This window comes from Coffea arabica, chromosome 10c (genome assembly GCF_036785885.1).
Source record: "Coffea arabica cultivar ET-39 chromosome 10c, Coffea Arabica ET-39 HiFi, whole genome shotgun sequence".
NCBI classification, from domain to species: Eukaryota; Viridiplantae; Streptophyta; class Magnoliopsida; order Gentianales; family Rubiaceae; genus Coffea; species Coffea arabica.
In genome coordinates this window covers 39,826,821-39,898,909 of record NC_092329.1, presented here as the reverse complement: position 1 = coordinate 39,898,909, position 72,089 = coordinate 39,826,821, and the positions used below count along the sequence as shown (strand labels likewise).

Genomic DNA, 72,089 nt, shown 5'->3' with positions numbered 1-72,089 from the left:
TTCATATGCCAATTTTGGTGTCAATCTGAATCTGTATCTGTTCGGACGTCATTTGGAAACTTGTAACCAACGACCTTTCTGTGACCTATGAGCTCAAATCCTGTGGCTAAGTTATTCGAGTCGGGCCGGCAAGGGCCTGGACGATTAAATAACGAACCACGGTAGTCTGTTTTGGGATCTTTGAGTATTGAGACCCTTGATTCCGGTATACTCGAGTATTACCATTTCTGTTCGGTTACGGTGAGCGGGCCCGGTAAAGGGGTGTTTGGTGGACGGAATTCGGTGTAAAGAGGGGTCTACGGACGCGTTGGTTCTATATACGTTGACGGAGAGTCAACCGGTTTGGATCAAGTACTGCGCTGGAAATTTGGCTCCTGAGAGCCACCCGTATCCTTCTGATTTGAATCATTGGTTCCTTTGTTTTACATCTGGCATGTGTACTTGAGTTGCTAAACGTGAAATGCCATGATTTTATTGCTATCTGTTTGGTACCTCATTGAGCGCAAGCTCACCCCTTTCTGTTCCTTTTGTTTTCCTTACAGGAAAATAAACACTTTTGGTCTGGATTTGGCAAATGGCTGCCAAATTAAGCTAGTTGAACATATCTTTTGTATAACTCTTGTATTAAAATCCTAAATGTACTTTTGGGGACTGTTTCCTTTTGATTTGGCAAACTGGACATGTATCCACTTTTGAATACTTTTGTATGCCACTTTGGCTTGTAAATGCTAAGTTTCAAGATGTGTATGTTTGCTTGGTATTTGGTTGGGTTCTGACGGGTCGGTTACTATTCATGGCCGACTCCGAATTTCATTTTATTTTATTTTGGATTATTTTACTATTTTGATTTGTTTACGCGCGTTTGTAAGTTCCGGAATGAAGCAGATAGCTCTAATCTGTTCCGTTAGTCCTGGCGAGAGCTGGGCAGGCGGTCCGCCGAACCCTTTGGTTCGCCTTTGGGTAAGGTGGGGCTGTCACAGTTGGTATCAGAGCCATATGCTGACAGTTGGGACTTTACGTCCTTCGTCTGGAAAAGCCCCGAGCCTCTCGTTCGTGAAGAGTCACGAAGCGAAACTCTCCGTAGGGGATGCCCGCCTGCGGGTGGCAAGCAGATAGGTACCCCGTGATGTGACCCTGAGAACTGTCACAGTTGGTATCAGAGCCACTTCGCGTGGTTTCTGCGCGGAGTGAGCTTGGGCCAGTGGTGTTATGGTCTTGATTTCGTGAATATGTCTAAGTGCTCGTTTGAGCGTAAGTTATGAACCGGGCATGTTATAAGTGTAAAAATTGTTTTCATGAAATTTGAGGAAAATAGATATGTATGTCGGGTAGGAATCTTTAATATGGATGATTTACTCTTGGGACCGGCCGACTCGAGTTGTGAATTATCTTAGATGGGATTCTTGCGCCCGGATACGAAAAAGAGGAAAGCCTAGGTTAGAAAGGACTTGGGCAAACTAGAAATGTGATATTATAGAATTTCGTGTGGTTTGTTCGGGTGTTAGTAAGCATGATTAACTTGGATTAAGATATAAATTGGGAAATTCTCGTGGATTCGGGATTATGGACGGAGCTCTCGAGGGGGAAAAGCTCTTCGTGAGTCATTTTTGTACTAGTGACCTAGTCTGTCTATAGTACCTTCGGGTGGTTTCGCTACTTTCATGGATCTCTCATATTTGTATCTACTTGACTGCTACTGTGTGACTGGTTCAGTCTAGTTGTGTGTACATATGCTTTTGCTCTGTGTGTACCTCTTGTTATTTGCTTGTGCTTATAATTATCTTTAATATTATCTTTGCACCTCGACCCTAGATTGACTTAGATTCATGGAGGGCACACGTAGTGGCCGAGGACGTGGGCGCGGGCGTAGACAACCCACGCCGAACAGAGGTGCTGGGGAAACCTCATATGGACCAAACCCTGAACCTAGGATTGTCCCCAACGTCCAAATAGCTGCTGCCATGCAGCAAATGACTGATTTGTTAGCCCAAGTGGTGCATCAACAGGGTCAAAACCCTAACCCCAACCCTGGAAACCCTGGTAATCACATAGAGGGCGAGGATAGAGCCCTTGAGAGATTCCAGAAATTTTCTCCACTTAAATTTCTTGGAGGCTCTGATCCTAACGTGGCTGAGAAATGGCTGGAGAAGATGATAGATATTTTCGCTGCTTTACACTATACCGAGGAGAGACAGGTGACATTTGCTGTCTTTCAACTAGAGGGAGCCGCCCGTTCCTGGTGGAATGTCATTCGAATGAAATGGGAAAGAGAACAAACCCCGAGGACGTGGGCGAACTTTATGAGAGAATTTAACGCCAAGTTTTTCCTTCCTCTCATCCAAGAAAAGAAGGAAGATGAATTCATTCGGCTTCGCCAGGGAACTCAAACCGTAGCCGAGTATGAGAGTCAATTCACTCGGTTGTCTAAGTTTGCGCCTGAACTGATCGTCACCGAACAAAGACGGATAAGGCGTTTTATTCAGGGACTAAATGTTGAGATTCAAAAGGATTTAGCGGTAGCTCAACCTAGTACCTTTAGTGATGCTGTGGAGAAAGCTCAGCGGATAGAAGATGCGAGGCTACAAGTGAGAAAATTCCAAACCAAGAAAAGGGGCTTTCCTGGGAGCAGCTCAGAACAAGCGGAGAATAGTACAACCCCTAAAGTTCGAAAGGGAAACGGGGAAGTACGGCCACCGGGGGTGTCAGGTGGTGTCCCATCGGGGGAATCAGTTTCTGCTACTCGTGGTCCCTGTGGATATTGTGGAGGGCCAAATCATACGGAAGCAAAGTGCTGGAAGAAAGAAGGAAAATACCTGCGCTGTGGAAGCGCCGAACATCGGATTGCTAATTGTCCAGCTCGCCTGCGCGAGCGGAGAGGGACTCTGCCACCAACCAAGCCCAATTCTCAGCAACTTGCCAAGAGCAACCCTGGACAGACGAAAGGAGAAGGGACGGGATCGAAGGCACCAGCTCGAGTATATTCTCTAGAGCAGCATCAGGTCCCTGACTCGTCTGAGGACGTAGAAGGTACGATCCGTTGGGTACCCTAGGTTTTGATAAATTCCGCTCATAGAAAATTTCGAGGACGAAATTTCTTTAAGGGGAAGAGAGTGTGAGGACCCGTGATTTTCTTAATGTCTAGGTTTTATTTATTTTCTTTGAATTGCACGTTTTTCCACATTTTCTTTATTTGGAAAATTTTAAAATCTAATTTTATGAGTAAATATAGTTTTTAGATGATTTTTCTAGTATCGAATAGCTTTTGAGAAATTAAGAGCGTATACCGGACGTGGGACCCACTAGTGCGAAAAGTTCGGAAAAATTCGGCCAACTAGGTTAAGTTTTGGATACTGGATTTAATAAACCGGGTGTTAAGAGATAAGTAGAGGTTGCTATTTGGATTGATGTGAGAGGGGACAAAGTGATAGAGGTGCATTAAATGGAGTGACAAGTGTCACTTGGAGATTGGGTTTACCTTTTGACTATTTTTTTTTGTTTTACCATTTGACTAATTAAACCAAAAACTTACCAAAATTAGCTTCATTTTCCAAGCTTGTGGCCGGCCAACCTTAAGGAAGAAGGAAAGAAAAACCTCTTCAACTTCTTGGTTCATTCTTGCTCAAATCCACTAACCCAACCGTTTAATCTTGTTTTTGTTCCATAAAAACACTTAAGGGAGTGGTTGTGAGGTGTTTATTGGAGTAATTTGGAAGATTTAAGTGCAAGGTTGCTCCATTTCTTGGGTTATCCAGGTGAGTAGTGAAGGAACTCCTTTTGTCTTTCCAATAATGCTTAATTAGTAACCTAAGTGAGTTAAAGTGATGATCTTTGGTGTTATTTCATGATTTTGGTTGAGATTGATGACACTTTCTATTTAATTAGGATTTTTCTGTTTTCATATGATTATTATTATGTAGTTATGTATGATGATTGGAAATGGTATATAATGATTCTAGAAGGTGGAAAAAGTGGAAGATTGCAAGTAATTTCTGTTTTGGAAGAAATCTGGAAAATTAGGGTTCCTTGGTTCTTCATTCTGTCCGAAATTTTAGGTCATAGATAGAGGCCGAATTGGCCTTAGCTCAAAACATGAAAGTTGTGGGGAATGATATTTTATAGGTGCCTACAAAATTTCAGGTTAATCGGAGTAGTGTAGAATGAGATAAGTCGAAATTACTATTGCTGTTCTGGTTTTACCCGAAATTGGGATTTGCTTCTGTAATTGGTTGTTTTGGTCTGGATTGCTTCCGAATGAGTTGTTGAGGCCTTCTGATGGAATTTAGACCTGTTTCTTAGCTTTCAACTAGTTTTGGAATTTTTGGATTTGGACTTGTAGAGCCTGAGTTATGATATTTCCGCTAGAATGCGTTTTGGTGAATCTGTTTTACGCTTTGATGTAGTATCTTGCAATTTTGACCTGTTTGCACTCAAAACTGGGTTGAGTGACCTTCTGTGATGTTGTAACCCTGTCTTTTAGCTTCGAAATGGTGGGTGTTACACCTTCATCCGATAATCATAGGGCATTTGGTACCATTACCGTAAAAAGAAGTCAAAAACTGTTTTTTCAGGGCCAAAGCTAATTGCATTTCCGAATTTTCTGGTTTTCTCTAATGATTGTATATGCTTATGGAACCCTATTGTGATTAGTTATCGAGTCTCATTGTACTTGTTTGTATGTTTTAAGGCTTACTTTTATTCCGGTCATTTCCTAGTTAACTTTTACTTTGAGCCTAGTGAATGGCTTTTGGAAATGAGGTGAATTTTGTGTGAGATGTTGGGACTGATTCGAGGAAATAATGAAGCCTTAATGGCTGGAAAAGTAAGATATTTAGGGGAAGTGCTGCCCGATTTTCTAGGCCGTTTGGTTCTTTTAAGTTGGATATGCCTTTTGGTAGAAATAAAAGGGCTTTTGGGTTGTTGAACCTAGGTCTTTATGCTATCTTTTTGTTCCCAAAAATCATGTTTTATACCCTTACATTAGTAATTACTTGGCGAGACATACGACTAGTAGTCGAGCCTCATGTGCATTTTGTTTACTCGATTATGGATGTGAAACCTTCAATTGGTTTATTTTGGTTATTTTAGGGTTTCTTGGCGATTAAGGCCAATCTGAAGTAAAAACTTTTGAAGTTGAGCCGGTGAGTGTACCACTCCCCTCCGTTGCTGTTTAACTTGATTTCTGCTCTGCAATCTGTTTAATTTTTTTGAGACGAGGGTGTACTTTATCACACTCGTTCTCTTGTCTGATCATATGCCAATTTTGGTGTCAATCTGAATCTGTATCTGTATCTGATATCTGTATCTGTATCTGTTCGGACGTCGTTTGGAAACTTGTAACCAACGACCTTTCTGTGACCTATGAGCTCAAATCCTGTGGCTAAGTTATTCGAGTCGGGCCGGCAAGGGCCTGGACGATTAGATAACGAACCACGGTAGTCTGTTTTGGAATCTTTGGGTATTGAGACCCTTGATTCCGGTATACTCGAGTATTACCATTTCTGTTCGGTTACGGTGAGCGGGCCCGGTAAAGGGGTGTTTGGTGGACGGAATTCGGTGTAAAGAGGGGTCTACGGACGCGTTGGTTCTATATACGTTGACGGAGAGTCAACCGGTTTGGATCAAGTACTGCGCTGGAAATTTGGCTCCTGAGAGCCACCCGTATCCTTCTGATTTGAATCATTGGTTCCATTGTTTTACATCTGGCATGTGTACTTGAGTTGCTAAACGTGAAATGCCATGATTTTATTGCTATCTGTTTAGTACCTCATTGAGTGCAAGCTCACCCCTTTCTGTTCCTTTTGTTTTTCTTCCAGGAAAATAAACACTTTTGGTCTGGATTTGGCAAATGGCTGCCAAATTAAGCTAGTTGAACATATCTTTTGTATAGCTCATGTATTAAAATCCTAAATGTACTTTTGGGGACTGTTTCCTTTTGATTTGGCAAACTGGACATGTATCCACTTTTGAATACTTTTGTATGCCACTTTGGCTTGTAAATGCTGAGTTTCAAGATGTGAATGTTTGCTTGGTATTTGGTTGGGTTCTGACGGGTCGGTTACTATTCATGGCCGACTCCGGATTTCATTTTATTTTATTTGGGTTATTTTACTATTTTGATTTGTTTACGCGCGTTTGTAAGTTCCGGAATGAAGCAGATAGCTCTAATATGTTTAGTTAGTCCTGGCGCTTGCTGAATGGCTATTGGATGAACTTGCTGCTGTGTGTGTACCTTTGGGACTGGCTGAGGAAATAATGAAGCCATGATGGCTGGAAAAGTTAGCTAATTTAGGGGAAGTACTGTCCGAACTTTTAAAGGACTTGTTTGCATTGAGTTTGTGATTTAAGACTTGGATTTGAGCAAGGCAATGATATTTGATGGATGATTTCTGAGCCATGGAGGTGAGTGACCCTAAATTATTTCCAAAGTACTTATGAAACATTTCTTGCATTATTTACTTTTGAACTGTTTCCAAAGTTACTTTTGAACTGTTTCCAAAGTTACTTTTGAACTGTTTTCTTGCATATCATGCGTGCTTATATGAGAGTGTTCCTTGTTTGATATATTTCCTTGACTTATTGGCTTGTTATTATGGATTGATAAGGTGTTAAGTGCTTTCAATGATTGTTAAAACGAGTTTTCTGGAAGAGTGTGTACTTTATCGCACTCGACCTAAATAAATGTGAAATTTTCATGATTAATGATTAAATGCTACTTGCGCATGAATGTAAGCCTTTTGGGCTGAACTGGCCATTGCCCCATGTTACCCGTCGTCTCGAACCAGAAGCGGGCTCGGTCGGGCGATTAGGGACTTGGGTGAACGTTTGGTATACTCGAGTATTACCTTTGTAGGTTGGTGGAGCCTGGACGATGTCCGGGAAAGGTTGAATGAAAAAATGCATTTTCAAATGAAAAAAAAAGGGAATGGCAGGAGAACGAACGTATCCTTTTCATGAATGTTACTATCGCTTTCCATTGTACATGTTTCTTGAATTATTGATACTTCATATTTAATGTTTTGTAAATGTTGTAATTGTTTCTGGACTTATCATTTGATTTATGACATCATTGAAATGAACTATTGTTAAACCGATTTGATTACTGATTTTACCGGTTACTCGCTGAGCTTCTAGCTCACCCCAAAAATATTTTATTCCCCTCCACAGGGCTCAAGGCGAAGGAAGGACCTGTAGTACTTGTGCACGTGTCTGGATGGCCTATATCTTGTACAATTTGGATGTTGGAATCATTTTATGTATAGTTGGGAATTGTTTCCGCTTCGCTTTTGATATGTAATTTTTGGAGAATTTGATGTATATTGGAGATTTACATTGTAATTTTTGAGGTTTATTCTTGTAATTCATTTGAGCATTGTAGTGAACAACTGAGTCCCGGCGAGAGCTGGGCAGGCGGCCGCCGAACCCTCTGGTTCGCCTTAGGGGGAGGTGGGGCTGTCACAGTTGGTATCAGAGCTTAGGCTTCAGATCTCTGTAGTGTATCCTAGGCTTGAAGTTTAGGATGCCGGACTGTGGGTTTGGTTTGCAATATTAGTGATTCTTGCGGGATATCTCGACTTGATTGGTACAAGATGGAATGTCGAGGACGACATTCTTTTAAGGAGGGGAGTTTGTGACGCCCCGAAAGAATAAGAGTGAGAACCCGCAAATTTTCTAATTTTCTAGGGTTTATTTTCTTTAATCGCCCGCCTTTTCTACATTTTCTTGATTAGAAAAATTCCCCAGATAAAGTTTATGAGCAAGGATAGTTTTAAAATGATTTTTCTAGTATCGGTTAGATTTTGAGAAATTAAGAGCGTATTTTGAATGTGGGACCCGCAAGTGCAGTAAATGCATTATATTTTTGACAACTTGTTGGAATTTTGTATTAAGTGATATTATTTTACAAGGTGTTAAGATATTTGAATTAGAGAGACAAAAAGATAAGTTTTGAACCAAATGGTGACAAGTGTCACCATAAGATTAAGTCTTGGACTTTGACTACACTATTCCCTACTTTACTAAATAAATCAAAAAATTGCCAAAAATCATCCTTATTTCTAAAGCTTCATAGCCGGCTCTCTCTCAAAGGAAAAGAAAGAAAAGCTATCAATTTCTTCCTCCTATTTCTTGCTCAATCTTCAAATCCAACCAATAAAACTCCAAATCATTCCATAAAATCTCTTTGCTAAGTGGTCTTGAGGTGTTTTGTGGAGTTGTTTGGAAAGTTAAGGTGGCTAGTTGCTCTATCTCTTGTTGCTAAGGTGAGTTGTGAAGGACCCCTCTCCTTCCTCTAATGATGTTCAATTCAAGATTGGTGGTGGTATAAGATGCACTTTTATGGATTATTTCTTGATTTGTGGTTGAAGTGATGAATTTTATTATTTTTGGGGATTTTTCTGTTTTAATATAAGCATGATTGTGTGGCTATCTATGATGATTGTAAATGGTATATAATGACTCTAGAAGGTGGAAAAAGTGGATGATTGCAACCAATTTCTGTTTGGAAGAAAAATTGACAAGTTAGGGTTTTTGTGAATAACATTCTGCCCGAATTTATAACTCCTAGTTAGAGGCCAAATTGGCCTTGACTTAAAACATTAAAGTTTTAGGGAATGACATTTTAGAGGTGCTTACAAAATTTCAGGTCAATCGGAGTAGTGTAGAATGAGAAATGTCGAAATTACTATTGCTGTTCTGGTTTTACCCGAATGTAAGAATTGCGCCTGTAATTGGTTGTTTTGGCTGGAATTGCTTCCGAATTGGTTGTTGAGGCCTTCTGATGAAATTTATCCCTGTTTTTTAGCTTTCAGCCGGTTTTTGATTTTCTGGATTTGGACTTGGATAGCCTGATTTATGATGTTTCCGCTAGAATGCGTTCTGTGAATCTGTTTTTGTGATTCTGGTGTAGTATCTTGCATTTTTGACCTGGTTACACTCGAAACTGGGTTGAGTGACCTTGTGTAATATTGTAGCCCTGTCTCTTAGCGTCGAAACGGTGGGTCTTGTACCTTCATCCGACAATCGTAGCGCCTTTGGTACCATTACCGCAAAATGACGTCAAAACTGTTTTTCTGGTTTTGAGCTAAACTTTCATTTCCGGACTTTTCCCTAGCTTGACTTGTACTAGTACTACTTGGAGCTTGCTGAATGGCTATTGGATGAACTTGTTGTTGTGTGTGTACCTTTGGGACTGGCTGAGGAAATAATGAAGCCATGATGGCTGGAAAAGTTAGCAAATTTAGGGGAAGTACTGTCCGAACTTTTAAAGGACTTGTTTGCATTGAGTTTGTGATTTAAGACTTGGATTTGAGCAAGGCAATGATATTTGATGGGTGATTTCTGAGCCATGGAGGTGAGTGACCCTAAACTATTTCCAAAGTACTTGTGAAACATTTCTTGCATTATTTACTTTTGAACTGTTTCCAAAGTTACTTTTGAACTGTTTTCTTTCATATCATGCGTGCTTATATGAGAGTGTTCCTTGTTTGATATATTTCCTTGACTTATTGGCTTGTTATTATGGATTGATAATGTGTTAAGTGCTTTCAATGATTGTTAAAACGAGTTTTCTGGGCGAGTGTGTACTTTATCGCACTCGACCTAAATAAATGTGAAATTTTCATTATTAATGATTAAATGCTACTTGCGCATGAATGTAAGCCTTTTGGGCTGAACTGGCCATTGCCCCTTGTTACCGGTCGTCTCGAGCCAGAAGCGGGCTCGGTCGGGCGATTAGGGACTTGGGTGAACGTTTGGTATACTCGAGTATTACCTTTGTAGGTTGGTGGAGCCTGGACGATGTCCGGGAAAGGTTGAATGAAAAAATGAATTTTCAAGTGAAAAAAAAAAGGGAAATGGCAGGAGAACGAACGTATCCTTTTCATGAATGTTACTATCGCTTTCCATTGTACATGTTTCTTGAATTATTGATACTTCATATTTAATGTTTTGTAAATGTTGTAATTGTTTCTGGACTTATCATTTGATTTATGACATCATTGAAATGAACTATTGTTAAACCGATTTGATTACTGATTTTACCGGTTACTCGCTGAGCTTCTAGCTCACCCCAAAAATATTTTATTCCCCTCCACAGGGCTCAAGGCGAAGGAAGGACTTGTAGTACTTGTGCACGTGTCTGGATGGCCTATATCTTGTACAATTTGGATGTTCGAATCATTTTATGTATAGTTGGGAATTGTTTCCGCTTCGCTTTTGATATGTAATTTTTGGAGAATTTGATGTATATTGGAGATTTACAGTGTAATATTTGAGGTTTATTCTTGTAATTCATTTGAGGATTGTAGTGAACAACTGAGTCACGGCGAGAGCTGGGCAGGCGGCCGCCGAACCCTCTGGTTCGCCTTAGGGGGAGGTGGGCTGTCACAGTTGGTATCAGAGCTTAGGCTTCGGATCTCTGTAGTGTATCCTAGGCTTGAAGTTTAGGATGCCGGACTGTGGGTTTGGTTTGCAATATTAGTGATTCTTGCGGGATATCTCGACTTGATTGGTACAATATGGAATGTCGAGGACGACATTCTTTTAAGTAGGGGAGTTTGTGACGCCCCGGAAGAATAAGAGTGTGAACCCGCAAATTTTCTAATTTTCTAGGGTTTATTTTCTTTAATCGCCCGCCTTTTCTACATTTTCTTGATTAGAAAAATTCCCCAGATAAAGTTTATGAGCAAGGATAGTTTTAAAATGATTTTTCTAGTATCGGTTAGATTTTGAGAAATTAAGAGCGTATTTTGAACGTGGGACCCGCAAGTGCAGTAAATGCATTATATTTTTGACAACTTGTTGGAATTTTGTATTAAGTGATATTATTTTACAAGGTGTTAAGATATTTGAATTAGAGAGACAAAAAGATAAGTTTTGAACCAAAAGGTGACAAGTGTCACCATAAGATTAAGTCTTGGACTTTGACTACACTATTCCCTACTTTACCAAATAAATCAAAAAATTGTCAAAAATCATCCTTATTTCTAAAGCTTCATAGCCGGCTCTCTCTCAAAGGAAAAGAAAGAAAAGCTATCAATTTTTTCCTTCTATTTCTTGCTCAATCTTCAAATCCAACCAATAAAACTCCAAATCATTCCATAAAATCTCTTTGCTAAGTGGTCTTGAGGTGTTTTGTGGAGTTGTTTGGAAAGCTAAGGTGGCTAGTTGCTCTATCTCTTGTTGCTAAGGTGAGTTGTGAAGGACCCCTCTCCTTCCTCTAATGATGTTCAATTCATGATTGGTGGTGGTATAACATGCACTTTTATGGATTATTTCTTGATTTGTGGTTGAAGTGATGAAGTTTTATTATTTTTGGGGATTTTTCTGTTTTAATATAAGCATGATTGTGTGGCTATCTATGATGATTAGAAATGGTATATAATGACTCTAGAAGGTGGAAAAAGTGGATGATTGCAACCAATTTCTGTTTGGAAGAAAAATTGACAAGTTAGGGTTTTTGTGAATAACATGCTGCCCGAATTTATAACTCCTAGTTAGAGGCCAAATTGGCCTTGACTTAAAACATTAAAGTTTTAGGGAATGACATTTTAGAGGTGCCTACAAAATTTCAGGTCAATCGGAGTAGTGTAGAATGAGAAATGTCGAAATTACTATTGCTGTTCTGGTTTTACCCGAATGTAAGAATTGCGCCTGTAATTGGTTGTTTTGGCTGGAATTGCTTCCGAATTGGTTGTTGAGGCCTTCTGATGAAATTTATCCCTGTTTTTTAGCTTTCAGCCGGTTTTGGATTTTCTGGATTTGGACTTGGATAGCCTGATTTATGATGTTTCCGCTAGAATGCGTTCTGTGAATCTGTTTTTGTGATTCTGGTGTAGTATCTTGCATTTTTGACCTGGTTACACTCGAAACTGGGTTGAGTGACCTTGTGTAATATTGTAGCCCTGTCTCTTAGCGTCGAAACGGTGGGTCTTGTACCTTCATCCGACAATCGTAGCGCCTTTGGTACCATTACCGCAAAATGACGTCAAAACTGTTTTTCTGGTTTTGAGCTAAACTTTCATTTCCGGACTTTTCCCTAGCTTGACTTGTACTAGTACTACTTGGAGCTTGCTGAATGGCTATTGGATGAACTTGTTGTTGTGTGTGTACCTTTGGGACTGGCTGAGGAAATAATGAAGCCATGATGGCTGGAAAAGTTAGCAAATTTAGGGGAAGTACTGTCCGAACTTTTAAAGGACTTGTTTGCATTGAGTTTGTGATTTAAGACTTGGATTTGAGCAAGGCAATGATATTTGATGGGTGATTTCTGAGCCATGGAGGTGAGTGACCCTAAACTATTTCCAAAGTACTTGTGAAACATTTCTTGCATTATTTACTTTTGAACTGTTTCCAAAGTTACTTTTGAACTGTTTTCTTTCATATCATGCGTGCTTATATGAGAGTGTTCCTTGTTTGATATATTTCCTTGACTTATTGGCTTGTTATTATGGATTGATAATGTGTTAAGTGCTTTCAATGATTGTTAAAACGAGTTTTCTGGGCGAGTGTGTACTTTATCGCACTCGACCTAAATAAATGTGAAATTTTCATTATTAATGATTAAATGCTACTTGCGCATGAATGTAAGCCTTTTGGGCTGAACTGGCCATTGCCCCTTGTTACCGGTCGTCTCGAGCCAGAAGCGGGCTCGGTCGGGCGATTAGGGACTTGGGTGAACGTTTGGTATACTCGAGTATTACCTTTGTAGGTTGGTGGAGCCTGGACGATGTCCGGGAAAGGTTGAATGAAAAAATGAATTTTCAAGTGAAAAAAAAAAGGGAAATGGCAGGAGAACGAACGTATCCTTTTCATGAATGTTACTATCGCTTTCCATTGTACATGTTTCTTGAATTATTGATACTTCATATTTAATGTTTTGTAAATGTTGTAATTGTTTCTGGACTTATCATTTGATTTATGACATCATTGAAATGAACTATTGTTAAACCGATTTGATTACTGATTTTACCGGTTACTCGCTGAGCTTCTAGCTCACCCCAAAAATATTTTATTCCCCTCCACAGGGCTCAAGGCGAAGGAAGGACTTGTAGTACTTGTGCACGTGTCTGGATGGCCTATATCTTGTACAATTTGGATGTTCGAATCATTTTATGTATAGTTGGGAATTGTTTCCGCTTCGCTTTTGATATGTAATTTTTGGAGAATTTGATGTATATTGGAGATTTACAGTGTAATATTTGAGGTTTATTCTTGTAATTCATTTGAGGATTGTAGTGAACAACTGAGTCACGGCGAGAGCTGGGCAGGCGGCCGCCGAACCCTCTGGTTCGCCTTAGGGGGAGGTGGGCTGTCACAGTTGGTATCAGAGCTTAGGCTTCGGATCTCTGTAGTGTATCCTAGGCTTGAAGTTTAGGATGCCGGACTGTGGGTTTGGTTTGCAATGTTAGTGATTCTTGCGGGATATCTCGACTTGATTGGTACAATATGGAATGTCGAGGACGACATTCTTTTAAGTAGGGGAGTTTGTGACGCCCCGGAAGAATAAGAGTGTGAACCCGCAAATTTTCTAATTTTCTAGGGTTTATTTTCTTTAATCGCCCGCCTTTTCTACATTTTCTTGATTAGAAAAATTCCCCAGATAAAGTTTATGAGCAAGGATAGTTTTAAAATGATTTTTCTAGTATCGGTTAGATTTTGAGAAATTAAGAGCGTATTTTGAACGTGGGACCCGCAAGTGCAGTAAATGCATTATATTTTTGACAACTTGTTGGAATTTTGTATTAAGTGATATTATTTTACAAGGTGTTAAGATATTTGAATTAGAGAGACAAAAAGATAAGTTTTGAACCAAAAGGTGACAAGTGTCACCATAAGATTAAGTCTTGGACTTTGACTACACTATTCCCTACTTTACCAAATAAATCAAAAAATTGTCAAAAATCATCCTTATTTCTAAAGCTTCATAGCCGGCTCTCTCTCAAAGGAAAAGAAAGAAAAGCTATCAATTTTTTCCTTCTATTTCTTGCTCAATCTTCAAATCCAACCAATAAAACTCCAAATCATTCCATAAAATCTCTTTGCTAAGTGGTCTTGAGGTGTTTTGTGGAGTTGTTTGGAAAGCTAAGGTGGCTAGTTGCTCTATCTCTTGTTGCTAAGGTGAGTTGTGAAGGACCCCTCTCCTTCCTCTAATGATGTTCAATTCATGATTGGTGGTGGTATAACATGCACTTTTATGGATTATTTCTTGATTTGTGGTTGAAGTGATGAAGTTTTATTATTTTTGGGGATTTTTCTGTTTTAATATAAGCATGATTGTGTGGCTATCTATGATGATTAGAAATGGTATATAATGACTCTAGAAGGTGGAAAAAGTGGATGATTGCAACCAATTTCTGTTTGGAAGAAAAATTGACAAGTTAGGGTTTTTGTGAATAACATGCTGCCCGAATTTATAACTCCTAGTTAGAGGCCAAATTGGCCTTGACTTAAAACATTAAAGTTTTAGGGAATGACATTTTAGAGGTGCCTACAAAATTTCAGGTCAATCGGAGTAGTGTAGAATGAGAAATGTCGAAATTACTATTGCTGTTCTGGTTTTACCCGAATGTAAGAATTGCGCCTGTAATTGGTTGTTTTGGCTGGAATTGCTTCCGAATTGGTTGTTGAGGCCTTCTGATGAAATTTATCCCTGTTTTTTAGCTTTCAGCCGGTTTTGGATTTTCTGGATTTGGACTTGGATAGCCTGATTTATGATGTTTCCGCTAGAATGCGTTCTGTGAATCTGTTTTTGTGATTCTGGTGTAGTATCTTGCATTTTTGACCTGGTTACACTCGAAACTGGGTTGAGTGACCTTGTGTAATATTGTAGCCCTGTCTCTTAGCGTCGAAACGGTGGGTCTTGTACCTTCATCCGACAATCGTAGCGCCTTTGGTACCATTACCGCAAAATGACGTCAAAACTGTTTTTCTGGTTTTGAGCTAAACTTTCATTTCCGGACTTTTCCCTAGCTTGACTTGTACTAGTACTACTTGGAGCTTGCTGAATGGCTATTGGATGAACTTGTTGTTGTGTGTGTACCTTTGGGACTGGCTGAGGAAATAATGAAGCCATGATGGCTGGAAAAGTTAGCAAATTTAGGGGAAGTACTGTCCGAACTTTTAAAGGACTTGTTTGCATTGAGTTTGTGATTTAAGAATTGGATTTGAGCAAGGCAATGATATTTGATGGATGATTTCTGAGCCATGGAGGTGAGTGACCTTAAACTATTTCCAAAGTATTTGTGAAACATTTCTTGCATTATTTACTTTTGAACTGTTTCCAAAGTTACTTTTGAACTGTTTCCAAAGTTACTTTTGAACTGTTTCCAAAGTTACTTTTGAACTGTTTTCTTGCACATCATGCGTGCTTATATGAGAGTGTTCCTTGTTTGATATATTTCCTTGACTTATTGGCTTGTTGTTATGGATTGATAATGTGTTAAGTGCTTTCAATGATTGTTAAAACGAGTTTTCTGGGCGAGTGTGTACTCTTTCGCACTCGACCTAAATAAATGTGAAATTTTCATGATTAATGATTAAATGCTACTTGCGCATGAATGTAAGACTTTTGGGCTGAACTGGCCATTGCCCCTTGTTACCGGTCGTCTGAGCCAGAAGCGGGCTCGGTCGGGCGATTAGGGACTTGGGTGAACGTTTGGTATACTCGAGTATTACCTTTGTAGGTTGGTGGAGCCTGGACGATGTCCGGGAAAGGTTGAATGAAAAAATGCATTTTCAAATGAAAAAAAAAAGGAAAATGGCAGGGGAACGAACGTATCCTTTTCATGAATGTTACTATCGCTTTCCATTGTACATGTTTCTTGAATTATTGATACTTCATATTTAATGTTTTGTAAATGTTGTAATTGTTTCTGGACTTATCATTTGATTTATGACATCATTGAAATGAACTATTGTTAAACCGATTTGATTACTGATTTTACCGGTTACTCGCTGAGCTTCTAGCTCACCCCAAAAATATTTTATTCCCCTCCACAGGGCTCAAGGCGAAGGAAGGACTTGTAGTACTTGTGCACGTGTCTGGATGGCCTATATCTTGTACAATTTGAATGTTGGAATCATTTTATGTATAGTTGGGAATTGTTTCCGCTTCGCTTTTGATATGTAATTTTTGGAGAATTTGATGTATATTGGAGATTTACATTGTAATATTTGAGGTTTATTCTTGTAATTCATTTGAGGATTGTAGTGAACAACTGAGTCCCGGCGAGTGCTGGGCAGGCGGCCGCCGAACCCTCTGGTTCGCCTTAGGGGGAGGTGGGGCTGTCACATATAACTCCCCTTGAAGCTCCTGCAGTCCTTACTCCTCCCATTCCTCTTCCCATCTTGGAAGATAGGGTACTTTTACTAGCCTGTCCGGAAGTATAACTAGAAATATTCCTTTTCTTAGAGTGAAAGTCTCTAACTTGCATCCTTGCACTCTCAACTCTCTGCGTTTTCTCCAAAGTTTCAGTAAATATAGAGATTTCGACTGCAGCCAAACCCTCCTGAATCTCCACATTATGCACCCTTGTACAAACGTCTTATCTTTTTCCGCTCATTAGTCACCAATTCGGGAGCGTACTTAGAAAGTTTAGTGAACTTGCCTTCATACTCGACTACACTAAGAGCTCTTTATCTTAATTTGATGAACTCATCCTCCCGCTTCTCTTGGATCAGAGGCGGAAGAAATTTCTTATTAAACTCCCTCGTGAAGTTTTTCCAATTCCAAGGGGCTTGGGCTCTCTCCCACTTTCCCTTTATCATGTCCCACCAGGCATGTGCTACTCCCTCAAATTGGAAAGCAGCAAAGTTCACTCACCTATCTTCAGTATAATCTAAGGCGGCGAATATGTTGGTCATCCTCTCCAACCAGTTCTCTGCTACCTCGGGATCAGGTTCTCCAGTGAACTTAGGCGGGTTAAACTTCAGAAACCTCTCCAAGGCTCTATCTTTCCCTCTATCCTGGCCCCCGGGTTGGTTAAGTGGCGCTGGATCCTATCTCTCAACTAACCGTTCAAGGATATCAGTCATCCTATTAATGGCAGTAGCAACTTGGTTACCCTATAGATTCTCGTCCCTAGATCGGTCCAGTTGCCGATCCCTGATCATTCTCTTGAGATTGGGTTTGCCTAGTCCCTCACCCACAACTTTGACCTCGACCACTCCTTCGTCCGTCCATAATTCTAGATATGCTTAGTGCAAGAAATAAAAGTAATTATGTGAGAAAATACTTAAAATAAGAGTCAATCATGAAAACATCAGAAATAACAATAATTAGCATATATTAGCACTTTAAAGTCCATAAAATTAGCAAGTCATGGGGTATTATAAAATTATAGCACATAGGAGTCACAAAAATACTTTTAGTCATGTACAACTAAAGTACAGTCAAGTGCCTCAAAAGTAGGCCACACAGTCAAGCAAAATACAATGACCTTTGCACTAGCATCACCCCAACTATTTCTAACACAAAAGTCAAAAGTCTATCACTCTATGTCTAGTCCACAGTAGGGCTATCAGGTGGAATCTCCTCCTCAGCGTCCTTCTCCGGATCCTCCTCCTGAGCCGAACTCTGAACAATGTCCATCACCTCGTCAATCAGCATGGTAGTGTCTGCTAGGATCCCAGCGGCCTGATCCCGGATCTCCTCACCTATCCTAGTAAGTGGAGCCCTAGCTTTCTGAAGCTCATCACAGGCGGCCTCAATCCTAGCCACTTCGTCCACTACGGTCACCTCTAACTCAACAATCCTAGCACTCTAAACATTCACCATAATGCTCAGCTCCTCGACCTCCTGAAGTAGAGCTCTGTTGGTATTCACCAACTGACGACGCTCATCATCAAGAGCAAATACAAGGTAATTCGGATAAGCGTATGTTGCCCTACAGATACATCAAAGAAACCGAAGAAGGAGAGTAACGCACACAAGCTTCTCCACCCGGTGCTCTATAGTAAATAGACCTAAGGAGCTCCACGTGGGCATTAGTATGACCATTACCATTAGCAGCAGGTCCTCCATTTCCATTCTCCATCCATGCAAAACAACCACAATTTTCGGGTTAGAAACTTTAAATCACTAACTCGTTCAAATATAACTTAGGGTATAACTAGTGTGACAGCCCCACCTTCCCCTAAAGCGAACCAAAGGGGTTAGCGGACTACCTATCCAACTCTCGCCAAGACTAACGGGACAATTTAAAGGGATCTAAAACATTCCAGAACATACAAACGCGCGTAAATAAGTCAAAATATCATACAAAAGTTATCCCATAAGTTTATACAAGTACGGTTTACAAATTACAACTCAACATTTTGATTGGATCAAAATACACTTAGGGTTTTGCCCAAAAGGAGCTATTTCAAAATACATTTACATAAGCTCAACTCGGCAACCAACATTCATGGCCTTTTCGAAAGTATTCAATTTCCTGTAAGGAAAACAAAAGGAATAGAGTGAGCTTACGCCCAATGAGAAACTACCACTCAAGCAGCAAAGTTCATATAAGCATAAAGCTTTTCATTCTAATTCATCAAAAGTAAGCCAATAGCACACATCAATAGAGTTGATAAAAGGATACGGGCGGCTCTCAAGAGCTCCTTTCCTCGCTTGCAATCTTGATCGGATTTCATTAACCCTCCGTCAATGTTTAAGAGTAACCCACCGTAGGCTCCACTTTACTTCCATTCCTTCCACCCAACATACCCCTACCGGGCCCGAACTCCAAACAGTAGAAATTTGGTAATACTCGAGTATACCGGAATCAAGAGTCTCATACTACAAGATTCCCTATAACAGTCCCCATGGCTCGTCAATTTTCACGACCAAGCCCTCGCCGGCTCGATTCAATCGACTACCAATGGGGTTAAGCTCCGTAGTACAGTAATGGCCGTTGGATACTCGTCCAAACGACACCAAATCCAGTATTCAATGTACCCCTCAATTATCACAGTAAAACAGTGGACAGTCACATATAATACAAAAGGGGTGAGGGCGATCAAGTACACCCTCACTTAAATCTATTTCAACGGTGCACATAAGCATTCAAGGCATCACGTTCAAGTATAACAAATCCATATAGTAACAAGCAAGTGAGTAGGACACTCACCAAGCAAGCAAATGATATTTCATACACCTCCGCCCAAAGAGCGTCTTGAACCACCGTCACGTCCTAAAACATTCAAATAAGAACAATAAGACTCGATTACAAGTCATAAACCAATTCCACATACTACCAAAATTAGGACTCCATAAGAACGTATAAGTACTAGAGTAGACTAGGGAAAGTCCGGAAATGAAGTTAAGCTCTAAACCCTAAAAACAGTTTTTGACATCATTTAGCGGTTTTGGTACCATTGGCACTACGATTGTCAGATGGAGGTGTAATATACATTGTTTCGAAGCTAAAAGAAAGGCCTACAATGTTGAAGAAGGCCACTCAGTCCAGTTTGTAGTGCAACTAGGTCAAAAATTCAATGTACTGAACCAGAACCGCAAAAACAGGTTAACAAACCGCATTCTGGTTAAATAACCATAATTCAAGCTACTAAAGTCCAATTCAAGTGATTCCAAAGCCATCTGAAAGCTAAGATACCAGAATATATTTCTTAAGAAGACATCCACAACCAAAACAGAAGTATTCCCAATCAAATTAGCCAATTACAGAAGCAATTATCAAGTTCGAGTAGAAACAGGGCAGCAGGGGTATTTCAGTCTTTTCACAAGCTATGCTGCTCCAATTGAGCTGAAATTTTGCAAGAATCTCTAAAATATCATTCCCTACAACTTTTATGTTTTAACCCAAGGCTAATTCGGCCTCTAACTATGAGGAACAGTGCCGGGCAGAATGAGGGGAAATGAAACCCTAACTTCCACAATTTCCTTTCAATGCGGAAATTTCCTGCAATTAACCACAATTCACACCTTCTAGCTTCATTCTAGATCATTTCCCATCATCATACAAAGCCACACCATATTACACATATGAAATAGAAAATTCATGGAATAAATAGAAAAATTCACCAATCTCAACCCAATTCAAAAAATCTTTCACCCAATCACACATTTAATCAACACAAATCATTACTTTGACATTATCAAGACCAAAGGAAGCATTCCCTAGCTACTCACCTTGAAATGCAAGAAAAGGAACAACTTGGCACCTTAATCCTCCAAACCACTCCACTAATCACCTCACAACCACTCACTTAAGGAGTTTTATGGAGAAAATACAAGATCAAATGGTTGGTTTGTTGGATTTGAGCAAGATTGAAGCAAGAATTTGGAGAGCTTTTTCCTTTCTTTTTGCTTGGAGTTGGCCGGCCACAAGAAGCTTGGAAATGAAGAGATTTTGGTTAATTTTTTTATTTATTTGGTAAAAGGATGAATAGTAGTCAAAAAGTAAAATGAATCTCCAAGTGACACTTGTCACTTTTAGTAAATGCATGGTTATCTCTTTGTTCCTCTCACACCACTCCACTTGGTAACCTCTAATTATCTCATAACACCCGGTAAATTAAACCCAGTATCCAAAATTTAACCTAACTGGCCATAATTTTTCCGAACTTTCTGCACTAGTGGGTCCCACGTCCGGTATACGCTCTTAATTTCTTAAAAACGAATCGATACTAGAAAAAATCACCAAAAAAATTATTTTTACTCATAAAAATTATCTAGAAATTTTTCTAATAAAGAAAATGCAAAAAAATATGCCATTAAATATAATAAAACCTAGAAAATGGGAAAATTACGGGGTCTCACAACTAGGTTATCTCATTCCTATTCTTAGAAGTAAAGTATCTAATATATCTCCCAAATAGATCTCTAACCTAGTGTTCTGATACCAATTGTGATGCCCCTACTTCTTTCTAAGGCGAATCAAAGGGTATCGGTGGGACGCCTGCCCATCTCTCCCCAGGACTCGGTACAATTCCTGTTGAAGCTTAATACCAACAATAACTAATGAGACAAGACGCAATAAGAAAAAGACGTCGCTTCCATATATAAATATCCAATATTACACCATAAGTTCAAAATACATCCACTTTCCAAAACAATACAATTTCCCAAAAGAGGTCTAGACAAATACATTCTAAAATTCTAGCTAAAAGAGCCATCAAATAGGCTTTTCCATCATCCCTTCCAACTCAGCTCCTATTAAAGAAAACAAATCTAACGGGGTGAGTGGATGCTCGTGAGGCCAAGAAAACATGCAAAACACGTAGTTCAAATAACAATAACACTTGAACAAGAATGAAAGCTATAACATTCAAGTAAGTCACAATTAACAATAAAACACACTTGATAAGGATATAGGAACTTTCAGGAGCTATATTCCACTTGCTCGATCCAATACCTCCACGAGTCGATACTTCATCAATCGGGTAGGTTATAATCCATAGAATTTCACTTACACTTTCCCCGTTCACCGTTTTTTCCCCTGCTCTGGGCTTGCACTTCTTTTATATAAGGCGATACTACTCGAATATGCTAAGCGAGATCTCTCCAATAGATCAAGCTTATACATTTTTCTCATGGCTCACCAAGCTTCTCGACCAAGCCCATGCCGGCTCGAATCGCAAGGTCGATCGATGAGATTTAGGTGTCCCCTGCTATTATTGCTAGAAGTCGAGGAGATTCATTCCAATCGACATATGCAACCATAGCATATTTAACCATTTCAACACTTCACTTAATACACTTGACAATTCACTTCAAGCAATTCAATTACACTTCACTTAAACGAGAACGAGTGCGATAAAGTACACACTCAACCCGGCATATTCAACATACTCAATCAATAATAACAATTAAGCATGTAACAATTTTTTTCACGCACTTGACGCTCACCAAGTCAAAATAAGAGTGAGTGAACGAGCAATTAAGTCGTTAGCCGTCCGTTTCGAGATTCTCTTGTAGATCTCCTTGAGCGCCTGGACAATTAACAAGTATTCTCACTCACAACCACGTATTTATCAATAAAGAAGGTACACTCATTCAGACTAGTCAATACTTTAAACAAAGAACCTTAACCCCTCAAAATAAAGGTTCAAAAGTGAGAATTTATTAACACAAGAAAAATTGATTTCCCTCATGAAATCTTGTTTAAAATGGTCAATCAATATCAAAGGATAGAGAAGAGTTTCCAAAAACTCATTTCCCATCGAGTCGGAAAATTTCAGTTTTGCACGTCAAACATAGAAAAATCAGAACTTGTACTCAGTAGGTCCAAAATTGGAAAACTTTATACCTTTGGAATCTTGGTTCAAAGTACTAAAAGTTCCTAGAAAACATCTTTTCAAGATTCTAAACAGAAGACATTCAAATTTCAGCTCAAAGTGGCTGATTTGAGGATATAAGACAGTTTCAGTCTTGTTTTTAGGCAAACTTTGGAAATTAGGTAAAATTCACAGAAAGTGAACTAACCTCTGAAATTTTTATCTGAAATTTGTAACACAATAAAAATTTCAAACACAACAAATGGAACTAAATTCAAAGTTTTGAGCGTCAAGATATAGCAGCTCAAAGTTGGCCAAAATTGAAGACTATTCGGTCAATTTTCCAGATTTGAAGAACAAATTTGGCACATCATTTGTATATCGAAATGGTATTAGAATGACACCAAATTTGGTACAATTAAACTCCCATATGAGATCTATTCCTCTATCAAATTTCATGTAAAAACTCGTACAGAAAGGTAGTTAACAAAACTACCAAAGTTCAAGAAATTTCCAAGACAAATCTGTCTTCTTATTTTCTTTCCCTTTTCAAACACTTTGCACCATGAAATCAGTCCCATTTTGGTTCATTTGTGAAACCAAGGTCCAAGAAACATTTCATAAGCAATTTATAGTTGGTTGCCATCAAAAGTTCAAAATAAAACATTTCACAAACAACTAAACCAGTCGTCCAGCAAAAAGAAGGGTTTTCCAGTTTTGTCGCAGTTTGGAAATTGGACCATATCTCACTCAATACATCTTGGAATTGTGAATGGTTGATGGAATTGGAAACTAGAATCACAAGGCTACATTTCATCAGAACAAATCAGTTTCAAAATCAATTCATAATTGAGAGAAAATAGAGCCACCAAATACAGCTTCTACCTTTCTCTCGGATAGGCCATCAGAACAGGATAGCAAGTTTGCCGACTCACTACGGCTCACTCATTTCAAACTAGAAAATGAATTGTATACTGTTGGAAAGCTACAAATGTCTAGTTTCAAATGCCACAAACGGCACTCAATTTTGATATCTGTACAAAGAGATATGTTCGATCAAATGGACACTGTTCAAGCTGCCTGAACACATTTTCCAGGTTTCTTCACATTTCGAAATTTCAAGTTTTACTCAACCAATTCCAATAATTTTTGGTAGAAACTTTCTACACACCATAAACAACATATATACATCAGTTTCACAGTCATTTGAGCATCAAAAATTCGAAATAAAGGCACGGCAAAAACAAGACAGGTTCAGCCATCATCCATGCGCAATTTTTCCTTCATCTTTCCTTCATTTTCTATCCATAATCAACTCATCTAAACACATAACAACCACAATCAAGCATTTACACCTCAAGCCCGCTACCTAGAGGTCACCACAAGACTGATAGCCTAACATTCAAAGCAAGAAAGTAAACTCCTCAAGTCCGCAAGCCTAATCCATGTGTAGGGTTCAAACCCTTGCAATTGAAGCTCCAACTTTGAAGAAAAAATGGAAAGATTAGAGGAGATAATGGATACCTCTTGAGCTCTTGAAAAACCAGAAATTTATCACTACAAAAGCTCCAAGAAAACCACAAGATGAAGCCTTTCACCAAGCTAGAGTTTTTCTTCAAGTGATATGTAAGTTGTGTGAAAAATTTGAGGTGAAATGGTAGCAAGAATTGGAGTGAAAATTGGTGAGCTTTCTTCCTTCTTCCTTGAGAGTTTCAGCCGGCCATGGAGGTGAGAAGAGATAGAGTGTGTGATGAATGAAGCTTCTCTTGGAAGCTTAAGTGTTTTGTGGTTAAGATTTGTGCAAAAGTCAGCTATAAATAGTACTCGCGTGCGAAGGTTTCGTATCTGTTTTCTCTCGGATTTGTTTCACTTACACATTAAACTTCCAATGTAATTCCTTTAACTCTATAATTATTCACTCTTAGTAGTCTAGTATTAGTTTTTTAAATCTCCACTTAGCCGTTCTGGCTCGATATACGCGAACTTTCAATTCGCACGCGCGATAAAGCGAAACTTAAAAGAAATTCTCGTAACGATAATATAACTAACTAATACTAGGGTAAATAATCATAAAAATAACTATTTTAGAAATAAAAACACGAGTCCTCACAATTAGTAGTTGGTTGGATCCTAAACTTTTGTAATTAACCTTGAGGAGTGTATATATATATATGTTAATGATTGTATATATATTAAGTTTGATTGGCCCATCTTTACTTGCTCTGAAGTAATAAGTGAGTGAGCCCCGATGAGAGCCGTGCAGACGGTCCGCCAAACTCTTTGATTCACCTTAGGGGAAGGTGGGGTGTGACGACCCCACTTCTCCCAAGGGCGAACCCAATGGTATCGGTGGGCCGCCTGCCTAGCTCGCGCCAGGACTCAAAACTTAAAACAATAAAAGCCAGAAACTTCAAAAGAGTTCTATATACAAACCCAAAAGAGTTATAATTACATTCTCAAAAGTACCTGCTCACACTATTACATCCTTATAATTACCACCAAAATCAAAATGTAGACCCTAAGGAGGGTCCTTATACCAACCACCAAAACTAAAACAAAAACAAACATACTATAAGTCCAACTATTACAATCAAACCTAACTATACTACTGTGTGTGCCAAAAGTCCCCGCATCGGCCCCTGCTAAGGAAAACAAAAGGAATGGGGTAAGCTATATACTTAGTAAGTAAACAGGGGCGAAAGCATAAATTTCACGTAATAACAGTTACACAGTAAGAGTAAAGCAAAAGCAGAAAAGTAACATCACATAATAAGGATACAGGTGGCTCCAAAGCCAATTCATATGCCATGCGTGAACTCCTGCCGACACTCCGTCGACCACACTTAATGGTCCGTAGAACTTCACTTGTACACCCACCGACACCTTATCACCCTCACTGGCCAGTCACCTCACAAACTTGCCCGGGCGAACGAAATCACAAACTTGAGTTTGAGTCACAAGCTCGGGTCACAAACTTGGTCACCTTCTCGGTGAACCGGATTCACAAAATTGGTTCATAACATGAACCTACAAACTTGGTGACCTCAGACTAAGTTGGACTGACTTCGACCAAGCCCTAACCGGCTCGAATAGTCCAAACAGGTCTTAGATTGGGCCCACGAACTCACAAACTTTACAAAATTCATAAACTTTACTCGAAAGTCGCCCCGAGCCACAAGCTCAAGGGTTTTGGTTCCAAAAGGTTCATATACATATGCCAAGTACAATTATACATTCAAATTAGGGTTTAGGTCGAGTGCGATAAAGTACACCCTCGCCTAAGTACCCTTTTCACATATCTCAAACACATAGCAAAGAAAACACATCAAACTGGCCTGAATACTTACTCAGAAACTGAAATAGCAAAAGTACCAAATCGGATCGAAATGAACAGCTAGTAGTGGGCCCCACCAGTTCCGCCCAACTCACCACCGTCTGAAATAGAAGATTGTGTCACATAATATCGCAAACGGCTACTATCGTGCCTAAAACAAGCAAAACGGCAAAAACGACACGCGCGCACGTAAATAAGACGGACGGAAACGGAAACGGCCGTTAGCGGAAACGGCAGATTTGATACTCATTTCTAGTTTACTCATAAGTTGAGCTACGAATATCGGATTAAGGCGTATGAGATACCAAATCGAAGCTTAAAGGATGAACAACAACTGTTAAGAAGACATCCAGAACTGAAACTGGAGGCTTCAGTCCCAAATGAACCAAACACAATCACTTACGAAATCTGGCCAATGCACAAATGGTCAGTTTTGAGTGCGAACTGTTTTCTATGCTAAACATGGTCAAAAGAGCTGAATATTGGCAGTTAGATAGTTCATTCCAAATGGAACAACTTTCATGAAGGTTGGAAATCCAAATTCGGAACGAAAATTGGTCATCAGGACCAAAACAGATCTGACCAGAAAATGGTCATTTTCACGGGCAGGCCTTGTTTGCTCGGCTATATCTCAGGTTTTATAAATCTGATTTATGAAATTCCAAGGGCGTTGGAAAGCTCTGATATAAGGCTATAAGTTTGGTGTTTTGGTCGCAAGCCCAAACAGCTTGTAACCCAGTCAAATGTGAAGCCAAAGTTCCAGTCGTAAACTTTCCAAAAACGTAACAGAATTTGCTGGTCAAAACAGGTCTGAGTATTTCGTTTATAGCTCAGGATATACTAATCCGTTTAACCTGAAAATTTACAGGGATATCCAAGACTTAAGGGGCTACAACACTGTAGAAGGTCACTCAGTCCAAATCCTAACACAACTAGGTCAAATATGCAAAATACTAAACCAGAATTACCAAAACAGGTTTGCAAAACACACAAAACTGTAATCGGTATAACTCAGTCTATACAATTCCAAAGGCATATGATAGCTAAGACATCCAGCTACATTTCATCAGAAGACACCAACATCCAAATCCAAAGTGATTCCAGCCAAAATAGCCAAATACCAACGCAGTTTTCGCATTCTGACCAAAGCAGAACAGCTACAGTAATTCTGACATAACTCACTCTACACTAATCCAAATGACCTGAAATTTTACAAGCACCTCAAACACATCAATACCTACAACTTTCATGTTTTGAGCAAAGTCCAATTCGGCCTCTAACCCTATGATCTAAAACCGGACAGAATTAGGGGATTATGAACCCTAACTTTCCATTTTTCCATCCAAATCCAAAATTGATTGCATTTATCAACAATTCACACCTACTAGAGTCATTTTAAACCATTACCATTCATCATACAAGGCCACAACATCCCATTCATATTAAACCAGAAAATTCATCATAAAATGGAAAACTTCACCAAAACTCTTCAAATCAATAAATAAATCACATATTCCATCACTCAAGCTACTTCTAAGCATAACATAAACATCATTAGGTGTAGTAGAGTGTTCAAGCATCATTTACCAAGAAATCAAGAAAGAGAGAGATGTTGGACACCTTAGCTCTTCAAACAAACTTCACCAAACTACTTACTAGCACTAGAAGAAAGGTTTTTATGGAGTAGAATCTAATCTAGGTGATTAGTTGTGGAAGATTGAGTGAAATGGAAGCTAGAAAGTTGAAGAATTTCTTTCTTCTTTGCAAGGAAGAGAGCCGGCCACAAGGAGAGGAAAAATGGTGAATTTTGGTGAATTTTTAGGATATTTACTTAATTGGGTCAAAAGTCAAAAAAAATGTCAAAACGTGAATAGTAAATCTTAAAGTAAAACCAATGAGATAGTGACACTTGTCACCACCATAAATGCATTCCTATCCTTTCTTTTCTCTCTCACTTCATTCAAATCTCACTATCTACTTATCTCTTAACACTCGATAAATTTTACACAGTATCCGGAATTTAACCTAATTGGCCGAATTTTTCCGAACTTTTCGCACTAGTGGGTCCTACGTCCAATATACGTTCTTATTTCTAAAAAACTAACTAATACTAGAAAAATCATCTAAAAACTCTATTTACTCAATAAAAATTATCTGAGGAATTTTCTAATAAAGAAAATGTGGAAAAGACGGGCGATAAATAAAATTCTACTTAAGCTTTCTAATATTGCAACACTAGAGATTTGCTAATCCTTCAAACTTACTAAACCTTTGTAATTAAAACAAATCCTATATTTACCTATGGCAAGGCACACACTAGAATACCGAATATAAACTATAGCTTGAACCTTATAATAATAATACGTAAACTAGGATTTCCAAACTTAACCGAATTAGGGTTTCCTTCCTAGCCATAAAACCCTATTTTTTCATACCGAATATCAACTAACCCTAATATCGACTTACGATCGGACTGGGGCCTCACATGGGGTCGTCACAATATGTATATATACATAATAGGTTATTTGAATTTTAGGTGTATTAACAAGCGTCCAATGGCCACCCATTAGAAAAATCTATATATATATATATATATTGGATCCAAATTATTCTATTATTCTATTGTATAGTTAAATGTTGGTTGTCTTGCTCTTTACTAGCAAAAGAGTAAAGAAACAAAAATTATGTTATTCTTGATTTTGATGATCACAAAGTACTTTGAAATGGTTATCTAATTCTCTTCAAATATAAGTGTTTTGCTTTTTAGAGAATCAGGTACAAAGGTGTCAAGAAAAGAAAATCAACCAAAGGAAGAAGCAAAAACAGGGCACTCATGTCGGACGTCCGAAAGGAAGCTGTCGGACGTTCAAAAGGATGAAGAACATCAAGAAGGAAACTCTGTTGGACGCTCGTGAGGAAGCATCGGACGTCCGGGAGGATCGGACGCACGCTTCGGTCGCACATCGATCGAGTCGGACGTCCGAAAAATTTCGCAAAGTTTTGATGACTCTCTGACGACGTTCGGACGCAGAAGCTGTCGGACGATAAAATCCCATCTGACGTCCGAACGACAACTTGGCTAATTTTCGGATGATGGGATCGGACGATGATTAAGCTATCGGACGTCCGATAGCCCTAACGCTAGCTGACTCTTCATCTGCCTTCTATCCGTTGGAAGCATTAATGAAATCCATTTTTGGTCCCCTTTAAATACAAACGATTTTGAACCAGGGAGGGACTTTTGCACATTTCGTTTACAAGATCTCAAGAGATATTTTAGCTGAAAAATAGTCTCCTAAGCAAGATTTGTTCTCCAAGTAGTGTGAAGTTCTTGGAAGCACTTCTCTTGTGTTTGAAATTTTCAATAGTGTAGCTTTGTTGAGAGTTATCTGAGTGATAGTAAAACTTCCTAACTTGACTAAGTGAGGCTTGGGGCAAGGAGGAAGTGATCCTTCCATTGTACATTGAGTTGATTATTGTTCATCAAATGCTCATCTTTGTGATTGGTCTTCAAGTTTGAGGAAAACTTGGTAGACAATCGGTTTGATACTCTATCTTATTCCTTTTGTTTAATAAAATTCTCATTGCTTATATACACTCTTATTTCTGATCAACATTGCTCTCATCTTTAAATTTACTTGGCTGATCACTACTAGAAAAGAAGGTAATTTTTTATTAAAGAAAAAGTGCATAAACTCAATAAAGTATTTTTAATCAACCTAATTCACCCCCCTCTTAGGTTGTCTTTGGGTCTTACAATTGGTATCAGAGCTTGGTCTCCTAGAAATTAAACTCAAGCGGCTTGGAGTAAAGATGACAACCAATCATGCTATGTTTGTTGAGGGGCAATCTGTCACTAGGCCTCCCATATTTACTGGTTCCAATTATGTTAGTTGGAAAGAAAAAATGATTATCTTTTTGTAATCCATTGATATTGAGCTATGATTTATTGTGAATGAAGGACCGCATGATGCTAACGTTCTTGATGTAGATACAGGTTTGTTTCGGCAAAAAACAAGAGTTGAGTTGAATGCTCAAGATAGAACCAATCTCACATTGAATGCCAAAGCCATGAATGTTCTTTATAGTGCCTTAGACTCAAATGAATCAATTAGAGTAAAAGGATGTAAATCTGCCAAAGAAATGTGGGATAAGCTAAGAGAAATTCATGAGGGTAGTGACAACGTGAGAGAACAGAAAAAGCCTATCTTGGTCACAAAGTATGAATCATTTAAAATAGAACCCCTTGAGAATATTGACAAAATGTATTGCAGGTTCAATGACTTGATCAAAGATCTCAAGGTGTTGGGCAAAGAATACACCTTGGGAGAAAAAAATAGGAAAATTCTCAATGGGTTGGGCAAAGAATGGGAAAGTAAAGTGACTGCAATAGAGGAGGCTAAGGATTTGAATTCTGTGTCTATTGAATCTCTCATTAACTCACTAACCTCCTATGAGTTGAAGTTGAAAACTAAAGTGCAGGAGGAAGAGGACGCGAGAGTAAAGAGAAACATAGCTCTAAAGGCAGCTCAAGGTGAAGATGATCCAGCTCAGTTGGATGATGAAGACTCGGATGGTGATGACAACGATCTTGCTCTCATCACAAAAAGTTTCAAGAGAATCTTGAATAAAAGAAAGTTTAGAAGGGGAGGACCTAGCAATCAATTCCAGATTCAGTCTTCAAACACAAGGAACAAAGGAAAACAAAAATTCAACAAGAAACAATTGGACAAATGCTACGAATGTGGACAGCCTGGACACTACGCAAACGAATGCTCCCTAAAGAAAAAGAAAGATGGAAAAGCTGATCGAAAGCCAAAGTTCAACAACTTCCACATTACATGGAATGAATGTAACTCCGAAGGCGAAATTGAAGAAAAAGAAGAATCAGCTCAAATGGCTTTCATGGCTATTGGAGATAATGAGGTAACTTCCATACACTCTGAATCTGAAAGTGATGATGAAGATGATAATGATCTTGAATCCTTTGTTAAAAAATTGCATAATGCCTTGAAGGAATCTTATGATAAAAACAAGCAGCTAAAACAGAAAATTATTTTTCTCATTCAAAAAAATGCAAGTTTTTTTTAACAAAATAAACAACTAAAGGCTGACAATGAGTGCCTTGTAAGAGTCGGATTTGATGTTCAAAATGAACTTGATAGAAAGACAAGTGTTTGTAAAATGCTAAAGGAAAGACATGGTGATTTGAATAAAAGGATGGACAATTTGGATGAGACCTTAAAAGTTAGAAAACAAGATTATCTCAAAAAGAACATGTCAACCACCTTTCTTACTGCTCATGAAAGAACATTAGCACGCAACAAAAATGCACATGGTTTCACAACATATAGAAGGAGTGGATTGAGATTTATCAAACCATTACATGTTAAAGACTCTTCCATTATATGTAGTTTTTGTTGTCAAAGAGGGCATTTGAAAGGAAATTGTTATGTGAAAAGAAATCTGAACAAAGGAATGAGATGCATGTGGTTAGTTAGACACAATGCTAACTATTGTGGACCCAAAAGTTAAAGGGTACCAAACACTCTCTCTCTTCAGGAAAAAGGCTCAAACAAGTCCAAATGATTCATTGACAGTGACTGTTCAAGGCATATGACCGGTGATCCTTCGTTGTTCATAAAGCTAAAATCAAAATCAAGTGGAAAGGTGACATTTGGTGATGACGTGAAAGCTAAGACAATTGGAATAGGTGATGTTGGTAAGGATGATGAAACTTTTGTTCATAATGTGCTCTTAGTTGATAACTTATGTTATAACTTGCTTAGTGTTAGTCAATTATGTGATAAAGACTTGAATGTGTTGTTCAAAAAGCATGAATGCATTGTGCTTGACTATAAATATAATGTTGTGTTCAAAGGTAAGAGGTTTAACGATATTTATATTGTTGTTCTTGATAAACTTGATTCATCTAGCTTCCAATGTCTTAAAGCTTCAAATGAAAATCCTTGGTTGTGGCATAGGAGACTTTGTCATTTTAACATGGAATTACTAAAGAAAATTTCGAAAAAGGAGTTTTGAAAAGGACAAAATCAGTTTTGAAAAGGACAAAATTTGTGATGCATGTCAATTTGGGAAGCAAACAAAAATTTCCTTTAAACCAAAGAAATGTGTATCAATTTCTAAACCTTTGAAACTCTTGCATCTTGATTTATTTAGTCCTACTCAAATTACGAGTTTGGGAGGTAAGAGATATTATTTTGTGATTGTTGATGATTATTCTAGATATACTTGGGTGATATTCCTTACTCATAAAGATGATGCCTTCAAGAATTTTACTTCATTGTTTGCTAAAGTGCAAAATCTGCTTAGTTTAAAAATTGTTAGGATTAAAAGTGATAATGGGACGGAATTTAAGTTTTGTGATTTTTCAGAATTTTGTGATCATAATGGCATAACAGATGAGTTTTCTATTGCGAGGACTCCACAGCAAAATGGTGTTGTAGAAAGGAAAAATAGGACACTCCAAGAGGCTGCTAGAACTATGTTGAGTGAATGTAGTTTGCCAAAATATCTTTGGGTTGAAGCGGTAAACACCGCATGTTATGTGATGAATAGAATTATCTTGAGACCTATTTTGAATAAAACATCTTATGAACTGATTTTTGATAAGAAACCTACGATTGGATATTTCAAAGTTTTTGGTTGTAAATGTTTTATTTTGAATTTAAAGGAACATCTTGATAAGTTTGAAAAAAAATCTGAGAAATATTTTTTGGGTATTGTGAGAACAAAAGAGGATATAAATTTTTTAATAGAAGAACTCTTGTGATAGAAGAAACTATACACATAACATTTGATGAAACTAATGATGATAATTCCAAAAGTTCGTGTGAGGATGATGATGTAGGTGTTCGTGAAGGAATGAAGAAGCTAACAATTGGAGATGAAGGAAACTCTAAACCGGAAGCAAAGGAAATGGATGATGAAGCTCATGAAGATCAAGAAAAGGAAGATGAAGACAAGAATGATGATTCATTCAAAGACCTTCCCAAAGCTTGGAAATTTAGCCAAAATCATCCAAGAGAGCTTATAATTGGTGATCCATCCGAGAAGGCAGAGACTCGTTCCTCATTGAAGAAATTGATAGACAATTTTGCTTTAGTCTCTCTTTTTAAATCTAAAAATATTAATGATGCCTTAAAGGATGAAAACTGGATTTTGGCAATGCAAGAGGAACTTAATCAATTTGAGAGAAATAAGGTTTGGACACTAGTTGATAGACCTTAAAATCAACCTATCATTGGCACAAAGTGAGTATTTAGAAATAAGTTGGATGATAAAGGTGTAGTTATAAGAAATAATTCTAGATTAGTTGCTAAAGGATATGCACAAGAAGAAAAAATTGATTTTGATGAAACATTTGCTCCCGTAGCTAGATTAGAATCTATTAGAATGCTTCTTGCTTTTGCTTGCTTCAAAGGTTTCAAATTATTTCAAATGGATGTTAAGAGTGCCTTCTTAAATGATTTTATTGATCAAGAAGTATATGTGGATCAACCCCCCGGTTTTGAAAATATAAAATTTCCAAGTCGTGTGTTTAAACTCTCAAAAGCATTATATGGACTAAAACAAGCTCCAAGAACTTGGTATGAAAGATTGAGTGGTTTCTTGATTGAAAATTGTTTCAAAAGAGGTATTGTAGACACCACACTTTTTACTAAGCAAGTGTTAAATGATCTTTTTATTGTGCAAATATATGTAGATAATATTATTTTTGGTGCTACTAATGAGTATCTATGCAAGGATTTTTCCACCATTATGCAAAGTGAATTTGAAATGAGTATGATGGGAGAATTAAATTTCTTCCTTGGACTTCAAATACATCAAGATCTAGAGGAAATTTTTATAAATCAAGCAAAATATACCAAGGAATTGCTGAAAAGATTTGGCATGGAGGACTCAAAGCAAGTTGAAACTCCAATGTGCACTTCTACAAAACTTGACAAAGATGAAGAAGGTAAATATGTGGATGAAAAGCATTATAGAGGTATGATTAGAAGCCTAATCTATTTTACCGCAAGTAGACCCGATATTATGTTTGCTGTTTGCTTGTGTGCTAGATTTCAATCTTGTCCAAAAGAATCATATTTGAACGCTGTTAAAAGGATTTTTAGGTATTTGAAAAGTACATTAGACTATGGTCTTTGAAATCAGGAAATGTTGAAATCAGGAATGCACTGGTAGTGTACCCCTTTTTTTTAAAATTTTGTTTTATTTATTTTTTTTTTTTAAAAAAAGGTCTGTCCAAGTAATTGAATTGAACATTTTTCCATTTTCATTGTCGTTTAAAATAGCTGCATGAAGCCAAAGGGAAGTTGTTGCGCTGCAGAGATCCCCAACCAACCAATGATTACTACAGTGTAACGTGTACACTGTACACGACGACTCCTGCTCTTTCTTCGCGGTCAAAATTTTTGGTCTTTGGATTCCTATCTAATGATCCGGGGCGTAATCCTGGGCGTGAAGAATAAAAGGGGTTTTTCTTTTATATTTTCTTTTTCTTAGTAGTTTAACTAAGAGGAAAAGATTTGAAAATTTTGAAAAAATCAAGTCATCAACGGAAACGGAAAGAGAGGGATTCGAACCCTCGGTACGAATAACTCGTACAACGGATTAGCAATCCGCCGCTTTAGTCCACTCAGCCATCTCTCCCAATTTTATTTTAAAAGATAATTACTCTGTATGCTAGATCTTGTGAATTTACTCTATATGGATATTCGGATGCGGATTTTGGTGGTTGTCGTGTGGACAGAAAAAGTACTAATGGAACTTGTCACTTTGTTGGTAATTGTTTAGTTTCTTGGTTTAGCAAAAAATAAAATGTAATCTCTTTGTCTACAACCGAAGCGAAATATATAGCCGCTAGTGCATGTTGTGCTCAACTTTTATGGATGAAGCATACCTTGAATGATTTTGGATTGTTATATGACTGCATGCCTATATTCTGTGATAATACTAGTCCTATCAATTTGACCAAAAATCCAATTCAGCATTCTATGACAAAACATATAGATATAAAGCATCACTTTATTCGCGATCTAGTTCAAAAAGGTGAAGTTTGTGTGAATTATGTTTGTTCTAAAGATCAGATTGCTGATATTTTTACAAAAGCTTTGCCATTGGATCAATTCATACATCTAACATCAAAATTAGGGATAATCGAAAAATCATCTTAAAAATTTTTTCTGTTCAAAACTTTCGGACGTCCGAAAGCAGATGAACGGACGTCCGATAATGTTCTTCAGCTATTTTCCCAGAAAGCACCTGTTCGGATGAAACTATCGGACGCACGACTTCGTTCGGCCGTCCGACAGTGCAACGGTACACTTTTTAAAGTAACTTCCCTCCTCATTTGCTTCAGACCCTTCTTCTTCTCTTCTCTCTCGGACGAAAACTGTCTCTCCTTTTCACTCTCAATTCATGCTATTCTCAAGCACTTATTCCAAAATTGACTCAACCAAAAACTTTTCCTGATTATTGCGAGTTCATCTTCTTGATCTTTTCACCAAATCTCATCACATTTCGACAGTTCTCAAATTTCCCTCAAAATCCTATTTTCCCATAACCATTCTGTTCAATCTTCTTCAAGGCTCGTTTACCCCAAAATTCTTGTGTGATTCGCTCCTATACTACTGTGTGCATTATTAGCATCATACATCTCACGCATTTCACGCAATGGTGAATCTAAGAAGAGAAAAAGTGCCTGTCGAACGCAAACACACACTCAGGGATGAGGATGCTGATTCTCATAGGGCCAAAAGATCCTCCAAACGTGTCAAAAAGGGAGCAGTAAAGGCTCAAACTTCACAGCCTTTTGCCCAGCCTGAATCCGGACAAGGGACTACATCTCAACCGCCCTCCCAATCAACCACAGTCTCCCCATTCTTTGATGATGCTGCCAAAGAAAAACACTCCTGGATATCCCAAAAAGGTTTCATTCCTCAACGTACTATAAATCCCTCTAAATTTCGCAAGATAGGTTTAGAGTCCATTCTGCGTCTCTTTGAATTCCAGAAATGGTCACATATCATTTCCATGTCTAACGTTTATTACCCTGAAATGCTATATCAATTCTTTGCCAATCTTAGGAAAGGCACTGACCACACTGAAATTATGTCCAGGGTAAATGGGGTAGATTTAGTGTTTGATCCTGAGATTGTGAATGCTGTTTTAAATACTGTTATTGAACCAGGATGCAAAAGTAAAATTGTCAATTTCTTTTCTTATGAAGAGCATCCCACTGCTGATAATCACTTTGATAGTGCTAAGATGTTGTCTTATTTTCAAAAGAAGTTTTCTTCCCCTGCTAATGCAAAACTAAATGACCTTTCTCCTGTGAATCTCATTACTTTCTCAATCATTTCAAATTTGCTTGTGCCTACCGATGATCATAGGACAGATGCCAATAAAATGGAGCTGTATCTTTTTTATTGTTTTCGAGAAAAAATTCGCATTGACTTTGGCTTTGTCATGTGCAAGTTTTTATTTCGCTTTACCACTGATTCTTGTAGAAAACTGTCTTATGAAAAATTTCTTCAGAAGATTTTTGAGTTTTTCAAAGTACCCATTCTTTGTATTTGTCCCAAAGAAACGTTTTCTTCTGCCTTTACTAAAGCTTATTTTGAGCGTAAGAATCTTGTCTTTAGGGATAATATGTGGGCTTATAAGGGGGCCATGTCTAATGAACCTAGATCTAAGGCTGCACATGATCCCCTTCACACTTCATCCTTTGTTGCACTGACTTCTATTCATTCTAGGAAGACTGCCACTAAGGCATCTTCTTCTTCAAATTCTGAAGTGGTTGAGCTCCTTCGAGATCTTAAACAACATGTTTTACTTCTTGAACATGGTCTTATGCTCACCATATCATCCGAGCAACAAGCAGACTTCTTGGATAAAAAGAATCTTCTCTTTTCCCCACCTGTGGTTGAGGAAGTTCCTCATGGCAAAGAGCCACGCTCTACTGATCCCAGTTCATCAGCTCCTATTCGCTCTATGAGTCCTGCTCCCATCGACTTCACCTCTACTCCTGTGGCACCTCATGATCCTTCCACATCTGACAAAGGCAAGAAACCAGTTGGTGAAGATGCTGAAGATGATGAAGACACTGAGGAGGAGGATCTCTCTCAGTATCTGCTTACTCGAAGGACGCCTGGGCCCACTTAGTTTACCATTTAGGATCACTAGCCCTATTAGGATCATTTGCATTCTGTTTGACTATTTTCTATTTGCTGGATGTTAGATGGCTGCCTCGGATTTTTTTTTGTTTTGTTTCTTTGATTCTGGTGCTTGTAATGTTTAAAACTAGATATGTGGATGTAATGTTTGTGATGCTCGTAAGCTATTTTGTTATGAATGTTTAGTTCTTGTTCATGTTACTGCCTTTTGACTTTTGTGATGACAAAAAGGAGAAGAAATATGTAGATATGAATATGGATATGTGCGAGATGCGTTGAATTGGCTGGACAGTTGGTAAAATGTCGGGGATAAACTGTTTTTGTTCTATGATTGACTAAGTAAGGGGGAGCTTTTATCAAATGAGAAAGGGGGAGCCTATTTGTAATCATCAAATTTCATTTCAAACCATTGTTTTGCCATCATCAAAAAGGGGAAGAATGTTATTCTTGATTTTGATGATCACAAAGCACTTTGAAATGGTTATCTAATTCTCTTCAAATATAAGTGTTTTGCTTTTTAGAGAATTAGGTACAAAGGTATCAAGAAAAGAAAATCAACCAAAAGAAGAAGCAAAAACAGGGCACTCATGTCGGACGTCCAAAAGGAAGCTGTCGGACATCCGAAAGGATGAAGAATATCAAGAAGGAAACTCTGTTGGACGCTCGTGAGGAAGCATCGGACGTCCGGGAGGATCGGACGCACGCTTCAGACGTACATCGATGGCGTCGGACGTCCGAAAAATTTCGTAAAGTTTTGATGACTCTCTGACGACGTTCGGATGCAGAAGCTATCGGACGATAAAATCCCATCGGACGTCCGAACGACAACTTGGCTGATTTTCGGACGATGATTAAGCTATCGGACGTCCGACAGCCCCAACGACTAGCTGACTCTTCATCTGCCTTCTATCCGTTGGAAGCATTAATGAAGTCCATTTTTGGTCCCTTTTAAATACAAATGATTCTGAACCAAGGAGGGACTTTTGCACACTTCGTTTATAAGATTTCAAGAGATATTTTAGTTAGAAAATAATCCCTAAGCAAGATTTGTTCTCCAAGTAGTGTGAAGTTCTTGTAAGCACTTCTCTTGTGTTTGAAATTTTCAATAGTATAGCTTTGTTGAGGGTTATTTGAGTGATAGTAAAACTTCCTAACTTGACTAAGTGAGACTTGGGGTAAGGAGGAAGTGATCCCTCCATTGTACATTGAGTTGATTATTATTCATCAAAGAGAAGGTACTCATCTTTGTGATTGGTATTCAAGTTTGAGGAAAGCTTGGTAGACAATCGGTTTGATACTCTATCTTATTCCTTTTGTTTAATAAAATTCTCATTGCTTATATACACTCTTATTTCTGATCAACATTGCTCTCGTGTTTAAATTTACTTGGCTGATCACTACTAGAAAATAAGGTAATTTTTTATTAAAGAAAAAGTGCATAAACTCAATAAAGTATTTTTAATCAACCTAATTCACCCCCCTTTTAGGTTGTCTTTGGGCCTTACAAATTACAACTTCACAAAAGTAATATAGGCATATATTTGGTCACATAAACAAAATTTGACTGAAATTGTTTTTACTCTAGAAGCGATTAACTTTCCAAAACCAAAAATCATTGAGTTTTTTTATGTTTTTTCAAGCCTTTTTCTTTTATGAAATTTTATCTTGTTAAATATGTTGTAGGTACTATTACTATATATCAAATATGCAAGTAAGATTATTATGAGATCCAATAGAGTAAATAGGGATAATTTTAGAAATCTTCCTTGAAGTTTTTGACATTTTTACTGACCTTTTTTGAGATTTTAAAAATTACACAAACATCCCTTGAACTTAAGGATTAGTAACAAAATCAATCCAATTTAGAAAAAATACTATTAAAAAGTATTTTGAGGAGTGAGATGACAATTTTTTTCCATATATGCCCTTTTCTGAATGTACACAAGTTGTATTAGTAAATAACAAAACAATTAGTAAAAAGGAGAATTGCACCAATGATCCCTTGCATATCACTGATCTGAAATTTTAGTCCCTTAAATGAAAATGAGTAATTTTAGTTCATTTTAGTCCATGACAAATAAAAAGTTATCACTTTTGATCCCTTATCACTTTTCCGTTCGAATTTTGGCTAAAACAAGTCATGACACATCATGTGATTAATTTTTAAAGGGTAAAAGTGACAGATCACTCCAATGTTGACCAAAATACAAGGGATCAATGGTTTTGTCTTCAATCTCCTTCAATCCAAACCCCAGGTCTAAGTGGAATTGCCATAGCCGTTTACATCTCCTCCTTCCCCCATTCCATCTACTAGAGCTATGCTACTGCTATCTATGTGTCCATCTTCACTGCATTCAACCACCCATTCCCTCCTTCGTCGATAGGGATATCTCGGGGAAATACTTCACCACCTTCTTCATCGACCCTAAAAGTACCATCTTTGTCCAATAGATGGTTGTGGGAATAGCCATTGCCAGCGTTGCAATTCTTGCCATATTGAGTATTCTATTCATAAGTGAAATTAAACATTTAATTAGGATTCTTGTGTTGAAAAAATACACACAAGTTCAGCAGCAGATAGATTTTCATTTATCAAACACTCAAAACATCTGAATGTTTGCTAAGGTTCAGTTTTAGCACTTTTGTATGTTATCAAATAGACCCTAAGATTGCTCATTTTCATTCTGATGAACTAAATTTTCATATCAATGATATATGAGGGACGATTGGTGCAATTCTTCTATAGAAAAGGTTAGGGGATATAAGTGAAGTTTGAAAAGATACATAGCAACAACTTGAAGCAACAGTGATCTTTGCAACTGCCAGTGCAAATTGCAATGACCATATTTTCTATCATTTACAATAGCATATAAAGACATGACTAGCTCTACAAAGTTATCAAATTATTAGTGTGAACATCTAAATTTAAGGTAAAAATATTGATCCTTTTTATTGTAGTTGGTAATGTGAAAGTACAGTATTGATGCAGAAAGCATACAGGTCTTAGTCAACAAATCAGCAACAAAAGCATGAATAAGTTTTGTCTCGATTCAACAAAACAAGCTAGTCATCACTCAAAAGCATGTTACTAATCTCTGAACATGAATAGTTTACAAAATTGCATGTATCACGAAATAACATAACAAACAGAACATCAAGGGCACTCTCGAATCAAGATTTAATAGGACACACAAATATTAATAGTTCGATATCAAGACCTAACTGTCAAATCGTTGTATGCTAACTTTGTCTACTTCTAACAATCAGATTATTCACCAGTTATGATGAATATAAAAGATATATCATGGTCTCATAGATAGGTTGTATTTCTCATGATCGACATTACAATGTCATGCTCTGATACTCAGATGGTAGCACTCAAATGTATAATAAGGGTAGATTTACTTGTAGTGTGTGATTGTTGCGAATCTGAGCAGAAAAATTTAAAAATTGCCTAGGTTTCTCTTCCTTTTTGCTTCAATTTTTATAAAATCGCATATGGTGTGTGCTCAACAAGATTCAATAAAAAATCTTTTCGTATTCAACATTTTTTTTCTCTTTCTTTTCCTCCCATTTCTCTTTTTAATAAAATCCTTCTATACATATTGTTTAAGGTAGTCTATCCTTGTCATTGTCAAGCGATATTAATCACAAAAATAATGCCATCTTGGGGTTGCAATTGACACCATTTTTTTATTGCAATTATAGTTGCTAATTTGAGATGAAACAAACCGTTAGTTTGGTTTAATTACTTAATCTCATTTATTTAGTGCCTTAACTTTTTTTGTCAACATCACAAAAATAATGCCATCTTGGGGTTGCAATTGGCACCATTTTTTTATTGCAATTATAATTGCTAATTTGAGATGAAACAAACCATTATTCTGATTTTATTACTTAATCTCATTTATTTAGTGCCTTAACCTTTTTTTTGTCAAATATTCATTTGTAATAAAGCATAATGTCTTAGGGTAGGGTAGTACTTTCACTGCATCTTATGTAAGTAATGGGATCCAAATTTCTAATAGGGGTGATCAGTGAAATATTTGAAACCTTAGCAGTAATGATGATTTCATTAATTTAAAAAAGAACTGCACTAAGAGCAGTATATATAGTAATGATGATTTCATTAATTTAAAAAAGAACTGCACTAATAGCAGTAGACAGATGCATCGGAAATTTGTTTTTAAATACTACAATGTATAGGCAGACACATGTTTTAAATGAGATCACAATATTTTATTTTGATAAAGATATATTAGGTGTAACATAACAATATAAGCAAGAAATCAATAATCTCTACCCCAGCAAGACTTATAAACATTTTCTTTCTTGAGGTAACATCCACAGTTAAATTTCTTTTCCCCTTCTTTTTAATCCATTTTAGTATTATGCCGACAATTATCTTTTCCCCAAAAAATGTCTCCGAAATTAAAACTTTTACACTACTGAATTCAAATCTGGGGCCATTTCTTTTTCAAAAGAGTTTGTAGTCATTTTTGCAGGGGTAAAAGAATTTTCCTGAATAATTAATTTTTGTTTTATATTTCAAGCCATAATATTTTGGCCGTTCCACATGAAGAAATCACCAGCCAATGTGCCAATACGGCAAGCACCATACCCTAACGGTCATCTTTTACATGCCTACCTTTCCCATTTCCGTTCAAATTTTCATTTCACCATCCCCCCGACCCCACGCCTGCCTTTGCTACTTCTGCTTCCCCTGCACATGCAACACATACGCACAAAAACTCAAGAAACAGAGGAGAGAAAAATGGCAACAGAAATTGAAAAGGAGCTTGAGAAATCAGCAGTAGAAGAAGGAAAAGAAGTAGAAGAAAAGGAGAAGAAAATCCCGGTATTCACAGTACTGAAGAACAACTCCATTTTAAAGAACATTTTCCTCATAGATACGCCTCCTGATTCGCTGCTGCCTACTGCTGCTTCTTCTTCTTCTACTACTTGGATGATTCCTAAAGATGAAAAGCAAGAAGAAGGATTGTTGGAAGAGATTTTGGTGGTTGGTAGGCACCCAGATTGTAATATCACGGTGGAACACCCCAGCATCAGTAGATTCCATCTACGCATTCATTCCATTCCCTCTCTTGAATCGCTCTCTGTCATCGACTTATCCTCTGGTACTCATTTCTATTGTTCTTTAATTGTTTTTGCTTTTTCCTTTTTGGGTCCTATTTTCATTTTTAGTTTTACTTCTTTCATATGGGTTTTCAGAAACTTGGTGATTGATATATTAGTTCCTGATTATTTGTTTTAATTCCTTTATATTGTTTAATTTTGGTCAATCTTTCATGGGGTTTTCTTATGTGGGAGTTTAAAGGTTGTTGGGTTTAGCGTTTTTGATGATTCTTGATTTTGGGGTGAATTTTCTTTGATGGGCTTGTCCAAAATTTGATGATTTCTAGGTTTTTGTAGATTGTTGGATTATTTGGGATACTGTCGGATGGGAACATTTTATTAGTTTCACTATTGATGTGAATTTATAGTGGGTTTTCTGTTTATGGCTTAAAAAATGTGATAGTTGATATGTTCTCGATAGTAATTGATAGTTCTTGAAACTAAACATTGTTTTGTTTATTCCTTTTGTGTTTGTTCTGTATATAGTCTTCATTCTAGATCAGCTAACAGCTAAGAAGAAAGATAGATTATGACTTGGTTAAGAACTTTATCTTGGAATCTCTTCTCTGTCTTTGTTGATAAGTAGGGACTACATGTGGATACTAGGAGTATTATGTTTTCGTTTTTGATTCCTTTACTGATTCTTAATGTGTTTGTTATCGTGCAATCCATCTCTTATTCTTCTGGAGAAAGAAAGGGGTAGGGGATGGGGCTAGTGTAATGCAGGTACCAAATCTATTACTGACTAATCTGCTGTCTAGACACATGTATTTGTTCATCTTATGTTCTGGTACCATTTATCATCTGGTGATTATTGATGATGCAAAATTTGATTATGTAGACATATAAAGACATATATCCTCTACTAATTTGATTAATTCTCTATTTGATTAATCCTCTATATCCTCTATTTGGTGATTATTAGTCCTCAATTAATCTTGTATAAAGACATATATCCTCTTTTTTCTTGTTTGTTTCTGGATTCATCTATCATCTGGTAGTTGTTTAGTTCTGTTGATAATTTTTTTTCCCTTTCCTGTCTCTTTATGAATCTCATTTCCTTTCCATTGGTGAGGGATTGGTTCCTTGAGTGTAGATTACTATTATGAACAACAATTGGAGATCAATTTACGTGAAATCATGGTTTACAATTAATTATTGTTCTTTTCAGTACATGGGACTTGGGTATCTGGGAAGAAGATCGAGGCTGGTGTTCAGGTAAAGTTGAATGAGGGTGATACTCTGCGGCTTGGTGGATCAACTAGAGTGTATAGACTGCATTGGGTGCCACTGAGCCATGCATATGATATGAAGAACCCTTTTGTGCCTCCATTGGATGAGTTGGAGCCAGTGGAACAAAGAGCAGAACAAAAACCTATGCATCAGGTTAGCTTGAAGATTCTAATCTGCATTCTTCAGACAATATGGCCGTTGGATGGACTGTATTGTAATATGCATTCTTGGTTGTCTCATTCCACAGGATGAGGATGGCTTGTACCCTCAAGATGATCAATCTTATTGTGTCGGTGATTACTTTGAAGGTTTGGATTTACTGTTTGCTGATATGAACATGATCTCATCGATTAAACAATTAACTCCATCAGAAACTGTAATAATGCGTGAAGAACACATAAAACCAACATTTCCTTTCGAAAAGGATGCGGAGAATAAGATTGAAATTGCTGAAATGCAACCTGTTTGGCAATTTGATAAAGAGGACAGTATCCGGAAAGTCTGCCTTGCTTCTGCCTCACATGAAGAGGATCCTGATAGTCGCCCAGTAACATCACAGAGAAGATCTGGTATGAGCATATGGGAAAGAAGGGGTAAATCTGCTTCTGTTCATATTGAAACTGGCAGAGATAGAGAAGATTGCATAGAGGCCAATGCTGATCTAATGATACAATTGGAGAACAACGAGAATATCAGAAATGGATCACCTTCACAAGATTTGTTTACTGCTGCAGATTGGTCTGAAGAAATTTTTACTTCAGATAAAGAGAATCACACTCCCGATATCCTATTAAATAGGCCATTAAAGGCGATGGACCTGGGTAAAGTGAAACACCAATTTAGTGTGGATTCTCTGCTTTCTTCTTTGGATGATCATGTGGAAGAAGCTTTTACACCAGATAAAGAGAACATGACTCCTAAAACTCATCTATTTAAGTCCATGAAAAGATTGGGAAAGTTGGAAGAGATTAACCATTTAAAATCATATAGATCATGTCCTTTGAAAAATGCTGGTTCAATTAAACATGAACGTCTAGACATGCTTGTACTTTCAGATGATCGGAATCAAGTCAGCAATTTACTTCGAGAAAAGAAATCAGCAAATCCTGCCCCTAGAAGTCTAGCTAGGTCAAAGGCAGCTATCTTGAAGGTTAGGGAAGATAGGGTGCCCTTTCAGTCTTTTCTGGTGAACTCAAGTAAAACCAAATCTGAAGCTTCAGACCCAGCCGGAAGAATAGGAAGCTCTACATCTGGGAAGAATCCACAAATGACAGAGGCAACTCATTCCTTTCTAGTAAGTTTTGATTGGCTCTTTGCCTATTGTTCTTTCAAGTCAATGTATTAAGGTGTCTAACAGTTATTGTTAGACTGTGTTATAACATGTTTTCAACAGAATGCAGTCAAAAACTATTGTGATAAGGAAAAATATCAGTTAATCTCTTTGAATCACAATGACATGTAATTTATGGTTCAGACTTGCATATTTTAATGCATATTTGCTCTCCATTTTTTTGAGGATGAATGAATTTCTGCCTCGGCACTTCAACAATACTCACAAACGTGTGTAATAAATTGCAGAACTCTTCTGAAGAAAATAGGACTTGGACCATGGTTGTGGACACTGCTTGTTTGCTAGACAAAGAGTCAAGGAAGGCATTGCAGCTAATGCAAGGTCTCCAAGGAACTAGTTTAATCATCCCCAGAACTGGTAAAAATTTTTCTCAATCCTCAAAAATTTTCTCATTTATTTTTATCAATCAATTATGTTCTTTATCCCTCTCTGATTATTTATTAATGAATCCTTGTGAATTTCAGTCATAAGGGAACTAGACAGCATGAAGAGGCATAGTACCTTGTTTAAAAGAACAGCAGGGGCTGACTCAGCATTACAGTGGATTGAAGAATCTATGGTGAAAGCAAAATGGTGGATTCATGTGCAGAGTTCGCTGGAAGATGCGAGACCAATTGCACCAACCCCTCGTTCTATTCCTTTATCTGAATCAAATGAAGAAAAGGAGAAATTTTCAATTGGCTCCATCCCATATGCTCCTTTTGGTAGTTTACTGGATATAGTTTCACCAACAACAGAAGACCATGTCCTTGAATGTGCTCTTTTCTTCAGAAAAATTGGGAATAATGGACAGCTCATCCTTCTTAGTAATGATGTCACCCTCAAGATCAAGGCCATGGCAGAAGTAAGGCTCCCACGGATCCTGACCTTCATTAGCTTATCTTTTCCATGTCATATCATTGTATAGGCAACGTGCAGTTTGACTGACTAATGTTATTTTTGATAGGGTTTGCGCTGCGAGACAGCAGAGGAATTCCGTGAGAGTCTAGTGAACCCATTCTCAGAGAGATTTTTGTGGACTGCCAGCTCTCCAAGAGGACCCACTTGGTCTTGCCTTGATGATGTTGTTCTTAGGGAGAAATACTACAATGGCCCTTCAAGAAAGCAGTCAAAATTAGAACCTGCGAAGGGCTTGAAGCTCATATTGCTTCACAATTCCCAGTACAAGCAGATCAGCTCAGTTAGCTAAGCAAATTATGATGTTAATTTCCTCATTCTCACTCTCTGCTCAGTTGACAATTAAGACTTGGACATCACCTCTTGGCTTGTTTTTTTTGGGATCATATACCTAGTCTATCTCATTTAAAGCCATTGTTTTAATCTATATGATTTTTAGAAAGAAACTATATAATTTCTTGGCATGTCATCTGTGACGGCCCCACCTCCCCCTAGGGCGTACCCCAGGGTTCGGCGGGCCGCCTGCCCAACTCTCGCCGGGACTCAGTCGTTCACTACAGTTCTCAAATAAATACAATACAAATCTCAAGTATACATCAAATGGTCCACAAATATACATCCGTCTCCAATAATTACATGTCACAAATGCAGCGGAAACTAATCCCAAATATACATAAAATAATTCCAAATCCAAAATTGTACAAAGTTTAGGCCATCCATACACGTGCACAAGTACTACAAGTCCTTCCTTCGCCACGAGCCTTGTGGAGGGGAATAAAATAGTTTTTGGGGTGAGCTAAAAACTCAGCGAGTAACCAGAAAATCATTAATCAAATCGGTTTCACAATAGTTCATTTCAATGATGTCATATAGCAATGTTGTCATAAATTACATGATAAATCCGGAAACAACTACATCATTTGCAAAACAGTAAATATGGATTATCAATAATTCAAGAAACATTTACAATGGAAAGCGATAGTAACATTCATGAAAGGATACATTCATTCTCCTGACATTTCCTCGCTCATTTGGTCATTCATTTCATTTCATTCACCCCGTCCCTGGCTTTTGGCCAGGCTCCACCAACCTACATAGATAATACTCGAGTATACCAAACGTTCACCCAAGTTCCTAATCGCCTGACCGAGTCCGCTTCTGGCTCAAGACGACCGGTAACAAGGGGCAATGGCCAGTTCAGCCCAAAAGGCTTACATTCATGCGCAAGTAACATTTCAATCGAAAATTTCACCTTTATCGAGGTCGAGTGCGATAAAGTACACACTCGCCTCGAAAACTCGTTTTGGAAATCATTATAAGCGCTTAACACGTTATCAACCAAAATACAAGTCATGAAGTCAAGAAATATAGCAAACAAGGCACACTCAAATGCCAGCACACATGATATGCAAGAAAACATTTCAAAAGTAACTTTGGAAACAGTTCAAAAGTAAATAATGTAAGAAACGGTTCATAAATCACTTTAGAAGTAGTTTGAGGTCACTCACCTCCATGGCTCAGAAATCATCCATCATATAACATTGCCTTACTCAAATCCAAGTCTTAGATCACAAACTCAAAGCAATCAAACCCTTTAAAACTTCGGACAGCACTTCCCCTAAATTTGCTTACTTTCCCAGCCATCATGGCTTCATTATTTCCTCAGCCAGTTCCAAAGTCACACAAATAAGTTCATCCAATAGCCATTCAGCAAGCTCCAAGTAGTACTAGCACAAGTCAAGCTAGGGAAAAGTCCGGAAATGAAAGTTAAGTTCAAAACCAGAAAAATAGTTTTGACGTCATTTTGCGGTAATGGTACCAAAGGCGCTACGATTGTCGGATGAAGGTGAAAGACCCACCGTTTCGAAGCTAAGAGTCAGGGCTACAATATTGCAGAAGGTCACTCAACCCAGTTTCGAGTGCAAACAGGTCAAAAAGGCAAGATACCACATCAAAAACGTAAAACAGATTCACCAAAACGCATTCTAGCGGAAACATCATAACTCAGGCTCTACAAGTCCAAATCCAGAAATTCCAAAGGTATATGGTAGCTAATACATCAAGCTACATTTCATTAGAAGACCTCAAAGGCCAAATCGTGCATTTTCATGATCGAAAATGGAAGACTACACGAAAACAAAAATCTGGGCGCGAAACAGGTTTCAAAAACAGTCAAGGGTATTTCGGTCATTTCACATGCTACAGTGGTTGGATCAAGCTGAAAATTTACAGGAAACTATTTTATAGCCTTGGATACAACTTTCATGTTTTGGCCAAAATCTAATTCGGTGAGAATCAGGGTGAAAAGTCACGGTCAAATTGAGTGAAAAGGCAACCCTGTTCGCAGCACCCCTTCCCAGACCTGTCTCAGTATTTCCGACTTTTCTCACTCCACACTACTCCAATTGACCTGAAATTTTACAGGAACCTTTAAAACATCAATACCTACAACTTTCATGTTTTAAACCAAGGCCAATTCGGCCTCTAACCATGAGATACAAAACCGGACAGAATTGGGGATATAAAACCCTAACTTTCTCAAATTCCTTCCAAACCCAAAATTGGTTGCAATTACCAATCATTTACACCTACTAGAGTTATTAAACATCATTTCCAACCATCATGGACAGCCACAACATCATGATCAAATTAAACCAGAAAAATCATCAATAAATCAAAAACTTCACCAATTCATCTCAAACCAAGAAATAAACCACAAATTTCAGCACTTTAGCTCCCACTAGGCATAACTTAAGCTTCATTAAGTGTAGGAGGAAGTTCAATCACCACTCACCTTAACAATAGAAGAGAGAGAACAACTAGGCACCTTAACCTTCCAAATAACTCCACCAAGAGCTCCAATCTTCCTTAGATAGCAAGTTTTATGGAGTGATTTGCAATTTAATCGGTTGGAATTCAAGATTTGAGTAAGAATTGAAGTTGAAATTGAAGAAACTCTCTCTTGTTCTTTCCTCACCAAAAATTTCGGCCAAGACAATAAAAATGGAAGAAATTGGGTCAAAATTTGGTTTAGTAAAGGTTAAGACAAGTCCAAGTCAAAGTCAAGGTCCAATAGTTAGGTGACAAATGGTCCTCTAGGATTTTAATCTTATCCTTTTGTCTCTCCAAGATTAAACCATCTAAGTAACCTCTAATTATCTTTTAGCACCTTGTAAAATAATATCACTTAATACAAAATTCCAACAAGTTGTCAAAAAATATAATGCATTTACCGCAATAGCGGGTCCCACGTCCAAAATACGCTTTTAATTTCTCAAAAACTAACCGATACTAGAAAAATCATTTTAAAACTATTTTTGCTCATAAACTTTATTTGGAAAATTTTTCTAATCAAGAAAATGTAGAAAAGGCGGGCGTTAAAAAAATAAACCCTAGAAAATTAGAAAATTTCCGGGTTCTCAAACTCATTTTTTTTGGGGCGTCACAAATTCGGCCTCTAACCTGGTCAAACAGAAACGGGCAGAATAGGGGTTAGTGAAAGCCTAATCTGGAATTCATGCATTCAAGTGCTAATCTTCTACAAAACAACATCTAAAACAACTAAAAACCACTAATAAGCAATTAATTGAAGTAAAGAGGATGTTCTTGGCAAAATACCTTAAAACCACAAGAAAGGTAGGAGTTTAGGCTTTGTCCTCCAAAAATCCTTCCATTCAAGTTCCTAATCTTCCTTAACTAGCACTTTGTATGGAGTAATTTGAGTTTCCAATGGTTGGAACTTAAGATTTGACTTGGATTTGAAGTTGAAGATGAAACTTTTCCTCTCTTTCTTTCTCTCAAGTGTTCAGCCAAGAAGGAAGAAGAAATGAGATATTTTTGGTCAAATTTTGGTATTTAGTAAAGGTAAGAAAGTTAAGTCAAAGTCCAACTCCAATCGGGTCGCGACACCTAGCACCTTTTAATTGTAACACTTATCCTTTTGTCTCTCCATCATTAACCATCTAAGCAACCTCTAATTATCTTTTAACATCCGGTAAATTAAACCCAATATCCAAAACTTAACCTAACTGGCCGAATTTTTTCGAACTTTTCGCACTAGCGGGTCCCACGTCCGATATACGCTCTTTATTTCTCAAAAACTAACCGATATTAGAAAAATCATTTTAAAACTATTTTTGCTCATAAACTTTATTTGGGGAATTTTTCTAATCAAGAAAATGTAGAAAAGGCGGGCGTTAAAAAAAATAAACCCTAGAAAATTAGAAAATTTCCGGGTTCTCAAACTTTTTTTTTTTTCGGGGCGTCACATCATCTCTTCATGGTAATAATTAGGGGTGGCAATTTTCGACACGACCTGAAAACACGACACGAACCTAACACGAAATTAATGGGTTTGGGTTGAGGTTTTGGGAATTCGGGTCAGAATCGGGTTGGACCCGATGAACCCGAAAAGAAAACATGTCGATTTCGGGTCAACCCGTGGTGACCTGATATGACCCGATATGACCCGTTTACGAATTAAAAATAATTTAATAAATATAAAAATAATTTTATCTAACTAACCTAAGTTATTCTTTTTTTCAAAGGCATTAATTACTTAATCATAAATGAATTTATTTAATTTGTGTGAAGTTGAAATTATTATATTTGGACAAATAATATATTATATTATTTTTTACTTTTATACAGTTTTAATTTATTTTATATTTTGTTTGGGATAAAACACTTTTACGGTGTTTAATTTATTTTAGATTTGGTTTGGAATTACTTATTTAAATTTTTATTACTTGATTATGTAATTAGTTTTGTGAGAAATTGATTTTATTAGAAATTACAGTGATAAATTAATAAATTAAAATTAAGTTTCGGGTCATTTCGGATCGACCCGCCAACCCGTCAACCTAAAATTTTCCGGTTCGAGTCAGCATACCTGACCCGTCACGGGTTGACGGGTCGGGTTCGGGTCAACAGATTTTCTGGCGGGTTGACCCGAACCCGGCCCGCCAACCTGATTTGGACCCGAATTACCACCCCTAGTAATAATTGTTTAAGTTGCAAGCCAAGGAAATATCTTAACTTTCAGATTTTCTCCAACTTAGGTGGAAAAGGATATTCATGACGATGTCAGGGGATAGTATCAAAAGGAAACCATTGCGGAGTGCTAAAAAGAACGAATCTGCATAGGCTCCATTGACGCTTATAGCCCCCTTTTGTTATATGGAATCATGATAGCTCTTTGGCACTGGGGTAGAGCTTCTTTAGCGGAGAAGTGATTGGAATTTGTGAAATGAACTTCCAAATTTCTTGAGGAGGTTAAATGAGATTTAGCAAGTTGGATTTTTTGTTTGTTTTAGTTGAACTTGAATAGCTTACAAAATAAAATTTGGACTTTTTATTTTTGGCAAAAAAAAAAATGTTGGACTAATCCCCAACTTTAAGACCGATTCGAGTGATTGTTAATTGGTTCGTCACAAACGTGACATTCCATTAGCCAAGTAGCTTGCGAACTTTTGTCCACGCTAAAAGTAGAACTGCATAGAAACATCACTCTTATCTATTTACAGAAATTTGCAAATTTCTTCACGTATTAAGGAAAGACCGTGCTTGGCACAGTCTGCACAAAAAGCACTCTGGATCAAACATTGTAGCCCTTTGCGTCTTCTAGACCCATTTGGCCGACAAAAGGTATGCTTTGTTTGTCATTTTTTTTTCCAAAGGCGGCAGGCGTGCTTTGTTTGTCATTTAAACTAGCCATGTATGTCTAGTCAAAATAGAAACAGCCATTACACTAACCAAAAAAGTCAATCGCTTTAGAAATTCAGGTGCAACTTATGTTATCACAAGGCCTGTCAAGGTTTACACCATGCGGCGGAAAGGTTGGCAAGATTACAGACTAAGCACAATTTATTCAAGTTTTTCCCAGCTTCCATTTGAGGTTAAAAAAGCTGTAATGTCAGACAAAATAGGAGGGCTTATAGTGTGCACTTATTTAAGGTAGGATCAGAAGATATATGTCTGTTTGGATTGTAAGTTATTTGGGATTATTTGGGATATTTTTACTGTAGCACTTTTTGTGATGTGATGTATGTGAGATGAAAAGATATTGGAAAGATAAAAAGGTGTATTGAAAATTGTAAAGATGATGTAAGCAAATAAAATTGGGGAAATATGAAGCAATCCAAACAAAGACATTGTGCAACTAAGCTTTTGCTTGGCGAAGGTTGATGTACTATATCGTTTTTCTTTTAATAAAAAAGGGGTTGGCTTCCCTTCCCTGCCCCAAAAAAAAAAAGGGTTTACACCATGCAGCAACAAGAACCAAAGGAAATTAACGTTCCTAGTCTAGGAGTTTGGGATGTTGCATCATGCCGAATAAGTTCAAATTAAGGTTAAACTTCCCCTGAATGCATTCTTGTTCTGGTCCCGATCCCAAATATGGGTTAGCCTGCCAACCCAAGCCAAATGGAAACAGAATTTGCTGAGGGAACAATTTTTTCTGACGATCAGAAGGGAATTCACTCACAACTGTCTAGTCAAAGCTAGACAAATGTTGAGCAACTAACAGCAGTGAGTTGGCATCTAAGTAATATATTAGAGAGATATAGAGACAGCAAAACCAAGAAACTGACCATTTGGCATAAGAGCACTTCAGTACTGATGCATCACCAGCAGAAACACGAAAATCTCAGACCATTAGATGGAGGCGGCTTTTTTCATTTATTAAAAATAAGATGTAACATTTCATAGCGTACCAACATATACGTGCTAAAGAACGGACGATTTTTATTCAATGTCACAGGAGAAGCAGACATCTTCCTGTCTTCTGATAAAAATATCAGTATCAGGGATGAAAATCCAGTGGTAGATGCTATTATAGATTACCAGAACCTGAAAATCTTCCTGTCTTCTGATGGTATTCAGATGACCCTGAGAGTAAAAAACAGAAGGAACTTTCTGAGTCTTCAAATGAGGGTCTAGGAAATTCATGCAACCCACTAAGATTATTTGGATCAAAGTTCAAAGGTGAAAAATAACTGGCAGGATCATCTATACTTCCTTTACCATCCATAACATTTTGATACCCGCTTCCACTAGGAATGTTTGACTGGGCACTGAAATCTATTTGCTCCACTTTATTTATTAGTTCATTGGTTTGCCCTGCGTCTGATTGCCCAGCAGATACTTTAGATTCATCCAGGGGAATTGCGGGGGTGTGGCCTTGAAAAAGAGCAATATGTCCAAAAAGCTTATCCTTCCTAGAGAAAGTTGTTCCACAAGAGCAAAGCCACTTGTCTCTGCCACAATGCTTTTCGTGCGTTTTGAGATCAGCTATGACTGAGAATTTCTTTGTGTGGCACCGGCTACAAGTGTAGCTCTTGTCGCAGTGAGTTCTCTTATAGTGATTCTTCACACACAAGATTGTCTTAAGAGGCTGGAATTTTTTATGATCTTTATTGCGCTTGCAGCCAACAAAAGGACAGGAGTACCTCTTAATGAGAGTTGGCTCAGAGGTGGATTCCTTGTTAGGTTTTGCAAGAGCTGCTGGAGTTTTGTACTCATCCCCATGACCTCTCATGTGCATCCTCAAATTTGCATCCCTTTTAAATCCTTTCCCACAGATGGTGCAGAAGTGAGTGTGAGGAGCAAGAATTTCCTCCTTCTCTAGTTGCAAAATTTCATAAGAACCAGGTGGTAAATTCTCTCCTTCGTCAGCGTCCTCCTCATCCTTGGATTCATGCTCTTCAACCACATAGTTCTGTTCAATACCAGCATTTCCTATTAGGTCCACCTCATTGGGTTGATCTTCTACCTTTTTCACATCACAGTGCACCACCCTACCACTGTTGTCAAAACTCGTAACAGGAGGAGTTATGGATCCTCCAAACTGCCCAAGCTGAGTAACAGGAGGATTAACGGAGGAGAGGGAATGCTTCACAGATGGAAGAAGACTCCCAGCAGTAGATATCAATTGAACGATTATAGAAGTGAGATCAGCAGTAATAAGCTGCTGCTGCTGAACTAGAAGTTCATTTGATTGGCCAACAGCTTGGCATCTCCGCCCAACAATCAGATGTACTAGATCCTGCAGTTGATGAATCTTTTGCTCCAGGAAAGAGAGATTATTTAGCATCCCTCTAGGATCCCAATCTTGGACATTATTTGAATTAGAAGTTTCTCGCATCCGCTTATCTTCGTGACCGTGATTTTTGGTTTGGTTATTGGCTCCACAAGCTGCTGAAGATAAATTTTCTGATGGACTGGTAAATTCAGAGAATTGTTGTTCAATCCTAGTTCTATAATCCATTGATGAAGAATCTTCCCACTTTTGCTGCTGCGAGCTAAAATTCGTAAAAGATTGATTGTCAGGGGATAATTGCCTTAGTGCATCACTGGCAGATGAGGATGACTTTGTCCATGGGTTTGTACGCAACCTTTCATCAGGGTCCATCATAAGTCAACTTCTCAATACAACAAAACGACAGCTTGATACACTGCAATTCAAAGGAGCAGAAACATCGGAACCACATCATAACTCAACTCAAGAACGGAAACAAGATAGCTATTCTGCTACAATTCAAGTTTTGCATACCTACATAACCAAATAGGAGTGACGGACAGACAGACCTATTAATCCCTCCATGCTAATCCAAAGATAAGAAGCTAATAAGCTAGATCTTTCAATAATTTGAAACCTCCAGCCCCAATCTGCACTCTTTTTAACCAACTTTTCTATCTTTACAAGATTCATCTAATTGATAATTAAGCTGAAGTTTCTGCAACTCTAATCTAATCTAGAAGCCCCCAAACTAAAATTTCATCACAGACCTGCTTCGAAAGGAAAGTCAAACTTCACATACAACTGTTATCACAAGTTCACACTATCCTTCACCACCAAACCCTCCAAAAAATTCAGGAAATAGCAATATTTCACTAACAAAATAAAATGACATCCTCAGCAGACCCAAGATCTCAAGCATCATTCCAACAAATCATCAAAAAACCCATCTCCTAAATCCCAAGAAACACATCAAATTTCAAATAAAAATCCAATCTTTCCGCAAACTCAACTGAACATACGCTAATACCATAGCATCAACCAAAGACTTCTCAGACAGCCGAAGTATTAATTCTTGATAAAATAAGGGAAACCAAAAAAATAAAATAAAAGCTGAGAAAGACTGACCAGATTCAAGGTTATGCTACTCCACTTTTCTGCTGAGAGCTGGCTGGAGACATGTATCTTAAAGATGGAATCAGTTTTTATGTTGAATGGATGGTAGCAACATGAAATGGGAAAGAGCGATGAAGCTGAGTTCAGAAAATATATACTAATATTAGCAGCAGTAGCAGCTGTAATATAGAAGTTTGTGTCTTTGTCAACTCATTGTACTGGTGGGACCTTTTTCTCAATGTTTTAAAAGTCGGACCGTTCATTGAATCGGTGAAGTGAAAGGGTCGAGATTCAATCGATCGAACCGATTCAATCTCGATTCAATGAATTTTTTAAAAAATTATTTATATAAATATATATATGTACAAAATAAGACATGCAATGGATTAATTTAATACTTTATATCATGAAAGATTTACTATTTTTTAATAACTTGAATTTTTTAAAAATAAATTTTTTAAATTATAAGTTAAAACAAATAAATTTCATCTCAATTTCAATTATATCTAAATCCAACCCAAAAATATCACAATATTTTGAAATTATACAAAATTCATGTCTATGAGAATTTAGATATTGTGAACTTAAATTTTAATTTACGTTTTAGATATTGCAATTTAAAAAAGAAAGTTTGGAGTTCGAAAGAAATCAAGAAAATCGAAAATAGAAATGTAAACTTGATAAAAAACAAAAAATGAGATAAAAGTGAGTGGTTGTAGCATTAAATAATTTGGGTTAAAAAAATAATTCTTTTTGAACTTTATTCAATTTAATAGACAAAAACAAAATTAAAAGATGGAAGAAAACATCAGTAAATTAAAAATAAAGAGGTTTGATAAAAAAGAGAATAGAGAGAGAGAGAGTTGAAAATTAAAAAGAAAGAACCATGAGAGGATGAGATTTTGTAAGAAAAATGGAAAAAAGAAATATGAGTGTTTGCTTTATATAAATAAGTTATCAAAAAAAACTAATAGGATGTGATGGTGCAACGGTTAATACATTGGTCTTCTATTACAAAGATTTTGAGTTCGAATCTTGATAGCTGTATTTTGCAAAAAAAAAGAGGAAGGTTGAAAAAAAAAAAATAAAAGAGGAAGGTTGAAAACCGATTCAATAGCGATTCGACCGCGATTTTTACGGTTTGATCGATTCTTGACCGATTTTCTGACAAAGTCAACCATAGCATTGAATCGGATCGGTGCCATGACCAGTTCGTTGTTTAACCGGTCGAACCGACTAATCCGGTCCGATTTTCAAAAACATTGCTTTTTCTTGCGGTCCTACAAACCATCAATAATGACTTTTAATTTGGGTTCCACAATGTTTATGGGGTCCAAAGAAGACTTTTAGTTTGGGTCCCACAATCTTTTGGGGTCCAAAACAGAATCGCAGCCGTTGCTCTGGAGTTTCTCACCTTGGATTGAACCAAGGGAAAATTGACGAACAAAATTTGTAGATGGCTGTAACAAAATTTGAAAATGATGGAATCACCACCATGAATTGCTTCCGAAAACTATTAGTCTTGTTTGAATTGTGAGTTTTTTAACGTAATTTTTTAAACACATTTTTCAATAATGTTCTTAGTTCATATGTACCACATTATAATAGTTTTTTTTTACAGAATAATTTTAAAAATTTATGATTCAAATGAAATTATCAGTTATGTATGACACAAAATGACTTAGATTCAAAGAGAGTAAAACAATAATTATAAATATCAAAATTTTTGAAAAATCGCCACTATAATAGAAATGACTTAGATTCAAAGAGAGTAAAACAATAATTATAAATATCAAAATTTTTGAAAAATAGCCACTATAATAGTTAATGACAATTGATTGTACCATTCGCCTAAAAGTCTTCTACGTGTTTAAGATCCTGTTTGGATTGCTATTTTTAGGAATTTTTATAGAAAAATATATTATAATAATTTGATATACGTAAAATAAAAAATGATTAAAAAATATGTTCACGAAAAATATAAAAATTTTTCTACAAAAAATTTCCTAGCTTGCAATATCTACAATTCATTTTTTTAATTAATGGAATCACCACTAGTAATTGGAGAAACCTCAAACGAGTTGGAATGTGGCGTTCTTTATATTTTGAAAACCAAGGTACTGTTGAGCACGAGGTGCAAAAATGCAGTAGCCGTGGTGGTTAGAAAATTTTCAAATTTCTTCTAGTAGCTCTTTTAATGTGTATTAATAATCATGAATGAATTTATCAGTGATTGAATAATGCCTAAGATAATCACGTAATAAATGTTTGTATATTCAATGAGGAAAATCACTTTAGTAACGGTAGAATACAAGAAGGATCCGTAGTATGTTGTAAGGCCTGAATGCATCTTAGCAATGAAAAATTGTATTGAATTGCTGTAGACATTACAATGAAGAAATGCTCTAGCATAGATAGCTTCCCTTATCCAAAAATTTATGTGTTTGGATAGCTTATTATTTGAAATATTATTTAGAATAATTACTATAGTACTATTTATAATGTGATATATATGAAATAAAAAGATGATTGAAAAAATAAACAGATAATTTGAAAAACGTGTTTCTGATGTAAATAAATAATTTTTATTTTTACAAATAATACCAATCCAAATGCTTGTTTTTGTCACAGCTGTTGAGTCTTCCTACACTAAAACATTCCTGAGATGGTAAAAGTTGAATTATATGAAGCCCCAAGAAATAAAATTAGGAAAAGTGAAACTTGATGGAAAATTCGTAATCTCCGTAACCATTTGATGAAACATCAAAGGTTGGATAAGAATAAAATTTCAGTATTCTGTCATCAGAAGAACCAAGCTTTACGATAATTAAGTAGAATTTAAAAATTCGCTTGTTGATAGTGAGTCAAATTTTGTTGGAATGTATGCCCTAAAACAATATATTTGTTTTTATTTTATACATTCCTTATTATATGTTTTGTATTTTAATAACTTCTTATTTATCTGTTAAATATTAGATACAACCGATAAAGTCCTTAGAATATTTACTAATGTGATGATAGTCACAAGAGTTGGTGACTATGAGATATCAATCGCATTTATAGTAATATTATTAAAATTCCCTAGTTTTTGTACTAATGAAATAGGGCATCTTTAGTACGGTAAAACTAGTACACAGTTAGCCTCTAATTAATGTAATTAGTGGTTGTTCTCATCAACTATGGTATGAAGATACTTAGGCTAATGTGTAGATGATTTGAAAAGTACAAATGCATTGGAGTGATCCGTTTAGAGATCCCGTTAGGATATCTATCTAGTGCCAATGGTGTATCTCTAGTGAAAAATTGTGTAAGTGATCCTACGACTTGAGATCACCATAGAATCTTGAGTGGGAATCACTACATTTTGACTCTAATTACATGTTACTCTTTGAGAGTACCTTAAAGTGTAGAAGTTGGATGTAGCGTGAAGCACGTAAAGAAAATGGGTGATCAAGATAGGATTTACCACTCTGATAGAAGAAGTTGATATCCGGATGGCCACTAGTGAGAAATTAACCATAAAGTCGACTATTAGGTAAATTGAAGAATGTCTTCAATTTAACCTAATTAAGGGTAAATTTCGGGAACTAGAAAATTTAATTAGTCATCAGAGAATTGGCACTTATTCCTTATTCCTGACTAATTGGATATCTTTGGTGAAAGGATAATAATTACACGGTATTTTCTTATGGAAAGGTTAGGTCAAATTCCCTTGACTAATTCCGAATAATTGGGCAATCGCGATGTGTTGCTAGACACCGCTCGTGATTTATAATTATGGATTAATTATTTATTATAAGTTATGATAAAAAAAAGTCGTTTATTTTATCTAATTATTAAACCATAATTATTACCAATGCATTCGGGACCTATTGGGTCACACGCAATAGAGACTTAATCCTGGATTGAAACTATGTAAATTATCGGGGTTTAATTTTAAAAGAAAATTAATCCCAGGCCTATTTGAGCAAATAAGAGTAAATGGTTATCTCTTATCTATCAGATAATGATAGATAGAGTCTTGTGTAATGAGAAGTCTTATTGTTTTGATTTTGAATCAGACAAGAAGACTCATCATTCTATCTTATCATATATATATCTCTCTCTCCAATTGTTTTTTTTTTTTTTGGGCTAAGATACAGATACAAAAGAAGAGGTAAAAAGAAAACCGGGAGAAAAATTGAGTCTGTGAGCGTCACATACGAGAGAGAGAAAAAAATATATGTTCGAAAAGAGTAAGAAGGCTAGCACATTTTTCTCTTCAATACATAGTTCGTGAGACGATCCAGGGTTGCTCTAGCGTGGATATCAGTAGATGCAGGACAAATGGACTGCTCAAGGGCTGACCATCCTCAAACAACGCTGCAGGGAGACGCCACTTGGATTAAGGTAATCATAAAACCCTACTTTTAGTACATCATACATAAAATCTAGGGTGATTCCTGGATGGTTTTAGGGAAAAATTTTTATTTTTCCGCTGCGTAGTATCCCTAAAACTCGACAGTGGTATCAAAGCCATCCCTAAGAATTTTACGTATGATTTTAAGCAATTTTGGATTCATGGATTAATGTTACTGGTTGGATTTAATTGATATACGAAATTGTGTGTAGAATAAGTTTCGGAGGAATATAAATATTGTGACTATATGGAAACTTGGAACTGGTTTCATGCACCTTGGACTCTTGTTACGGTTCCGACTAGTCTGATATTCTTCCATCTTAATCCCTTGCATTAGCCAAGAAAGTTTTGAATGAACAAGTTTGCTGTAATCTGATTATAGCATTGTTATGGGTTTGGTTTTCTGAAATTTTGAGGCCTCTGACTAACCTTTAAAATCTGGAAAAGTTACAGATTTTATTGGTTATTCATTCAATCAAAACTTGAATTTTGATCATCACTTTGCCGGGCATTTGCGGGTCAAGCTGTCCAACATGATTATCAGGTTTTCTTTTTCTTATGAGATGGAATCAGACCTGAATCTCTGTTGATGATCTGCAAGAGTTGCTGGTCTCTTAGTTTTATGGAAAAAAAAAGGGTTTGCAGCCAAAGTGCAGCAGTTTTGCTACTGCAACAGCCGACATTGCTGCCAACGACCTTCCAAGGGCTGCTGCTTGCTGCCGCTGCTTTGTGAGGCCATGGGAGGCTTCCTTGGTGGTGGTGGAAGGTTGCTATAGCTCTTGGTGGTTGCTGGGTAAGCAAACCAAGAGTTTTTAAGGCGTGAGAATGCATCAAAACTGCTGCAAATTGCAGCAGCAACCTATGCAAGAAAAAGTTGCAGCAGGTTGCTGCTGTAGCTGAGCTCCATTGTTGCGACCACCTAGGAGCTACTGCTGGGAGCCGTTGCTACTGGTGATAAGTGCAGAACCCAGTGGTGGCGACAGTAGAAATGGTGGCCAGTGGTGGTCGCCAGTGATGCTAGAAAATGATTGCAAGAGTGGTTTAGGAAACTAAAAATTTTTTTTTCCTAAAACTTGAAGTTTTGAACTCTTGGCAATCTTCTGAATTAAATCCCATTTTAATTGTTAAAATGTGTTATGGAATCATTTATTTCATATATTATTAGCTTGAGAATTAATTTAGAACTAATTTGATTAATTTGAATTATTTTCCCATTCTTTCCTCAAATTAGTTGAGGATAAAGTTGATCTAATAAAATTTAATTTTACCAATATTTCTTGCGTATGCATGGACCCAAAATTTGTTTGGAACCTTAGGAATTAAATCCAATTAATCCATGAATTGAGATTGCTTATTTACGTGCTTTTCTTTTATTTAAAGTTGTTTAAATTATGAGAATGCATGGTGGATGGTTGTGGATATAGTACGCAATATGATTGTGATATTTTGAATGGTTACAATCATTCTAGGTTTGAATGGTTGTGATTAATTTTAAAATCGGGCCTGCGTGTCCTGCCTTTCTTATTTTCTAATTGTAATTTCTTTTCTCATCTAAATTCCCCCCGAATGTAACTCGGAGTTTCTTCTATACTATTTGTAATGTACAATAGATAGAAATAGATAATAGGAATTTATATAATTTATATTAGAAAAGGAGAAAGGATGCATACGACGACGAAGGAGCTCATCTCGATATTAAAGGTTTTAGTCACATGCTAATTTTCCCAATGGCCGGGGAAATTAGTTTAGGAATATCCACAACCATCCACGATTTAAATTCATGTTTATAAGTTTGAAATGGTTATATGCATGTTTATTGATGAGACCAAATGAGCAATTTTTTAAAAAATTTTTAATTATAAAATATTTTTGGAAAAAGGGACAAATCCCTCAACTATAATATTAAATCAATAAAATGCCTTCCATCATTATAGTATAAAACTAGAGTAGTTATTAAGTGCTAGTTTGTTGGGATTCACCCAAGGCTGCCTTACTTACTATGTGTTTTTGCTATTAGAAATGTTCTCAAGAATGATGGGTTTGATTTAGCTAAAATTATGATTTGTTGGGATTCACTCAAAATCATTAATTTTGGAGGCAAGTGTTGGGTTGATTCATAGAGATTTAAAGTCAAGAGTTGACACCCAACTGATCTAGGAATTACAATAAGTTGTAATTGGTAAAAGTACCTATCTTTCATAATTATTTTCGATTTGTTGGGACACACTCAAGGTCGAAATAAATTAAGATAAGATCTTAGCCACTATGGAATTTTAGAAATTCCCGATTCAATTTTAGAGGGTAATTGATTTGAAAAAAATAGTGGAAATAAAATCATAATTTTGAAGTTTTTATGATTTTATTAAACAAAACATTTTTCTAACAAATTCTATCTTTCATTTTGTTGTAGAATGAGTAACAATTTGAGCCTTCGTACTATTCTTAGTGATTGCAAACTCAACGACACGAACTTTCTTGATTGGCATCATAATGTCCTTATCGTTCTCACTCATGAGAAAATTGAGTATGTACTTGATGGTCCAATGCCTCAAGAGCTTGAACCTACTGCACCTGCTGCTGTTAGAAATGCTTATAAGAAACATAAGGATGACAATAGGGAAGCTTCATGTATCATGGTAGCTTCCATGACTCCTCAGCTTCAGCAGCAGCACATGAACATGGGGGCGTATGATATTGTACAACACCTGAGAGAGTTGTTTGAACAACAATCAAGGATGGTTAGATATGATACCTGAGGATGCTCACCTCGGCCGCCCCGCGTGGCCGAGGTGAACTCACCTCGTCCCTCATCAGAGCTCATCCATGTCTTGGGCATAACCCCTGAGCTCGGCCATCTCCCTAGCCTACTGTGTAGTCGATCTCGGCACCTCCACCTCAGCTGCACGCTGATGATGTCAAGTCACCTGGCATCACCCAGGACCAGTGCTTTATCTGAAAAGCACTGGAGGCACTTAATGGCACCTGCACAATACTCGCCGTCATCATACCCAGAAGGCTACAGCGTCAGGGTCAGACCTCCTGACAGGGGATAGAGCCGTAATGCCAGAGAGTGGGTCCCACTAGCATGAGCTTTCCGTCCTGTCCTCTACTCTCCTATAAATACCCCCCACACGATCCCAACAAATAAGCACACTGTTCATTTGCTTATACTCTTATTATTTTCGTTCTCATACTAACTTGATCGTCGGAGTGATCCCAGGGGAGGAGCCCCGCCTCTCACTTCAGACAAGAAGGTGCACTTCGGACAGAAGAATTCACCTCACCTCATCTTAGAGAGGACAGATTTAGGTTGGTTTATCTACCCACCAAAAATCACCTCTTCAATTGGTGCCATCTGTGGGAAACGAGACTACTATTACTAAAATGAGATCCACGCGCTCAAGAAGCGGAAGAGTTCCCTCAACTGGGGCTGGGCAGATCTCAGGAGCCCAGCAAGATCGCATCTCTGAAGAGCAGGGGGCCCAAAGGACCCAGCCCAACAACGAAGACGCTATCGCCAAGATGGCCGAGTTAATAACGGACAATCCTAACATTTTTGAGGAGCTAGGAAGGTACCTTAAGAGGCAGGGGAAAGAAAAGGTCGAATCTTCCAAGAGGAGGCCGACGAAGTCTCCTGAAGTGCCCTCAGGAGAGGACTCTGATGAGGGGCGTCTCTCTCGGAGTACCTCCAGGCGTGCCTCCTCCAAGGCGACCTCTAAAATTACCTCCATCTCCCGAGCGTTTTCCCGAGGACTCCTAGGGAAAGGCGCCGAGGATCCACCTCGGCGCCCCGGGGGCCTAGCTTCTGACTACATGAGGGCTCCGCCCTTTACTGATGACATCAATGGGGAGATGGTGCCCCCGAACTTCAAACTTCCAAACTTGCACACTTATGACGGCCGAGGTGACCCCGAGAATCACCTCCGCGCCTTCATCTCAGCTTTCCGCCTCTACTGTGTCCCTGACGCCGTGATTTGTCGGGCTTTCCCCATCTTCTAACATGGGACTGCCCGAAAGTGGTTCTGGAGTTTAGAACCGGGGAGCATTTCATCCACCGCTTTGTGTCGTCTCGACCAATAACAAAGACTTCAGCTTACCTCTTGAACCTACAACAGGGTCAGGGCGAGTCACTTCGCTCATACGCCCAGAGGTTCAACGAGGAGAATGTACAGATACCTGATCAGAACGAGCAGGTAACTATTGCTGCCTTCACCAACGGGTTAGTGGCAGGGATCTTCAACACCGAAATCCATCGGGAGTACCCTCGTACACTTCGGGCGCTCTGGGAAAGAGTGGACCAGGGAATCCGAAGTGAGGATGTAAACCGCATGAAGCGAGAATCCCAAGCATCTCGTACGGGACAAGATCCCCGGAGGAGGAAAGACACAGGCCGAAGTGAACCAGGCCCAAGTGGCATTTCAACCCAGCTCCGAGACCGCCGGAGTGTCTTCGACCGGATCGTGAAAGGGAGGTCGTCCACCTCGGACGCCGAGCTGACACCCCTTAACTCAAGCCGGTCTCATGTTTTGGCGGTGATGAGGCAAAATCACCTCGGCCGAACCCCCCCTGAGATTCCGGGGAGGAGGGATAGGAGGAACTCTAACCTCTATTGTGCCTACCACCGAGATGTTGGGTACGAGACCGAAGATTACAATGATCTGAAGCGAGAAATTGAGAACCTGATCAGCCAAGGATACTTGAAGCAGTTTGTCCGTAAGGATGGAACTTTCAACCGAAGCGCCTCCCACCGGGAGAGTCGAGGTCCTCGCCGAGAAGACAGGCGGGACACCAAGCTTCAATGCCGAGGTCCTGAGGAACCTAAGGGGGATCAGAGGCCTCCGCGCGACAGATCACCAGGCTATGGCCTGAACATTGCCGGGGTGATCAATACCATCTCGGGTGGCCCTACGGGAGGAGACAGCCAGAACTCCCGGAAACGGACATACCGCCAGGCCGGTATGGAAGCCGCTGAGCCGAGCTCCCTGCTATCCGAAGTGATCACCTACGGTCCCAGCGACCCCGTCCCCGCCGCTTCCAGTAATCACGAGACTCTCGTGATTGAAGTCCTCACTAACAACTACATAGTCAAAAAGGTCTATGTTGACCCCGGAAGCTCGGTAGACGTCCTGTACTACCGAACTTTCGAGAGTTTGAAGCTGACCCGGGAGCAACTCACTCCGGTCAGAACCCCCCTTGTCGGTTTCGGGGGACACGTCGTCCATCCGGAGGGTATGGTGACCTTGATGGTGACTATCGGGCGCCATCCCCGCTGCCGAACCGTGCCTGTCAGCTTTGCGGTGGTCAAAGCGGACCCCCCCTACAACATGCTGATAGGCCGACCCACGCTCAACGCCTTGAGAGCTGTGTACTCCACCTACCATTTGAGCTTCAAGTTCCCGACACCTGACGGAGTGGCCGAGGTGAGCAGCGACGTGAGCGCCGCCCGGGAATGCTACCTCGCCACCATTCAAGTAGCAGTCACCCCTGCCGAGGTCAGAAGAGAAGAAGCCAGCGGTCCTCTCCATAGACTGCATTGACCCTCAGAAGGCAGGAGAGCCCAGCAGGCTTGAGCCCGGGGATGAGGTGGAACAAGTGGTGTTGGATGAAACGAAACCCGACCAAGTGGTCCAAGTAGGGGCCGGACTCCCCTCACCCCTGAAAGAAGAAATGATCTCGCTGATCAGGGACCACCGAGACATCTTCGCGTGGTCCGCAGATGAAGTGGTCGGAGTGCCACCCGAGCTCATGACTCACCAACTCAACGTTAACCCACAGGCCCGACCTGTGCGGCAGAAACGAAGGCATTTCGGTCCCGAGCGCAGCAAGGCCATATCGGATGAGGTCGACAAACTCTTGCCAGCCAAGATGATCCACGAGATCCAATATCCCACCTGGCTGTCCAACCCAGTCATGGTCAAAAAGGACACCGGTGGATGGAGAATGTGTGTAGATTTCACCGATCTCAACAAGGTCTGCCCCAAAGACTGCTATCCTCTGCCGAGGATAGACACCCTCGTCGACTCGGCGATGGGGTATGAAGTCCTTTGCTTCCTAGATGCCTTCAAAGGGTATCACCAAATAGGAATGAGTGAAGAGGACCAAGAGAAAACGGCGTTCTACACGGACCGAGTTACTTATTGCTACACTACCATGCCCTTCGGCCTAAAGAACGCCGGGGCGACCTACCAAAGGCTGATCAATCGACTCTTCAAGAATCAGATCGACCGCAATGTGGAGGCCTATGTGGATGACATCCTCGTCAAAAGTCTCGCCACATCATCCTTCCTGTCAGACTTGAGGGAAGTCTTTGGTGTCCTGCGAGACTCGAGGATCAAGCTGAATCCCAAGAAGTGCGTCTTCGGCGTCACCTCGGGAAAATTTTTGGGGTATCTGGTTTCCCACCGGGGAATCGAGGCCAACCCCGACAAAGTCAAGGCCATTCAGGACATGTCCCCACCTCGGAACGTCCGAGAAGTCCAAAGACTGAATGGACGCCTGGCCGCGTTGAATCGCTTCTTGTCCCAGTCTGCCGAGAAAGCTCTGCCCTTCTTTAAGGTGCTAAAAAAGGCTGATCAGTTTACCTGGAATGAAGAATGCCAGGCCGCCTTCGACAAGTTAAACCAATACCTCCATCACCTACCAACTCTCGCTTCACCTCGGCCCGAGAAGAAGCTCTACCTGTACCTCTCTGCAGCCGACGAGACTGTCAGCGCTGTTCTCATCCGGGATGAAGGCACCCAAGTGCCAGTCTACTACGTCAGCCGAGCTCTCCGCGGGCCGGAGACTCGATACACGCAGGTAGAAAAATTGGTATTGGGACTTGTCCACGCAGCTCGGCGGCTGAAGCCTTATTTCTTAGCTCATCCCATCTCCGTCAGGACAGACCATCCCATTCGGCAGATATTGGTGCGTCCCGAGGCTTCCGGACGCCTCACCAAGTGGGCTGTCGAATTGGGGGAGTATGATCTGTCCTATGAGCCACGCACCGCCATAAAAGCTCAAGCTCTAGCTGATTTTCTCGCCGAGCTCACCTTCGCCGAAGGTTCTGAGTCCACCTCCGCCGTAGCTGAAGTGTCCACCTCACCCTCGTGGACGCTGTACGTAGACGGGTCCTCTAATGGGGATGACAGCGGAGCTGGACTGCTACTGGAAGGACCTCAGGGTGAAGTGTGCTCTTATGCCCTCCGCTTTGGCTTCCCAGCCACCAATAATGAAGCCGAGTACGAGGCCTTAATTGCTGGACTCCAACTGGCCCGCAAGCTCGGCGCCCAGCAAATCCACGTCCGCAGTGACTCCCAACTCGTTGTACGCCAAGTTCTTGGTGAATACGAGGCCAAGGACGAGACCATGCAACGGTACCTCTCCAAAGTTCACCAACTCACCGCGTACTTCGAGTCTTTCGAAATCCGAAGAATACCCCGGTCCCAGAATAAGCGAGCCGATGCCTTATCCCGGCTGGCTTCCACATCATTCTCTGACCTCAACAAAACAGTTTTAGTGGAAATCCTGAGTGAACCAGGATACGTGGAAGAGGTGGCCTGCCCCGTGCACTCTGAAGACACTTGGATGACCCCGTTCATCCTTTTCCTGGGACAGGGAGCCCTCCCCGAAGACCGAGCGGAGGCGAGAAAAATACAACGCAAGGCGGCTCGGTACGCTCTCCGCGATGGAGAGCTGTACAAACGCTCATACCTCGGCCCATGACTGATGTGTGTCACTCCCGAGACAGGACGCCACGTCCTCCACGAGATCCACGAAGGCCTGTGCGGAGCTCACGTCGGCCACAGAATGCTAGCCAAGAAGGCTTTGTTTCTTGGATATTTCTGGCCCTCAGTTCGGCAAGACGCCCAGGACCTCGTTCTCGCCTGCCCTTCCTGCCAAGTCCACGCACCCGAGCACCACCAGCCCTCAAAATTCATGGTTCCCATCACTTCACCCTGGCCGTTTGAGCAATGAGCGACAGATATCATAGGCCCTTTCCCTAAAGCGGTCGGGGGCTATACCTTCCTGGTGACCGCTGTGGACTACTTCACCAAGTGGGTTGAGGCCGAGCCTCTGCGGACCATCTCAGGGCTGGCCATTCAAAAATTCTTTTGAAAATGCATTATCTGCCGCTTCGGCATACCCCAAATCATCATCTCGGACAATGGAAGGCAGTTCGCCGAAAACCCCTTTAAAACTTGGTGCACTAACCTTGGCATCAAACAACACTTCACTTCGGTGGACCACCCCCAGGCCAACGGTCAAGCAGAAAACTTCAACCGAACTCTGTTGCATGGCCTCAAGACCCGACTACACCGAGCTGGAACATCTTGGGTCGAAGAACTCCCCAGTGTCCTGTGGTCCTATTGAACTACGCCGAGGTCAGCCACGCAAGAGACCCCCTTCTCTTTGACGTACGGAGCAGAGGCTGTCATCCCTGCCGAGATCTTTACACCCAACCCTCGGCTAGCAGCGTATGTAGCCGAGGTGAACGACGAAGAGAGACAGCTGGATCTCGACCTGGTCGATGAGCGAAGGGACCTTGCCTCAGCCCGGATAGCTTCGTACAATAACACACTGGCACAATATTACAATGCTCACGTCAGACACCGTAGATTCCGACTTGGAGACTTAGTTCTGAGAAAAAACTCAGTCAGCCGAACTGAACCACAAGGGAAACTATGCCCGAAATGGGAGGGCCCTTACCGAGTGGTGGAATCTGACCTTAAGGGATATTGTAAACTGAGTTACCGAGATGGCTCATTAGTGCCGAGGTCTTGGCACGCCGAGAACCTCAAATTGTATTATGCTTGAATTTATCAAGTTATGACTTCGACTATTATGTTATTTCTCAATATCGTTATTACGCTATTAAAAAATAAGGGGGACAAGCAAGGGACGAAGTCAAAGCAAGAAATAAAAGTGTTGAGAAGAGAAGAAATAAACTTTCATTCAACAGAGAAGAGGTGTTACAAAAAATATATACAAGGCCGAGGTAGGAATGATACTAAACACCTCGGCCACCCCTCTAAGACCCACGAGCCTAGACCCCCGTCTCGGCTCCATCCCCAGTCTTGGCTCCCTCATGGGCAGCCTTCTCTCCGGCCTCTTCTCCGCCGGGGTGAAGCTCTCCTCCATGCTCTTCGCCGATGTCCCCTCCGGCTTCGCCTCCCCCAGTGTCTTCTCCTCCAGCTTCTTCTCCCTCGCCCTCCTCGAACATTTCGTCAAGCTCGGATAGCCATTTGTTGAACTCGTCCTGAACCTCAGCCAGGTTCCTTCCAGCTTGGATGCCCTCGGCCATCCGGTCGCACAACTCCTTGGAGTCCTCATTGTAGCTGGCATTGTTTTTCAGCGACTCTACGGCTTCCGAGGAGAGGTGGGCTGCAGCCGCGTCCACAGCCGAGGTGAAGCCGAACATGAAGCTCGGCGTGAGCAGTTGGCCGAGATCCTTGGTGAAGGCCTCAGACCTCCGAAATGCGTCCACTGCCGAGGCGCCAGCACTGTTGAGGGCTTGCTCATGGGACTTCTTCACCTCGTCCCCCCTCTTCTGCTCTTCCTCGAGAGCCGATCTGAGACTGTTGATGGTAGCCACGGCCTCCTCATCCTTCACCTCGGCCTCTTTAAGCCGTCTTTCAAGCTCGGCCTTCTCAGATTCTGACACCGTCAATTTCTTCTCCAACTTGGAGATCTGATTCTGCAACTTGCCGGTGTCCTGCTCCTCTACCAGAGCACAATACCGGTGTGTCATCTCGGCCACAAAGGCTGAGGTGGAAGCTGTGGACACCATCAGGCTTTGAACCATCTCAGCTGGGGACAGCTTCTTCATAAACTCCAAATCCCTTGGCAAGGGGGAGTGCATTACTAACTCTTGGGCAACCCGAGGATGTTGGCACCTGTCGTTGACGGAAATTTTTCAGTTCGGACACCAATGCTCGCCGGAGTGTGTCTTTTCCTCCCCAGGAAACACCGGGGGGCTATGGAAACGATTCCATAGCGAGGTCCCTGAGACCGGATTGACTGGAGGCTTCAGCCGCTTGCCTCGGCCAGAAGGAGGTGGGAGTGTCGTAACAACTCCAAGGGGAACTCCCTCTGGCACAGACGAGATGGACCCCTTAGCTGCGGTGGCCGAGCTGCTTTGACCTCCCGGGGTGGGAGTGCTCTTAGCCGCCGAAGTCTTGGCGGCTGGTCCTTGTGATTTCTTCTTCGGCGGAGGTGCCGATGTCTCATTAGAGCTCTTCCTCTTCTGCCTTTTGGCCACTTCGGACGAGCCCGATACGACGATGTCGGACAGCTTAGTCACTGCACAAGAAACAGATATTATCATATGCCTTAGCCGAAATGAAAGCAAAGCTACGAAAGAAAATTACAAGGTATCTCAAGTTTAGTGAAAATGAAGGGAGTCTTATCAGGATGGAGCAAAGCTCGGCTAATCCCCCCGTCAACCAGCACGGCTTCGCGGTAGTCTAGACTGAATATCCGAAATTCGGACCCCATCAACTTCTGGAAGGCCTCCTCCTCGGCATCCCCTGCGGAGGGGTCGGCTTTCGTTTTAATTGGCCTCCACCAAAAACCCCTGGGGAAATCCACTCCGGATACAAAAAAGAAGTCGCGCTTCCAATTCTTGATCGAGCTGGGAGCACCAATCACCAACTTCGGGATGGCATTGTTCCGATTGCAAACATAAAACCATCCCTTATCCGTCCCGTGCGCCTTGAGGGTATAGCATCGGCGGAAGAGGTCAACAGTGGGAGTCACCTCCTGATGTCGGCACAGCATCTCGAACCCTAGAAAGAAAAGGGATACTTACTATTGTCTACGGAACTGGACGAAGTGGATGACTTCGGCTGTGATATCGGCTGGCAGGATTGATCTCGGCAACACTCGCAAATTTTGCAAGCCGCAGGCAAAGAAAGAAAGTGATGGGCCATGCGGTGAAAAAGACCCCCTATTTATAGGGGTCCGAGGGAAACCGAAGAGGCGGCAAGAATGCGAAGAGGCAGCCACCTTCGAATTCAAAACGCCACACCTCTCTCTCTCTCTTCATTAATGACCCGTCCTTTCGACTGACACCCCATCATCGCGAAACGTCCCACTACTTCACGACATGACGGTTGCGTGTCAACTGACCCTCCACGTCCTGTCAACTTACTCGCCCACGTGTCACGTCCCCGCATCTTCCGGAGCAGTTTCGGGACCCCGACTCTTCATGACTTCGGCACAAAGAAGCCTCGGTACCTCCCTTGCTCGGAGCATCCGAGGCTTGGGGGGCTTATTGAGGATGCTCACCTCGGCCGCCCCGCGTGGCCGAGGTGAACTCACCTCGGCCGCCCCGCGTGGCCGAGGTGAACTCACCTCGTCCCTCATCAGAGCTCATCCATGTCTTGGGCATAACCCCTGAGCTCGGCCATCTCCCTAGCCTACCGTGTAGTCGATCTCGGCACCTCCACCTCAACTGCACGCTGATGATGTCCAGCCACCTGGCATCACCCAGGACCAGTGCTTTATCTGAAAAGCACTGGAGGCACTTAATGGCACCTGCACAATACTCGCCGTCATCATACCCAGAAGGCTACAGTGTCAGGGTGAAGCCTCCTGACAGGGGACAGAGCCGTAATGCCAGAGAGTGGGTCCCACTAGCATGAGCTTTCCGTCCTGTCCTCTACTCTCCTATAAATACCCCCCACACGATCCCAACAAGTAAGCACACTGTTCATTTGCTTATACTCTTATTATTCTCGTTCTCATACTAACTTGATCGTCGGAGTGATCTCAGGGGAGGAGCCCCGCCACTCACTTCAGACAAGAAGGTGCACTTCGGACAGAAGAATTCACCTCACCTCATCTTAGAGAGGATAGATTTAGGTTGGTCTATCTACCCACCAAAAATCACCTCTTCAATACCTCTAAAGAACTGTTCAGGTGCAAGATGGCAGAGGGAGCACCTGTTGCTCCGCATGTCTTAAAAATAATTGGGCTAATTGAAAAACTGGCCGAATTAGGCTTTAAGATGGATCAGGAGCTGAATGTTGATTTAGTGCTCCAATCTCTGCCAGATTCTTTCTCACAGTTTGTTATGAACTATCAGATGAATAATCTGCAGCACACTTTGCCTCAATTGTTGAATGTGCTGAAAACTGCTGAGAAAGAAATCAAAAAGGAAAAAGGCTCTACTGGTGTGCTTGTCGTTACTTCCTCTAAGAAGAGGAAGAGACAAGAAAAGGGATTTAAGAAATCCAAAAATAAGCCCACCCAAAAGCCCAAAAAGACAAAGGCAGACCAGTCCAAAGCAACCTGCTCCCATTGTAATCAAACTGGACATTGGAAAAGGAACCGCAAGTCATACTTGGAGAGCCTGAAGCAAAAGAAGCTTGCTGAAGCTTCATCATCAGGTACATATATGATTGAGATTAATGTGTCTACTTCCAAATCAGACTCTTAGGTGTTAGATACCGGATGTGGTTCTCACATTTGCACATCTATGCAGGGTCTAAGGGACAGCAGAAAGCTGGAAAAAGGAGAAGTCACCCTACGTGTGGGCAATGGAGCAAAAGTTGCTGCTTTAGCTGTAGGGACTCATTATATCACTTTACGAAGTGAATTGATTTTAGAATTATTAAATTGTTATTGTGTTCCAGCACTTACTACAAACATCATTTCTATTTCCTGTTTGGATTTAAATGGGTTTCGGATAACCCAGGAGAATAAATGTTGTTCTTTTTCTAAAAATGGTGTGTTTTATGGTTCTGGAAGTTGGAATAACGGTTTATATATTCTAAATCTTGATCATCAAATTCTCAATGTGAGTGAAAAAAGAATGAGAACAGATAAACTAAATAAAACCTACCTCTGGCACTGTAGGTTTGGTCATGTAAATGAAAAACGCATCTCCAAGTTATACCAACATGGATACTTGGATTCATTTGATTATGAATCATATGATACATGCAAAGCTTGTTTACTTGGCAAAATGACCAAAATGCCCTTCACTGGAAAAGGGGAACGAGCCAGTGATTTGCTTGGGTTAGTACATACTGATGTATGCGGCCCAATGTCGATCACTGCTAGAGGTGGTTTTTCATACTTCATCACCTTCACAGATGACCATTCGAGATATGGTTACGTGTATTTAATGAAATACAAATCTGAATCCTTTGAAAAGTTTAAGGAATTCAAGAATGAAGTAGAAAAACAAACCAATGAAAGTATTA

General features: G+C 39.3%; 2 protein-coding genes and 1 non-coding gene across 4 annotated transcripts; 1 reads left to right on the top strand and 2 right to left on the bottom strand.

The window, feature by feature from the left end:
• Window positions 1-34,137: 34,137 nt before the first annotated feature.
• TRNAS-GCU (transfer RNA serine (anticodon GCU)) lies at window positions 34,138-34,225 on the bottom strand. The gene has a single exon. It is a non-coding gene; the product is annotated as a tRNA-Ser (tRNA).
• Window positions 34,226-41,336: 7,111 nt separating this feature from the next.
• Window positions 41,337-45,781, top strand: LOC113713701 (FHA domain-containing protein PS1). Its single transcript, XM_027237488.2, has 6 exons — window positions 41,337-41,888; window positions 43,058-43,272; window positions 43,367-44,413; window positions 44,698-44,827; window positions 44,935-45,314; window positions 45,417-45,781. Exons 1-6 carry the CDS (start codon window positions 41,480-41,482, stop codon window positions 45,657-45,659), a joined length of 2,424 nt encoding a protein of 807 aa, XP_027093289.1. The 5' UTR covers window positions 41,337-41,479; the 3' UTR covers window positions 45,660-45,781.
• A 6,232-nt stretch (window positions 45,782-52,013) lies between these two features.
• Window positions 52,014-54,670, bottom strand: LOC113714953 (protein SENSITIVE TO PROTON RHIZOTOXICITY 1-like). Of its 2 annotated transcripts, XM_027239101.2 has the most exons (3): window positions 54,513-54,670; window positions 52,391-53,820; window positions 52,014-52,255 (listed from the first exon to the last, which is right to left on the bottom strand). In XM_027239101.2, exons 2-3 carry the CDS (start codon window positions 53,778-53,780, stop codon window positions 52,200-52,202), a joined length of 1,446 nt encoding a protein of 481 aa, XP_027094902.1. In that variant the 5' UTR covers window positions 53,781-53,820; window positions 54,513-54,670; the 3' UTR covers window positions 52,014-52,199. The 2 variants fall into 2 exon arrangements, with proteins under 2 accessions (XP_027094902.1, XP_027094901.1); XM_027239100.2 differs by having other exon boundaries at window positions 52,014-53,820.
• Between the last annotated feature and the right edge of the window lie 17,419 nt (window positions 54,671-72,089).

Coding starts and splice junctions, on each gene's coding strand:
- LOC113714953 (XM_027239100.2), bottom strand. CDS start 53,780: ATGATGGACCCTGATGAAAGGTTGCGTACAAACCCATGGACAAAGTCA.
- LOC113713701 (XM_027237488.2), top strand. CDS start 41,480: ATGCAACACATACGCACAAAAACTCAAGAAACAGAGGAGAGAAAAATG. Junction 41,889..43,057: donor TGTCATCGACTTATCCTCTG/GTACTCATTTCT, acceptor TGTTCTTTTCAG/TACATGGGACTTGGGTATCT. Junction 44,414..44,697: donor AGGCAACTCATTCCTTTCTA/GTAAGTTTTGAT, acceptor AATAAATTGCAG/AACTCTTCTGAAGAAAATAG.